This window comes from Centruroides sculpturatus, unplaced genomic scaffold, assembly GCF_000671375.1.
Source record: "Centruroides sculpturatus isolate CEXI.00-Female unplaced genomic scaffold, Cexi_2.0 scaffold998, whole genome shotgun sequence".
Taxonomy (NCBI): Eukaryota; Metazoa; Arthropoda; class Arachnida; order Scorpiones; family Buthidae; genus Centruroides; species Centruroides sculpturatus.
The window spans coordinates 259,368-331,456 of NW_019385351.1; the positions used below are offsets into that span (position 1 = coordinate 259,368).

At 28.3% G+C, this 72,089-nt stretch overlaps 2 protein-coding genes and 4 long non-coding RNA genes across 9 annotated transcripts in view; 5 read left to right on the forward strand and 1 right to left on the reverse strand.

The window, feature by feature from the left end:
- The window catches only part of LOC111637984 (mutS protein homolog 5-like), a 14,467-nt gene extending 8,867 nt beyond the window's left edge, over positions 1–5,600 (reverse strand). Inside the window, exon 1 of the mRNA XM_023383603.1 lies at positions 5,469–5,600. Within this exon, the coding sequence (XP_023239371.1) occupies positions 5,469–5,583 (115 nt within the window). The 5' untranslated portion in view covers positions 5,584–5,600. The remainder of the gene's footprint in view (positions 1–5,468) is intronic.
- A 1,865-nt stretch (positions 5,601–7,465) lies between these two features.
- LOC111637973 lies at positions 7,466–9,585 on the forward strand. The gene is made up of 3 exons (XR_002758769.1): positions 7,466–7,697; positions 7,778–7,903; positions 9,463–9,585. It is a non-coding gene; the product is annotated as an uncharacterized LOC111637973 (long non-coding RNA).
- A 30,089-nt stretch (positions 9,586–39,674) lies between these two features.
- LOC111637971 (transcription factor AP-1-like) lies at positions 39,675–40,843 on the forward strand. The gene has a single exon (XM_023383582.1). The coding sequence runs from the start codon at positions 39,907–39,909 to the stop codon at positions 40,702–40,704; it is 798 nt and encodes a 265-aa protein (XP_023239350.1). The 5' UTR covers positions 39,675–39,906; the 3' UTR covers positions 40,705–40,843.
- LOC111637972 lies at positions 39,694–60,217 on the forward strand. Of its 4 annotated transcripts, XR_002758766.1 has the most exons (8): positions 39,694–39,712; positions 43,466–43,549; positions 55,784–55,985; positions 56,231–56,308; positions 56,440–56,496; positions 56,619–56,679; positions 56,761–56,835; positions 59,459–60,213. It is a non-coding gene; the product is annotated as an uncharacterized LOC111637972 (long non-coding RNA). The 4 variants fall into 4 exon arrangements; XR_002758765.1 differs by lacking the exons at positions 39,694–39,712; positions 43,466–43,549 and having other exon boundaries at positions 55,649–55,985; positions 59,459–59,639; positions 60,195–60,217; XR_002758768.1 differs by lacking the exons at positions 39,694–39,712; positions 43,466–43,549 and adding an exon at positions 55,670–55,706.
- On the forward strand, positions 53,788–54,238 carry LOC111637975. Its single transcript, XR_002758771.1, has 3 exons — positions 53,788–53,924; positions 54,047–54,107; positions 54,189–54,238. It is a non-coding gene; the product is annotated as an uncharacterized LOC111637975 (long non-coding RNA).
- Positions 60,218–65,267: 5,050 nt separating the features above from the next.
- LOC111637974 lies at positions 65,268–71,275 on the forward strand. Its single transcript, XR_002758770.1, has 3 exons — positions 65,268–65,298; positions 67,836–67,882; positions 70,369–71,275. It is a non-coding gene; the product is annotated as an uncharacterized LOC111637974 (long non-coding RNA).
- The last annotated feature ends 814 nt before the right edge of the window (positions 71,276–72,089 follow it).

Below are 72,089 nucleotides of genomic sequence, written 5' to 3' on the forward strand. Positions count from 1 at the left end.
AACAAACATCAAGAGAGAAGTGTTTCGATGATAGGCATGGCATAGGCTTGGTTTCCCGAAGTGATTGAGAATTGTTGTCAGAGTTAACTCCAATAAAGCAGATTTTGTTATAAAACAAAGCAAAATTAACTAAATATACATTTGTAAGTGTAAACATTTCTACGAATGATGTATCCTACACTTTTCACTGATGTTTATGACTATACAAACATGAATAAATACAAAAAAACTGTTTAAAAACTATTAATACATAATAGATACAACTTTCACAAATAATATGTCACCTTCTTCAGGTTTATATTATAACATTAAAAATTTTAAGATTTATTTAAATATCGTTCCATTCCATTTTAAAATGATTTTAATTATTTTAAAATGGAATGGAACAATATTTTACAATTTAAAAAAAAAATTTTTTTTAGGACTGTACAACAAAAAGTTCTCAAATTTAAATTTGATTTTTAAAAATCTATTTATTATTACTTATTAATATACACTTGTGTTAACTTTATAATTTCTGATGTTCAAATACAAAACAGAGGAAGCCAACTTACTATGAAAAGGTATGCATTTTATTATCATTAATAATTAAATTATTAATATGTTTAAAACCTTTCTTTAAGAATTTTATATTGCTTTGTGTTTGTCTATTTATTTAAATATTTTTTATAATAACACAACTTTTATCAACATTCAAACTTGTTTACTATATCTATCTGATGATTGGGCTGCAATTTTAAAAAATTGTAAACCTATAAATTCCCACTGTTGTCTGTCTGTCTTTCCTCAATCTCAAGATCAGTGTTAGATATTTGAAAGATAGACCAGATATGAAAACCTTAGGGGCAGGAGGCCCCGATTAACTATATAAGAGCTTCCAACACAAACCAGAAGTCATGTTATTTCAATTCAAATTTTACCCCAGAAAGTGTTAGATAGATGACGAACACGACTCTATTGTTAAAAGAAAGTACGATGTAAAGGGGCAAGCCAATATTAATTTGAGGTGGAGAGCATATATTTTAAATTAAACAAATTAAAAATACGAGGGCTATTTTTAAAATAAGGCCTGTTTGTTAATGAGAGTGAGAATGACACGCGATTGCGGCAGTGTGTATGCGCATCTGCTCCAAGCATGCTTTGCGCATGTTTAGACACCATTTACAGCCATATCGTCTGTCTGTGTGCTGAGATGTAAAAATGTAAAAAATGTACAAATGTAAGAAAATCGAGTCACCTGCTGATTGTGAGATACAATCTGTTATTCAATTCTTGAGTGCAAGAAACTTGGCAGCAGCAGAAATTCACTATCAGATTTGTGAAGTTTATGGTGATAATGCTATGAGTAACTGTAAAATTTGAAAGTGGGTAAGAATGTTCAAGGACAGGCTGGTTAATGTGCATAATGAGCCATGCTGGCCAACCTTCTCTGATTTCTGAAGATTTGATTTGTGATGTGGATAACAAAGTTTGAGAGGACTGACGATTCATGATTTCAATGTTATCAATTGAATTTCCACAGGTTTCAAGATTTTCAGCACAAAAAATTATGGCAACTGTCTTTCGGGACAGGAAAGGGATTTTGTTAGTGGATTTTATGCCAAGAGACACACCAATCAATTCTGATGCTTATTGTGTGACCTTGAAAAAATTCCAGTGCGCCATAGATAACAAAGTGGTGTGGTCTACTGTCTCCCGGTGTGATGTTGCTCCATGACAATGCAAGCCCACATGTTTCTGCACAAACACAAGGTCTAATCAGTTCTTTTGGATGGAACAACTGGATCATCCACCTTACAGTCCAGACCTTGCACCCAGTGATTTTCACTTGTTTCGATACTTAAAGGAGTTTTTGATGGTCAACAGTTCAACGACAATGAAGAAGTGAAAACTGAAGTCATGGATTCTTTGAATTTCTTTCAGATTTCTTTGAAGTCTGAATTCAAAAAATTGTTGAGCAGTATGTCAAATGTTTGAACAAAAATAGAAATTATGTAGAAAAGTAGATAAAAGTATGTAGACTTGTCGAATTTGGGAAAAAATATATTTTAATGATATTTATAGTATTTGTCTTCTTATTAAAAAACGGACCTTATTTAAAAAATAGCCTTTGTATGATTAGAAATTACAGCCCAGCATTATGATGATGTCACAATAAATAATTGCTCTTACAGAATAATCATCTGATAGATATAGAATTAGATGAAAGATAGACATGAAATTATTCCAACATTTCTCCATTACTTAAGCTATATTGGTTAATCAATATCTTATTTCAATAATGTTACAGCCTATACCAGGTGTGGCAAACCTATGGCACGCAGGCCCAAAGTGGCATGTAAGGAGAAATCATCTGGAACAGAACTTATCATATGATTTCAATTTATCATCTGTCTTTTTCAATCACCCTTTCTGTTTATCACCTGATCAATCTTTTTTCAAATCAACTTTTTTGCATTTATTCTAATTAAAGCATATTCGTTTAATTTATTTAAATATCGTTATTTGAAGTCTAAAACTTTGGCACACATAAACATCTTTAATGTTATATATACTTACTATATGGCATGTGGACTCAAAAAACATTTGACACCCTGGCCCAGGGGTGGCCAACAGTTTTTGCCCCGGGCCGAAATGGTAAGAAAACTTTTTTCGCGGCCGAACCAGAGACTGCCCTAGGAAGATTTTGAGGTGGTGCGAGATCTCATTGTGGTGTCACCCCGTAGAGACTGAATTGTACATAGAGATTACAGATACATTTTTCACATTATCATGCATTATCAACATTCTACGCTGTGCTGAAGACATTTGTAATGGAGCGTTAACTCTGGACGCACAATTAGATGTTAATTTTTTTTTTTTTTTAAGGCATCAGAATTTTTCATCGAGTTATTCGTACTTGAGTAGCTAATATTGAAAGATTAAACGCGGGCCACATGAATTCATTAGACGGGCAGGATCTAGCCCGCGGGCCGTATATTGGCTATGCCTGCCCTGGTCTATACTATATGACAATATTGTAGCGATGCACACAGTAACAGATGATGTGTGTATGAACAGGAGTAAAGTTTATTAAATAAATTAAATAAAACAAACTGAAGCAACTTATTAACTATATAACAAACAGAACTTATAATGTTTATAAAAAACATCCAGCAACGAGTTGTATAACTTACCCATCAAAAACATTTTAAATTGCGTGTGGCGCCATCTGTTGTAATATTTTTATTTTTAAAACTTTTTGTATTATTAATTATTATAAAACAGCAAAAAACCTTAATTTTCAGAGTAGAGATAAGTTTTATTTAAAAAAAACAAATGCTAATAATGAATAAAATCATTAATTAAGTCTGACCTTGCTTGAGATGTGACATATGTCCTCCTCTATTCCCCACTTCTTCGACTTTTAATCACTAAAATTTAATAGCATCAATCCCCTAAATTCCTCCAAAATTTCAGAAATTTTCGACAAAAAGCGCATGAGTTATTAAACTTTAAAATGAATGAATAAAATCGTCCCCTTCCCATATATAGGGGAAATACGGACAAAATGACATACGGTTTTATTTTAGGTTTATAACTCTTTATTGGTAAATCAAATCACTGTCATATTCTACACCAATTATCTTTGGTTCTTTAGCTATGAAATATACTAAACATTTACAATATTAAAATAATAGAAAAAAAAATATCGTTAGTTTAATTGAGATTATCCAAAATCCATTTTGTCCATAGTATATGGACATATACTATGGACCATCCATTTTGGAATTCCATTTGGAATTCCATTTTGGATTTCCATTTTGGAATTCCAATGGATTTTCCATTCCTATGGAAAATCCATTTTGTCCATATACTATGGACAAAATGGATTTGTACTTACGTAATGTGTCATTTTGTCCATAGTATATGGACAAAATGACACATTACGTAAGTACAAAATGACATACACGTAAAAACTATAAAATTATTGACAAAGTTCACAAATGAAACGCTTGGTTCTTTTAGAAACGTCAGCGCAAGAAGCGTGAGCCCAACAGAAACAATTTAAGCACCGTAACGAGTCTCCTCCAGGCTTAGATCGGGAAAAAAGATCATTGCAATATATGCGTGGACAGTCTTCATCATCATGAGAGTTATCAGGAAAATTTTCTTCTTCAAGTAACTTTTTAGTAATATTTCGTTTCCTTTTCTCTGGCGGAGCTTTGGACACATTTTTTTGATTTAATTGCCTTCATATTAGGAATAGAAGTTAAAACTAAATAGGTTTGTCGAGTCACGTGATTCGTTGCACGTTTTTTGTTATGTGAAAGATAATAAGTTTGTAAATAATATGTAAGAAAGGAAATAAAGTTTTATACTAAAATTTCTTTTAAACAATAATGAAAGACTTTGTTTGGAAGACATTTTTGATAAATAATAAAACGTTAAGAGATTAAGGTAAGTTCCTTGACTAAGCTCTTATGGACTAAATGACAGGTATGTCATTATGTCCGTTGTCTATGTATGTCGTTTTGTCCATATAACGTTATAAAAAAACAAAATTATAAAATAAATACAAAGATGTTATTTTTAATGGAAAAAGCTATTTAAGTGCAACAACAAATTCTTGAGGGTTGAAATAAATGTTACACAAGTAGATAAAATAGTGAAAAAATTACCATCTATACAAAAAACTCGTTGCAAGGAAAAAAACTCATAACGTATCATTTCTTGTTGTCGGCCATGACACCCGGGCGAATGAGAAGAGTGCGTTCACATTTTGACAGGTTAGTAAGAGCCGCTCGGATAACGTAGTGTCATGGTCAGTTGCGAACTTGAGACCGCCAAATTCGAATTATGTTGCCTATGTCATTTTGTACGTATTTTCCCTACTAACATCCATACATACAGAAAAAACCGAATTTTTTGCATTTCTCGACGTTTCAAGGTCCCTGAGTCCAAAAATGTAAAAACTTGAGGGTCATTTTTTGACCGATCGCGCCATACTTTCCCTCTGTTAAGTTATAGGCTATATAAAAGCCGGGAAAGTAACAACGTTCAGAATTTGCTCTCTAAAAAGTTTTGGAACAGAATGGTTCAATAGGTATTGCTTTCATTCAGTTTTGAAAGATTGACCAAGCCTCCTCTCATCAGATGAAGATCCGTCCACCAAAAGTCCATTTTGTGCCGATATTATTACAGCATAAGTTCTGTTATAGATTATGTATGTGCTATACTGTATTATATGTTATTATTCCAACATTGTAATAAAATCGTAGGCATTAATTATTAACATTATCAACGTATATTTTTCTTGGTATTCAAAATAAAGAAAAATTTCAATATAAAGTTTCATAATAAATTAAATAAAATAGTAATTTAAATAATAAATTTGCGTATGTTTTTATAGATTAATACATAAAATATAAAAATATGTAACTTAATTAAAATTATTTTAAAAAATATATTAAATATTCATAAATTACTTAATTTCGCCAAAGGAAAATCGGGATTGACTTCTGGCTGATCGGAAAATAGATGTAATAAACAAGTACTTGTATCATAATAAGCAGCACCAAGCTTTCCTCTATTCCATATCATACTCAAATATATCTGAAAATTTTTAAGAAACTGTCAGAATATTTATTTGTTAATTTTTGAAGCATTACTATAAGTAAAACTAACAAAAAAATAATGACATTTAATAGTCTTAAATATTTTTCAGGGCTATTTTGACTTCAGCAAATTACAAATTAAATTTCATTACATTCTTACTTTACACGCACAAAAGATGTTAAGGTTTAATAAATAATAAAAATAAAATAAAATTTAATTTTCAAATGGTAGATTACAGCGATTTCAATGAACTGATACACAGAATGAGCAGATTCTAAAAACTTGATTCCCATGAACTGGTGCTAAGAAATTTAATAAGATTAAAAAGGTTTTGAATTGATAAAGTAATAAACATTATAATTTCTTAAATTTAGTTTTATTCATTCATAAATCGAAATGATAATGAAAATATACTTTATATACTATACTATACTATTTATATAATCATCCATGGAAAAAAATTGAATGTGTAATTAAATTAACAAAATGGAATTAAATTCACTATAAAGATAATAAAAATAAGAATCAGATAACACAGTTTATTTGGACGACAATGAGCACTCATCGTATGGTAAAAAATAGTTAATAGGTTAGGTTAGATTTGGAAAAATGGGGCCCAATTAAACTTCAAAGAGCCCTAGGCCCCGATAAACCTAGCTCCGCCCGCAGTGACGTAGAGTGGGTGTCAGCCGCCCGGAGCGGAGGAAAATTTCACCGCCCCCTTATTTAGGTACTGTATCTCAATTTAAAATACTAAAATTCAGTTTCGTCACAGAATAAGTAATGAAAAATTCCGTGCTCATTTCAATCGGTCCGAATCGTAGGTGCGACAAAAATATGAAATGAAATGGTTCAAATTTTTACAATATATTATTATTATTATTTATTGTGAAATTTTGCCGCCCCCACTACGCTACGCCACTGTCTGCCCGACTTAACAAGCTCTCTGTAGAATGATTCCTCACTGCCATCTGTGACGACCCGGTCGAGGCCATAAACCTGTCACCTTACAAGTCGTTGAAGATGTTACGATAGTTGTCGTTGAATAGTCAAATGAATAAAGATGCAGATTCCAAAAGTGCATGAGCAATTTCATGGCAGTTTGATGTGTCGTTTGACACAGTACGAAACAGTAAACTCATTATAAATATATATGTTACCGGCAAAGTATGAAAAGCCGGCATTCTATAGAATACCTAGGCATTGTATATAATGCCTGGCGTTTTTAGGCAATCTATGAAATATGAGAATTATTACATACTTTCCCTAGGCATTGTATATAATACCTAGGCATTCTATAGAATGCCTAGGAAATCTGTAAAATATAAATCGTTTCATAGATTGCCGGCTAGTTTTAGGCATTATATACAATGCCTAGGCATTCTATAGAATGCCGGATTTCAAACTTTGCCGGTAACATATACATATTAATTATTTCGTTACAATTAATCTTTTTAGGACTATGACGTCTTTTTTCAGGGCTTATCATACGTGGAGATCGATTTTCAGATTTAAGTTTTTATTTAACATTAAAATACAATGCTAAACTATTTTTACAATAAAAATCTTATTCAGTTTCACAGCCTCTTAATAAATACTGTATGCATTATTAACAGGCCTACATATCACAAAATAAACGAAAATATCCAAAATAGGTATCTTTTATGGATATCATGTTATTCACAAAACGTAATTCCAGAAACAAAATCTAATCAGCAGACGTATCTTTTACTTTCCATAATATCATGAATTCATATATCTATTTTTTTACAGAAAATATATTTCTGGAAAATACTTATTATACAATAATAATATTATTATTATTATACAATAATAATAATATAATTTATAATAAATCTATTGATATTATAAGTATAATAATTATTAAGTAAAAATCTACAATAATTAAATATCATATATTTTCGATTCTAAGAGGCACTTTCTTTTACCCATTTTTGTCCTGAATAGGGTTGCATCTTTTAATCGATGTTATCTTATATTCACAGTCCAAAACAACAATCAGCAGCTGTCGCGAGTAGATCAACTGGTGCACCCATTCGAGTTTTCGGATATACTGCTCAATGTTTACATCAGTTTAAGTGAGTTTTTCTGATAATGAGCGTTTAATTTAAACGCCTTTTAACGTATGGGAAGCATTCAAGATGACATTATGTTGCAGCATTTAAACGAATAGTTACGTATGTGCAGGAGATCATGCAGGAGTCACCATGGCTCTTTTATAGCAACCGCCAATCCATTTGCCAAACACATTATTTATTCGCCAAAATAGAAAGATATTCGCCAGGTTAGTTTTTCGCTTACTGTGACTTTTGTACCAACCAGAAATGAAAGGATGACTGACAATATTTAAAAAAATCCAGCAACGAGTTGCTTAACTTTTCCGGTAACATTTGGTGGCGCCATCTGTTACGATATTTTATTTAAAAGAACATTTTAATTTTATAAAATGGCAAAAAAAATCTTAATTTTGAGGGCAGGGATGGGTTTAAAAAAAACTATAAATGCTAATAACGAGTAAAATCGCTATAAAGTCAGACCCTACTCGAGATATGACATGACATGACCCTCTTTATCTCTCCACCCCGTCGACCTTTAACTACCAAAATTTAATAGCATCAATCCCCCTAATACAAAAACCTGCCCGCAAAATTTCAGAAATTTTTGACATAAAGTATAGAAGTTATTAAGCTTCGAACAGGGTGAACAAAATCGTGCCCATTAATATCCGTACGTACTTTTTTTAACTCTTTCCGCCCTGTGGGCAATAAGAGGGCCTCTTTTTAGCTCTTTTGGGTTCGGCCAGGCCCATAATGGGAGATCGGGTGGTGAGGGACGGGGCCCGACATATCCGGACGGACCACCCCCGAAAAATTCCTGGGGGATATTTCGACCCGTTCGGATTCGAACCCGTGTCCCTCAGAGCGGTAGGGCGCCACATTGATCGCTCAGCTATCCGACCGTCTATCTGTACTTACAGGAAAAAACCCGACGTTTCTCGACGTTTCAAGGTCCCGAGTCCAAAAATATAAAAATCTCGGGAGGTCATTTTTTTGACCGATTGCCATACTTTCCCTATTATATATATCAGCCGGAAAAACAAAATGCAGAGTTTTTACGACTGAGTTTCTCAAGCAACTTTATTTTTGTTTATTAATAGTAAAATTGTATCAAACCAAGACCAATTCATGTTCTGTATACTTTTTTCCATGAGTATTTTTTTTTTTTTTGCAGACTACTCTGACTATTTGTACTCTAATCGTCAGATGAATAAAATTTTCTCAAATTGCGAATTTTGCGACAGGCAGAGTAACTCCTGTCTTGAAAATAGAGCAGTCAAACAAGGCACTTGTATTGTTTTTCCTAACGTATGGTTACTTTGAAGATTGATTATTTTAAAATTTTCCTCTCATAAGAAAAAAATCTTAAAATTCAATTTCAAACTCATGGTGCGTCTTAAAATCGAGGAAATACGGTTTAGGCCTATGTATTTTCTATACTGTTTTCCTTAATTTTTACATAGAGTGTTCAAGTAAGCCTAGCAGAAAATATATCTGAATAAATATTGCTAAATTACATTAAAAATACACTATTTTTAATTTTTATTTATAAAAATAGATGACTTAATTTGAAAATTAGACTCAATCACTAGATTCATTAGAATTAATTTGAAGATACTGTACTTTATAAATATTACGAAAAATATTATCTTCAAATTTTTGTTGGCATTTCTTTTTACCTAGATTGTCTAATTGATATTTGAATTAATTTCTTTTTAAGATATTAAGAAAAGAAATAGATACGGTCAGGAATTAAATTTGATTTTTTTAACGATTATTCTGACAGAATCTTCCAAGTTTTTACACAAATGGAAAAAGTAAAATGATTTATCCAGGTTGTCTGGAATTCGACTGATGATTATGCGGATAGAATAATGAAAACGTGCATGAAAAAGTTAATAAAGTGAAGAAATTTTTTCATCTTCTATTTGTATTATTTTTAAATATATATTTAACGTAAACGTAAACGTCGCTTAATAAATATATTTTAAAAATATATATTTATTTTAATTTATTTATTAAGCGACGTTTACGTTTCGGAGTAACTCTTATAAGAACACACTACTTGTATGGGAAGTCTTATGTATGTATAAACATCGTTTACACATAGGATTTCTCATAAGTAGAGGTTTCTTGTACGAATTATTCCTAAATGTAAACGTCACTTAAACCTTATTCATCAGTCATCACTAATACACAGATTATTTTTAATACAGTTGTCCCTCTATAGTCCGACGTTTTTTAATCCGACATGCTCAGTAATCCGACGCACCTCCCGTCAAGGTACCCGTCCCCGTTACGTGTCTGCTTGCACAGAAGCATGTCGCGATGTGAATCTCCCCATCCAATTCTTTCTCGATGACACACATTTCGTGTGTTTTATGTGAGCAGTTCTGTTCGAACAGTTGGAGTAGAGAATATTGTAAGTTACTGCTAGCAAAACAATGCGAAATATGTAATTATTTTCGGTAATCCGGACACTTTNCTGTTCTATTTTGATATGAATTATTTTCTTCTATTATCGAAGTGGGCTTGCTACCACGTTTATTTGTAAAGAATGTTGAGCATAAATTCATTTCATCCATATTTAAATTTCAAATTCTAATAGTAAAAATAATAATAATGAAAATATAAATATATAAACTCTGAATAAATGAATATGAAGAATGTAATAAGAAAATAAAACATTAGATAACATCAGTAAAACTATAATTATAATAAAAGTAATAGAATAATTTAAAAGATTCTAAACTGATTTTAGACAGAGTGGATAATTTAAATTCTGTTTAGTTCTATAAATATTTATACAATTTCAAAAATGGTTTTGTTACTGATATGAAGTTATTGCAAAGCAAGTAGTAATTTTGATGAGTCATATAACTTCCTTCGTTTCATTCTAGGTGAAGTAAACAAGTTCAAACATACTAAATATAACGATCAAATTTTATCAAATGCAACTAAAATATTACAGGATATATTAGACATCAACATTAATAGATTACAATTTAATAACGAAAATAATACTGGTCATTTTAATTTAAACTTGCATAAATAATTACTGTTATCGTGATTTTTCATATTTAAACTAAACGTTTTATTAATCTTGAATAATTCTTATAGGATTTTGAATAAATAAATCCTATAAAGAAAATATTTCAAAAGCCGGAAATAATAAATTATGCACTGAATGCAGTGTATCAGGTCAGGAACTTCTATTAAACTGGGGGAAATTTTTCGCTTACTAGGAAAATTTCAGGGTAAAATATATTAGGGAGCTATTTTTAAAAAATTTCTTGGTGAAGAATAGCATGGGAAAGTTGATAATTATTTTGAAATGTGAAATATTTATGTAATACACAGCATTATTCTTAACATTATAACATTAGGTGTGCATGTAACAAGCATGATGTTCGAATAAAAATATAATTCCATCCTTCTCATTCAGGAATGCCTTATAAAACAATAAATTTTAAATAAATATCGAGATCAATTGAATTATTGTTACTGTTTAGATAATGTTTTTCATTCAATCTTCCTCAGAGGAATGAAAAATGAATTAATCTTTTTCCATTAGACAATATTCGAAATATTCTAAAGAAATTTTCTCCGAACACATGAAAGACAATTGATTAAAATTGCAAATAGTAAAAACTTTTGCAGATAAATTAAGCAATGTATAAATCGAGATTAATAATTTTCATATGACTGCTATTAATAAAGTTATGAAGTATAATTTACGAAATAAATAAATCAAAATAACGATTTCTTGATCTTATTCAAATACAATAAATCCTCGATTTATCAGACTTCGGATTTAACGGGCAAAATACTTTGTCTTAAAAGAAAAATTTATAACTTTTATTCGTGGATAAAACACTCTAAAAGATAGGTCAATGAGTTAATGAATGTAAATTATTCAATGTATTTTAAAATAATATTTTATTCATATTTATACATTGTAATAACATTTTAATTAATACGTCCTGTATGTTTTAAGTTCTACATTAATTAATATACTGTATTTTTTAGAACGTATTCGATTTAATTAACGGTCTTTCAGCAACAGCGGATACTCTTTCCCCTAACTGGGAAAAGGGTATCTGCTGTTAGTCCATTAAATTGAAGGCCTACTGTATATAAAAGTTAAACTTTATTGGTAATCTTAAGTTTTATCTCAATGTGTAAATTAACTGATTATTAATATCTTTAATTTTTGCTGTAGTTTTTTAATTTAACTGCATTTTAGAGGAATGTTAAATTCGGTTTAGAATAATTCGAAATGATAATCTAATTATGATTTAATTAATTATTATTTTATATAAGGCTTTTTTCCTATAGCTATTTCTCATAAAATTCGTAAATTTTTAAAATAATTATTTTACTCATATAGTAGCAAATGAGTCCGGCATTCCTCGGGCAAAAAATAACAATAGCCAAGATTATTAGATTATTTCGTATTTCTAACCCTTCTACTATATTATATTATAGTATTTGATTTATATTTACAAAGGTTGTCTGACGTATGAGTTTTTCAGAACGAGTGCCCAGTATAACATATTTTAAAATTTCTTTAAATTGTGTACAGTAGAGGAATAAAGAAGTTTTAAAATGTTTTGGATTGGTCATTCGGTGTGATAAACTCTTACAATAACTTTTATAGTTATAAAGCCGATCTTACCCGTTTTCATCGAGTGCAAGAATTAGGTGCCCTTCTTCTAAGGCTAATTAGAAAATTTTTAGATGGATCTAAAAATATTTCCCGCAAAAAACGCAAAATACCGCATCTAAAATAGTACAATAGAAGCAGAGTTCTTCAGGGTAATCCTTAACCCTCGCCCTCTCCCCCGCGAAAGGGAATTTCTAAAATTCCCTTCTTAGTGTGCATTCTCATGGCATACCCTAACTGTGTACCAAATTTCAACTATCAACTCCTAACCGTTTGGGCTCTGCGCTTATTATTATCAATCCACCTCGATTATATTATAAGATACATTCTTTCCGATACAGTTTGCAATCTGCAGAATGCATAATTATTTCAAATAAAAACAAAATAATTAAATTAATTAATTAAGCGTTACGTCATATAGTTTGGTGATAACAGATGCGATTTCTAAATTTCATTACGAACAGACAAACAAATATCCCATAACAGAAGCAGATTTAATTCTACGTAATCTGGGTAACAAGAGGCAACACGTGCTAGATTGGCAATGCAATTTTTTTCTCTCTTTTTTGCTAAAACTAAAATTTGTAATAATTAAAAATTTACAAGTAGGGATATGCAGATATGATTCAATATTTTAAATTTTATTATATTTATTTAAATTACAGTAGAACCCCTCTAGTCCGCCCTCGGCTAATCCGACACTCCGGTTAATCCGACCGTGGTCGGAGTCGAGAAACTTGTCCCGACTCGTCGGTGACTCACCGTCCATGGTGTTTTTCTGTGTTCGTTACAGTATGTTTTAAATTGTGTGTACATGTACAGTTTTGTGTGTGTTTTCAACATGTCAGGAGTGAAACGTTAACACGTTACTCTTTCATTAAATGAAAAATTAGCAGTGCTACAAAGACTAGACAAAGGGGAAGATTGTTTATTTTACTTTTTTCTGATAATCCGACCTTTTTTGCGTTCCGACCATAACCCCAGTCCCAAAGGTGACGGATTAGAGGGGTTCTACTGTATAGTTAATAGTAGATCTAAAATTTCTTTTAATAAATGTATGTTTTCGTTTATTTTTGATCTATACTTATTAAAATTGAAGTTAGAAAATTTTATTATCCAGAAATAATTCATCCATCCTAGCAAAGGCAAATATAATTATGTTAAAAAGTTATTGTTCAATTTAAAGTTAAAAAATAAACAAACCTGTTTGTTAATATGTGGTAATATTTGAAAAACAAAGAGAAATATAGTTTTCTACTTGTTTAAATTTTTTATAAATATGCAGACAATTATACCGCAATGTATACTACTGTTTATTTAATAAATGTATATTATTTCATATAAAATAAATTATAAAAATATCAGATAAAAAGCTTAGATATATTAACCACAGTAAAAATCTGCCAACCAGAATTTTCCTTTTTGGTAAGCCTCCGTTATGTAGAGGATTATGCTTTTATTAATTAACTCTTCTAGAGCAGCTATTCTCAACATGTGCCAAAGAGTTCTCTCCGGTCACATGATGATATAAATGAATAAAGGGAACAGCAGACAATTAAAAGTGGGACGCATGCACGACTCAATTTTTTCTTTCCAGGCTCTATTACACAGTATATACCGAGGGAAAGAATGGCAATCGGTCAAAAAATGATTCCTCAAGATTTTTACATTTCTGTACTCAATGAACCTTGAAATGTCAGAAATGTATGTTGGGGTTTTTTCTGTATGTATAGATATTAGTGCGTGAGAGGCACGATTTTATTTGAAGCTTAGTAACTCCTGTGTTTTTGTTGAAAATTTCTGAAATTTTGCAGTGAGATTTGTGTATTAGGGAAATTGGTGCTATTAAATTTTGGTAGTTAAAGGTCGACGGGGTGGAGAGATAAAGAGGGTCGTGTCATATCGAGTAGGGTCTGACTTAATGACGATTTTACTTAATGACAATTTTTTATAAAACCCATCCCTATTCTCCAAATTAAACTTTTTGTCATTTTATAATAATTAAAAATCTAAAAAGTTTTTAAATAAAATATCATAACAGATGGCGCCACACACGCAGTTTTAAATGTTGCCGGGAAAGTTAAGCATCTCATCGCTTTATTTTTTCGATAGGCGATAATGACAACAAAATCTAGTTATGGGCATACTACAGCCTAAGAATTTGAATTATTTAAAAGTTTCTAGATATATTTAAATAATGACTTCTTAAGACAAATTTGGAAGTACCTAAAAATGAAGAATTAATCTGTGGAAAAAACTCAATAAAGGATGCACATATAAATTAAAAATTACAAACAATTAAAGATAAGAGCAAGAAAAGTTTCTTTAAATTACTTTACTACCCTTCTGTTCGGTATTAGTCGATGGAGTATAGAGTGGTTGTGTGCATCAGTAGTAATCAAGTATGTTTGGAAAAAAATACAGAAAAATCTGTGTAAACTGGAATCGCACGATATCAAATTATTTTTCCTGTTTTGGCAGGATTCCGTTCTAGGATTCTACTGTATTGATTAGGTTAAATAGTAGCCGACAATAACAAATAGTTGAAAACGTTTATTTGCTAACAACACAGACCTTGATGGATAAGGCAAATATCCCACTTGGATCAATCAATACTTTTGGAATAGAAGTTGGTGGGTTGCTTCCTACTGAATAAAGTTCACAATCGCCCGCTAAATCTGAGCGTTCTAGATAAAGGTACAGCCTATTAAATATTGTTTTATTGGCCTATAAATGTAGTAGTCGCATAGCTACAAGTTCGGGATGGAGGACAGGTATAACAACGAAAGTTGACAGTAGTGGCCATGCAGTCGGCTATTATGAAGGAATGTGACATCAACCATTAGAGAGGTTGAGGCGCACGTTTTAAACGTGTAAACGTGTACGTGTGACGTTCGGCGCCGCTTTCCCGTAAGCCTAAAAGTTTGACGATGGTGTTTGGAATGTCGAGCGTGATTCCACCGACTATCCAAACACCATTGTCAAACTTTTAGGCTTACGGGAAAGCGGCGCCGAACGTCACACGTACACGTTTACACGTTTAAAACGTGCGCCTCAACCTCTCTATTATCAGTCACAAGCCAAACCTCTACTTTTGTCTGCCCCACTGTAAGGAATAGACAAAAGTGGAGGTTTGGGTGTGGTATACGCATTGTATGTCCCGTTGTATTGGGACATACAATGCGTATACCACACTCATTCTTCGATAGTTCACCATTTAGCAACGAGAAACCATATAACTGCTCGCTGTTCAACGTTAGACGCTTGCATCCTGCAGCTACAGTATTTCACTTTGCTTTAGTCCGACCACTACATAGGTAAAAGCACTGCCTGTCGTATAATGCTCGCTATATGTGTGAATCTTATATAATACAGTAGCTGATTCACAACGACGATGCTGGTGTGGTATTCTCAGTTTCAATATTACTGTACCTGGTCGGTTACTTTTTGACCCAATCTTACATTTGTGGCAAGTTTATAGACTGTTTAGTCTTCAATCTTTGTATTATTTTTAAATATATGTATTTCAACCATGGATTATTAATTTTTCACGAGAAAATTTGTTACAAAGTTCGGTTCCAGAAGAATTTTTATCAATTTACCTATCATAGGCAGGGAGAGCCGCAAGGAAAAAAAAAAAAGATCGACTTCACCTGTGTTGTGTTTCTTGATTGGAATGGATATAAGAAGACAGCAAATTCTATTTGTATATTGTCTTCAATTTGTATTATTTTTAAATATATATTTAACGTAAACGTAAACGTCGCTTAATAAATATATTTTAAAAATATATATTTATTTTAATTTATTTATTAAGCGACGTTTACGTTTCGGAGTAACTCTTATAAGAACACACTACTTGTATGGGAAGTCTTATGTATGTATAAACATCGTTTACACATAGGATTTCTCATAAGTAGAGGTTTCTTGTACGAATTATTCCTAAATGTAAACGTCACTTAAACCTTATTCATCAGTCATCACTAATACACAGATTATTTTTAATACAGTTGTCCCTCTATAGTCCGACGTTTTTTAATCCGACATGCTTAGTAGTCCGACGCACCTCCCGTCAAGGTACCCGTCCCCGTTACGTGTCTGCTTGCACAGAAGCATGTCGCGATGTGAATCTCCCCATCCAATTCTTTCTCGATGACACACATTTCGTGTGTTTTATGTGAGCAGTTCTGTTCGAACAGTTGGAGTAGAGAATATTGTAAGTTACTGCTAGCAAAACAATGCGAAATATGTAATTATTTTCGGTAATCCGGACACTTTCGGTAATCTGACACACCTTTGGTCCCATACCTGTCGGATTATCAAGGGACAACTGTATTTTAATTTTTTTGTTCGTTTTTATTTACCCAATGTTTAATATTATCTTTACTTTTTATAAATAAAAACGACCTCGAATAGTTTTTAAATTTTTTTAATTAATAGATTTTATTATATATAAATTTAATTAATTAGGGGGGTCGGAAATCGCAATAAAATTTTTAATTTTTTAAAAATATTTAAAAATATAGGCCTAATTCGTATTCACCCTAGTTTAAACCCTTATCCTCCAGAGACGTCTATGAGAATGCCCCGGGAAATCCGACTCCAGCTGTTCTCAATGTCATCCAGCTGTGTAAACAATGACTCATCAGTGTCAAATTTCACAGAAGGGCGAGACAAAAGAAAATAAAATTTAAAGCTTTTTCTTCAAAATTAACGCATTTCTTTCGTTTTTTTCAGTTTTAAGTATTTTTTTAAGCTTACAGTAGAACCCCTCTAATCCGTCACCTTTGGGACTGGGGGTATGGTTGGAACGCAAAAAAGGTCGGATTATCAGAAAAAAGTAAAATAAACAATCTTCCCCTTTGTCTAGCCTTTGTAGCACTGCTAATTTTTCATTTAACAAGAGTAACGTGTTTACGTTTCACTCCTGACATATTGAAAACACACACAAAACCGTACATGTACACACAATGTAAAACATATACTGTAACGAACACAAAAACGCTACGGACGGTGAGTCACCGACGAGTCGAGACAAGTTTCTCGACTCCGACCACGGTCGGATTAACCGGAGTGACGGATTAGCCGAGGGCGGACTAGAGGGGTTCTACTGTAATTACATTATAATTAAAAACAGGTGGGCGTTAAGAGGTTAATCTCGTATAAATAAAACTTCATAAGCTTTGGTTGTTATTTATTTATTTATTTATTTTTCAACTTCATCCATTAACCACTAAGAAATCGAAAAATACGTCTATACTTGTTAGGTATTGATGAGAGAGATGTATCATAGGGGATATGATTACCGTAAACATTTGTTCAAAATGTTTACGGTAATCATAACAATGTGGCAATGAAAGAAGAGACAAGCCGTAAAAGTTGAGAAAAATTCAAAAGAGACCATGAGTGAAAAAAAATGTCAATAACGGTTGTTTCTAGAGAGTGATTACGAACTCGTGATTCGGGCGATGATTTTTCGGGTGATGATATTCACATTGAATGCTTAGAAAGTATTACGTTTTTATAAATTATGCGAAGTTTTAAAATCTATCAAATATTTTTTTATATGTAGTTTGAAAGTAAGGCCCTGAAGTCTTAAAGGCTTCTAATTATGAACCTGAAATAGAAAAATTATGCCGAATAAACAGCAGCAGATTTTTCCATTGAACGAAATATTTGGTTCCGTTATAATAATATCACTTTCTTTTCACTTATATAGAATTTATTGTTATTTTTCTGATATAGATTAAAAAGTTAAATAAAGTAAATTTTATACAAATTTTAAATTATTTTTTAATTACTCAAATCAAATTTGGCCCACGATTTGGAGTTAATAAATTTCGGGATTCAGTTTTGACCTACAGTAGAACCCCTCTAGTCCGCCCTCGGCTAATCCGTCACTCCGGTTAATCCGACCGTGGTCGGAGTCGAAAACTTGTCCCGACTCGTCGGTGACTCACCGTCCATGGTGTTTTTCTGTGTTCGTTACAGTATATGTTTTACATTGTGTGTACATGTATGTACAGTTTTGTGTGTGTTTTCAATATGTCAGGAGTGAAACGTAAACACATTACTCTTTCATTAAATGAAAAATTAGCAGTGCTACAAAGACTAGACAAAGGGGAAGATTGTTTATTTTACTTTTTTCTGATAATCCGACCTTTTTTGCGTTCCGACCATACCCCCAGTCCCAAAGGTGATGGAATAGAGGGGTTCTACTGTATATTCAGAAAAAGGTTCGCCTTTGCTGTTCTGAAGAGTTAGGAGCTGTGACAAATAACAATAAATAAAGAAGCATTATTTTGTCACAGCGCCTTTCCAAACAATAAAAATACAATTTTAACAAAAGAAAAAAATAATAGACTGTAACTGTGGTCATTAAGAAATCGATCACAATTCGAGCCTTTCAAACTATAGCATTAATTATGACTTAGAATTTAGTTTCATGTGATGCCGAAAATTTCGGCGTTACTGAAGTTACGTTATGCAACGATCCCAAAATTTTCTATTTTTTCGCTAGACAGGTTTTTTGCTTATCAGTGCCGGCCCGAAGCAAGTTTTAGGATGGAGCGAGATCCTATTATGGCGCCCCCTTGGTCAGTAGCGTAGCGAACATAACTGGCGCTCGGGGCACGACACTTTATTGGCGCCCTCTCCAGAAACACATATAGTTTGTCTTGGAGACCATTTGGGCGCCCCTCTGCGAGTGGCGCCCGGTGCTTGATACACCCCCTTGCACCCCCTCGCTACGCCACTGCCCTTGGTTGCCCGAAATTTATACCCTTTAATTTTCTTTACCACTGAGGCGCCCCCTAGGACTTAGCGCCTGGAGCGGCTGCTCCTTTCGCCCTATGGTAGGGNCCCCTCTAGTCCGCCCTCGGCTAATCCGTCACTCCGGTTAATCCGACCGTGGTCGGAGTCGAAAACTTGTCCCGACTCGTCGGTGACTCACCGTCCATGGTGTTTTTCTGTGTTCGTTACAGTATATGTTTTACATTGTGTGTACATGTATGTACAGTTTTGTGTGTGTTTTCAATATGTCAGGAGTGAAACGTAAACACATTACTCTTTCATTAAATGAAAAATTAGCAGTGCTACAAAGACTAGACAAAGGGGAAGATTGTTTATTTTACTTTTTTCTGATAATCCGACCTTTTTTGCGTTCCGACCATACCCCCAGTCCCAAAGGTGATGGAATAGAGGGGTTCTACTGTATATTCAGAAAAAGGTTCGCCTTTGCTGTTCTGAAGAGTTAGGAGCTGTGACAAATAACAATAAATAAAGAAGCATTATTTTGTCACAGCGCCTTTCCAAACAATAAAAATACAATTTTAACAAAAGAAAAAAATAATAGACTGTAACTGTGGTCATTAAGAAATCGATCACAATTCGAGCCTTTCAAACTATAGCATTAATTATGACTTAGAATTTAGTTTCATGTGATGCCGAAAATTTCGGCGTTACTGAAGTTACGTTATGCAACGATCCCAAAATTTTCTATTTTTTCGCTAGACAGGTTTTTTGCTTATCAGTGCCGGCCCGAAGCAAGTTTTAGGATGGAGCGAGATCCTATTATGGCGCCCCCTTGGTCAGTAGCGTAGCGAACATAACTGGCGCTCGGGGCACGACACTTTATTGGCGCCCTCTCCAGAAACACATATAGTTTGTCTTGGAGACCATTTGGGCGCCCCTCTGCGAGTGGCGCCCGGTGCTTGATACACCCCCTTGCACCCCCTCGCTACGCCACTGCCCTTGATTGCCCGAAATTTATACCCTTTAATTTTCTTTACCACTGAGGTAAAGGATAAGGTAAGGCCCTAGGACTTAGCGTTTGGAGCGGCTGCTCCTTTCGCCCTATGACTGCTCCTTTCGCCCTCTGTTGCTTATACTAGGACAGGTATCCCTCTTATAACAGAGTAGTTACGTTTTGAAAAAATGATGCGTTACGCGAATCCGTCCTGTACGAAACAAAGGACTAATAACAAAACATAGGGTTAGGTTCCAGGGTTTAGGATTAGTTAACAAAAGTATACTATTGGTTTTCATTACTAAGAGAAATATGTTTATTAAAGCAATAAATAATTTATTTCCCATCAATAATTAACTAACAATCACAAAAGTTCTGTATTATGCGTTAATCTTAATTTTACTTAACGATGCTTTGTAAAAAGAAAACGCACTCATTTATCTTTGAGCTTTTTTGTTGATCTTAATCAGAAATATCAGCAACATCTTCATTTTTTAAATTTTTATCATAAAAAATTTTTATGGATGGCAAAATAAAAATATGTCATTAATCAAAAATTTTTTGTAGCGAGTCACGTTTGTTCAGTCGAATACCAAGCGATTTTTCCCCCCATAATTTGTGTTCGAATACCGAATTGTTCGAGTTGGAAACAGTTCGAGTACCGAGATACCGATGTATTTCGTTCGTCATTTTTACGAATGATTACTTAGGGGCCGTCCATAAATTACGTAAGGTATTTTGGGGTGGGTGGGGGTCAAGGATTTCTTATAATTTCTTACTCAGGGGTAGGGGGATAATAGATCTCGTCTTACGTAATATTCTTATTTTTATTTTTTGATCTCGTTGAGTGGTAGCGTTTTGAATTCGGCTTCAATTTGGCGGTTTCTATTAAGAACGTTCGTTGTCTCGTCTGACGTGATAGAGTAATAACGCTAGCAGATTCACGCTCTACACATTTTTTGTTATGGGAGAAAGTCCGTGTAGTGGTTTCTTTCTCTTGTTTTTTATTAGAATAAGTGCACCACTCCTATTGAAGTTTAACACTAAGAAAACATAAACCAAAATACACGATACAAAGTAAACATAAAATTAGTATTCGGATTTTAGTGAAAACTAAAATGTAAAACTAGAAATTAGAAATTATAAATACTGTAGTCTTTTCTTCCATATTTTTTGAACATAATTGTAAAAAGCATCAAACAGTGGCTTCTGAGCAAGCTTATTAAATGGACGTGGCCACTTGAAACCAAGCGTAAAGATTTCTAATTTCAGAATAAGTGTATGTTGATTGTAAATTGGACAATGATAAATCACGTGGTCAACGAAGTCTAGGTTTTCTGTAGAGCAAAAGCAAGAAGCAGTTTCTGCCCGGTTATACATCGCCAGGTAGCTTCTAAAATTACCACGCTCAGTAAATAGTTGAGCAGTACCAAATGTTAAATCACTAAGTAGTGATGAGAACCTACATTCAACACTAGGAAAATAAAGTCGTGTTATTCTACAAGTTTTACTGCTCAACTACTTTTACTGATTCCACTTTCGCATAGCGTTGTCATGAATATAATTTTTAAGGCTGCTACATGAGAGAGGGATGTGAGTGTAGTCCGAGTCAGTTTCCTTTGCAGATGACTTAGCTTCAGTGTTCGCGTTTTCATTTCCTAGTACGCCAGTATGGCCAGGAACAAATATAAAAATTATCTTATATACAAGATTTTTAATATGGTGCCGGATATATGCGATTTTATTCTATTGCAATTGGGATTTAATAGAGCTTTCAGGACAGACAGAATCACTATAAATGTTGATAGACAGAGTTTTGTTTGGTAGTGAAGTGGCCCACTGAACAGCTTGGTAGTCAGCATCTTGTTCAGCTTNAATATTTAAAATTTGTTCGAATAATGGATTAAAAACATTCATTTGAGCAAATTGTCTATATTAAGTTAAACTAAAATTTTTCTAAAGCCTAAATAATGCACTTTTTTAGATGCTGACCACGTCACTCTGAGAAGAAATAATCGATACAATTACAAACGTAGCGTAAAGCCAATTCTCCTAGTATTCAAATATGAATCAACAGAATCATTAAGTTTACCAAATTAAGACATTATTGTAAATGTTCTTAACTTTTTAAAACAATGTAAACATGATTATTAATTTAAATTAAGCGTAGTAGACATAATAGACTAATTTTTTAAAAAACTTTGTCAATAATATTTATAATTTATTAAGAATTATTTATACTTTATTAATTAACAGCCCCATTACATTATATTAATAACTTAATACAAGTTCTTAAATATAATGGCTTATTTAGAGAAAAATTATATATTTTGACTGATTAAAGGTCAAAATATTAGCTTTAATATAATTCATCATTTAAAAGAAGGAATAAGGAATTAAACTATTCCAAAGTCAAGCATTATTTGCAGAAAAAAATTATAATGAAGAAAATATGAGTTATATTTTGAGTTCAATTGGCTGACTTCTGCATAACTTTCTTAGTTTTTTTAAGTAGCAAAATTTATACAAAGTTTAATTATATGTAAATAATAAAATTTTTTAATTCGGATTTAGCAAAGAAAANGCGGGGGTCTAGAATGGCCAAAATCGCCCTTACGTAATTTATGGACGGCCCCTTACCTACGGTTAAAAAAAGGACTAATAACACTCACTTAAACATATTTAAATAAATTTTACTAAATGCGAAGATTAATCTATAAAAAACAAAACTGACAGTCTTAAGAAATGGCCGGATGGCGGAGCGGTCAAGGTGACAGCCTACAGTTCTGTAGGACCAGAGGTTGAAAAATCCCCAGGAATTTTTCGGGGAGTGATCCGATCCGATATGTCGGTCCCAGACCTTCATCACCCGGCCGCCCTATTGTGGACCTGGCCGAACCCATAATGGACTTACTAAAAGAGACCCTCTTAGTGCCCACGGGGCGGAAAGAACAATGAGTGAAAAGTTTTCTTGTAAAAGGAAAAAAAGCCTATTGAAAATTTCTCTGCAAAATTACATCATTCGATTATTTGTTCTAATTTCAATTAATGTGTACTGTATTTAGAACATTTGACAGTTTCTTTCGAAATATATATAAATGGCGGGAAAAGAAAGAAAGTGGCATGATCGTTAACATGGTGATGTTAATAATCATTTGGAACTTTTCCCCGCAAATTTCACATAGTAGCATCATAATGAACTGATCTTTAATGATGTTGAATTGACATGGTATAACATTAAAATTAACAAAATTGTTTTAAGACGATGTTGTTTAAGCTTGTAGATTAAAGATCAAATGGGATATTCAACATAATATCTATGAATGTATTTGAGAAGAATTCGAACAAAAGATGAAATTTTGTTTTTATAGTGAATTTTTATAACATTGAACTATTGGAACGATGGGAAAATCAAAAAATGATTAATGAGATAATTTCTTTGCATTCAAGTGCATTCTAATCTTCGATGATATAGAATCAAACGATGACAATAAATTATGATTGATCGTTTCAGATTTTGTTTGATTGAAGCTAACTGTTGAGATAAGGAACACCTGGACAATTAATTCTGTACACTTTCGGAGATAGAGATAAAACAAAAGACATTGATGAACATGACAAAGATTCTGTCTGATCTCCAAGACAGGATAAACTTTTCTTGTAAAAAAAAAACTCACACTAAACGAAAACTTATATGTTAAAAAAAGAGGAAATACAAATATTCCAAAACATCATTAACTTATTAAATTCGCTGAGAAATGGAATGACAAATGGATAAAATGATAACTGGCGATTCAATCTATATTCTATAATTATTCTCTTCGCTTACAAATATGAAACGTCTAATTATTTTATATCAGAATCACATTCCTATAATTCTATGTAATTCCTATGATTCAATGTAGGTTGTTTACTCTACTTGTATAAGCCATAATTTTATATATAAAATATATTACTTAAGTTGTATTACATTAAAAATATAAAACTATTATCTTAATTCCGATTTAAACACATTTCCTTCTTTATATTAAGTTGTTGTTGTGTATATATATATATATAGGCTATATATATATATATATACAACTTGATATAAAATTGAGGATAGAAATCTGTTTAGAAAAAAGTATCATTTCTAAACAGATTGTTATCCTCAATTTTTCTTTAAATATTAACAAGAAATAAAAAGTATGGAACAATAGAAAATCTCCATTCTCGTAAATTGCTTTATCTGTAATAATTTAATTTCATATAATTTTACAACATTAAATAAATGAATTTCAAAATTATTTACATAAATTAAAGTAATTATATTAATTGCCTTAATGTAAACTGCTTTTTAAAGGCTCACATTTGTCACTTTTGAAAAATTGACAACAGGAATTTTCAAAGATAAATTTCTCAATAAATTGAGTAAATTATTTAAAAGTATCGCTCGAAATTTTGTTCTTACTTTAAGTTTTAGATTCATTTTGATTTATATTATGATCTGAATATCTGATATAGACTTACAGTATATTTTGATAATAATGATTTATACCAGGGGTGTCCAACCTTTTTGTTTCTCTGGGCCGCATTGGAAGAAGTCAAGGAGTTTTAGGCCACAAGTATATATTATATATACTTGTGGCCCAATATACAAGTATATTTAAAAACTAACATATCTAGATTATAATAATAAGTATTAAAACTTTATAATAATAAGTATACTAATAAGTATTAAAACTTTATAAAACTTTAAAATATCCTTTTTTCTTGAAAAAAAGGATATTTTAAAAAATTACTTCTACAGACACTTTCAATTTTTACTTAGAAATAGATAAATTTATTATAAAAGAGACTAAAGAAAATTTACTTGAAAAACACAAATATTTGTTTTATTTGGGTCTCTAATTNTTTTTTTTTCGCAGATACGATCGTCGTGTCAATTTGATCTGCACCTAATCTTCGTGGAAATTTTTACTGTTAATATCATACATTATTAATCACAAGATTTGTCTACATTTTGCAAATTTCGTTTAATTTAAATTTGCCTCTTTTATCGTCAATCAAGATCTCTACTTGTATTTATCAAGATTCATATAAAAGGAAGGAGTAGTGATATAATTGCGTTTTTAAGCATATAAATCTAGATAGGATTTGTTGGCTTAGAAACTATCACGAAATAGCTAATCCAAAGATGTATGAGATCAAATAAGGCTAATAGCATTGTTTTTCAACTGATGCAGACATTACATTAAATAAATAAATTACTTTTTTATAAATTAATGTGTAGTTAATGTGTATTATAATAATATTTCGCCTATTATTATTATTCTATATGGCTGACTTTCGAAGAGAGAATGCGTTTTTATCGTATTTGCGTCTATCGCTGCTGGTGACCAGCCATATAGGCGTCAATTATTTATTGTTCGGCTACTTCGGTTCAGGAAAAACCATTCATTTTTCTAAAAAAACGTTTATGATTACTTTAGTTATACTTCACTCATTTTCGTTTTGTTATACGTATCGCAAGCAAATAAATATAATTTTTTTCATGTAACTTGTATAATTTTATTATCACTTCTAAGATAAGTATTAAAGCATTCATTGCTAATAGGTATTCTCGTTATTAATATATTGAAACTAAAGTATTTATTATATTTTTTGTTCGTAAGAAATCTCCCTATTTTGTTTCTTTTTGTAATATTGCGCAACAAAATAATTATTGTAGTTGTATAAATCTACAACTAGCGAATTTAAAACTGATAGTTTTTAAATTTATCGTAGTAAGTTCATTTTTTAAATTTAAACGTTAATACACAATGATAAAAAATTGTAAGTCACGTGTGAAATAAACGTTCGAATTAAAAAATAGAGAAATGCATTCGATACAAGAAAAATAAATCTTATAAATAAGTTTGAAATAAAACTTTTAGTGATTTAAGATTTAATTTATATATTAAATATTCTTTGAATATTACAAAAGCCTATAAAATAAAACAAAATGAATAATTTAATTTTTTATTTCCGAAATAAACTACACGCCAGTTAACATTATAATTGTAGGCAGTGTCTATAAAATATACTGCTGTAAATATATATACAGTATATATACGCGTTATCAACAAAAACTTTTAAAATAAAAAATCAGATAAACAAAGTTTAACATTCATTTTATGGAAATTAAAACAATTAATGTTGATAGACTGATTATATCAAAATAGCTTTTTTAAATAGAAATTATGTAACAGTGATAATAACGATATTCAATATAAGTCTATAGGGTTTTAGAATAAACTTTTTGTATTGTAAATTTTAATTTTTAAAATCAATGTCCATTTTTAATTTTCTCAATAATTATAAAATTAAAGCTTTACTAATATTATAACATTTTAAATAAATAGCGTTAATTGTTGTTAATTTTAATTTATAAATTTATCTCGGAGAAAAAACATTTTTATTATTTTATTACTTATCATCACCCAATTTTCATTTCGATTCCACCATTACTTACTTAATATAAAATAATCGTGAATATTCCATTAATATATAAGTATTCATTTCTCATAAATCAATTCAGGCTTAATAATTGTCAGATGAGAAATATTATCATCAATAAATATCTTATTATAAAATAATTTCTGAATAGTTTTATATAATTTTCTTATAGAAAAATTACATAGCCTACTTATGTAACTATTCATAGAATCGAAATACAAATTGGATAATGTTAAATAATAAAAATTACTATATACTGTTTATCATCATAGTATGTTTATTAATTTTCTATAAATTTATAAATTAAAATTAACATTGTCTCTTTAAACGTATTTTATTAGTAAAGCTTTAGTTTCTAACAATTTTTGTAAAATTTAAAAATCGATTTCAATTTCTAGTAAGGTTCAGATTTTTAAAAAAGAGTTACTATTTACATCGCAAAAGTTTATTCTAAAATCCTGTAGACGTATATTGTTTGACACTATCATAATTGCTTAATTTCTGTAAAAATTTGATTTTCTTTTATTATTATCAATTTAATCAATACTGAATCCATTCCGTTCGATACGTTTAAATAATCAGATAAACTCATAATTTATTTTAAAAGTTCAGAACTTAAGATAAAACTAGAATGAAGAAGCTTTAATTGAATTCAGTAATAATTATGTAATTTTATTTGAAGACCACGTAATTATTATCTTTTTTTAATGATATTAAAAAGTTTTATTTGGTAAATCGTATTCAGCAAATTACATTCACTAAATAAATGCAAAATACAGTAATCATCTTTACAAAATCTATATTTTTAATCGCGATTTTCAAAATATTCTCCATACAAGTTTTTAGTATACAATGAATTTTATATAATACAATGAGTTTTTTTAGTATACAATGAATGTTATATCTGTTGTAAGATTCCTGTATATTATCTACAAATGTTGATTATATAAAAATCATTAATGAAATTAGTATAATTCCTAAATTAAATATAATAAAAATGACAGATAGTTCAAAACTCTCTGTCTGCCCATACTGTCTGTGCTTGATGATGCCAGACAGTCTGACACTTTTAACAGACCGCTTGACTGCCGACACTACGGCACCTTGTGTCTACCTGGCGCCGACAGGTATCTGCATCATATCTCCTCCCAATTCTTAAACTTGTTAAATTGAAGCACATGTTTCTTTTCTTTTAATTTACTGATATATATATAAAAATACAATGCATAAAATTTGCGTTTTTTTAATAAAAATATTCTTAAAATTTATTAACAACATTCCAAATTTTATTCGAATTTCGTGAAGAATAGATTTCCATTACAGTTAATGTAAATTTTTCTATGAGCATTTTTAATACAAACGATTACCTTTTCAATAATTTTTAATTTTTGCCGATTTTCTTCTAAGATCTTTATTATTTTCATCTTACAAGTTTAGTTATAATTTCTTCAAATTTTTACTTGTTTTTTTTTGTTTTACTCTTTTACATTACAGGCCTTTGTATTAATATAAATTAACATTTATATTTTTCAGTTGTTGAAATATTATACAAATATTTAAAACTTTTTCCCGTATATAAATAAAGTTTTAAAAATTAAATAATATCCTATATTATATATTATATACATATTATATACATATAACGTATAACTTTTTAAGTAACTCAAAAACTTTAGTTTCTTTAATAAATTATTTAAGAATACAATGCATAATTTTTAAAGTATTAAAAAGATCTTTAAAAGTTGCGCAGGATATCGAATTTGATTCAATTATTAGTCAAACAATTTTACAGACAGATTATATTTTAATTTACTGCATAAAATAAATTTTGATACTTTTATTTGAAGTTTTAACATCTTATCAGTTTTTTCCTAAAATTTATTGATATATAGACTACATATTTTAATTAATTTAAATATAAATAACATACTACTACTACCATTTTATTGCTATTTTTTCAGTTGGCAATGATCAGTTTTTTTCAGTTCTTTAAGGCATCGAATTTTATGCCTTAAAGAATGATCGAAGAAAAAAAACTTCAAAAATAGTAGGCTATTTATAGAGTTTAAGTCATTAATTATATTCTTAATTGGTTTTATTACATATACTATGAAAAAAGTTTAAAGTCTAATTTACTCGTGTATATATTATCAATTTTGTTACGGTAATAAATGTCATTATTATAAACATATTAAAATACTTGAGAATCTTTTTTTTATATAAATATTTAAAATTTGTTCGAATAATGGATTAAAAACATTCATTTGAGCAAATTGTCTATATTAAGTTAAACTAAAATTTTTCTAAAGCCTAAATAATGCACTTTTTTAGATGCTGACCACGTCACTCTGAGAAGAAATAATCGATACAATTACAAACGTAGCGTAAAGCCAATTCTCCTAGTATTCAAATATGAATCAACAGAATCATTAAGTTTACCAAATTAAGACATTATTGTAAATGTTCTTAACTTTTTAAAACAATGTAAACATGATTATTAATTTAAATTAAGCGTAGTAGACATAATAGACTAATTTTTTAAAAAACTTTGTCAATAATATTTATAATTTATTAAGAATTATTTATACTTTATTAATTAACAGCCCCATTACATTATATTAATAACTTAATACAAGTTCTTAAATATAATGGCTTATTTAGAGAAAAATTATATATTTTGACTGATTAAAGGTCAAAATATTAGCTTTAATATAATTCATCATTTAAAAGAAGGAATAAGGAATTAAACTATTCCAAAGTCAAGCATTATTTGCAGAAAAAAATTATAATGAAGAAAATATGAGTTATATTTTGAGTTCAATTGGCTGACTTCTGCATAACTTTCTTAGTTTTTTTAAGTAGCAAAATTTATACAAAGTTTAATTATATGTAAATAATAAAATTTTTTAATTCGGATTTAGCAAAGAAAATATTTCAAAAATGCTTTTTCTAATTTCATTAAATGAAACAGAATACAAAAAAATAATAAAATAATAATTTTTTTAAATTAATTAAAATTATATTACTCTCAGAAATAGTAATTATACAAAATAATTTTAATTTCAAAATATATTGAAAATTATAATATATTAGGTTAAATTAAAATAATAGGTATTAATGGGCCATCTAAGCGAATATATTTTATGGCATTATTCTTGCTTCTCCAAAGAGAAGCGAGAAATATTTTGATATTAATTAATTATATTATATCTTTTGTATTTAGTTTGCCTTCAAAGTGTGATTTTAAGCCATTGACACTGACCCATATCCAAAATGAATATTATAATATAGAAAGATTCGAACAATACGATCCAATTCTGCATGTAATCATCCAATTGATTGCAGCTAAATCCATCGCAGTGGTCTTCCATTACTTATTTTTCTACTTCAATCAATCAACCGAACAAATGTTTCTTGTATCTACTTTTCTCCAAAGCATGACTAAAAAATTTCATTATAAAAATTGTTATACTTCATTAACTCTTTCTACTCATTTACAAGAGAATCGAACTGTCGATACTGTAATAAATCTTTTAAAAAATAATATTTTGAATGTTGAACTAATTTATATAAATAAAAATAATTGGAATTTAGAAAACAAGATATCACACAATAACTGATGGACAATAATAAGATCAATCAAAAATTTACATTACATAAAAGTATTTAGATTGAGATATATTAAATTTAATTTTTCTATGAGCATTTTTAATACAAACGATTACCTTTTCAATAATTTTTAATTTTTGCCGATTTTCTTCTAAGATCTTTATTATTTTCATCTTACAAGTTTAGTTATAATTTCTTCAAATTTTTACTTGTTTTTTTTTGTTTTACTCTTTTACATTACAGGCCTTTGTATTAATATAAATTAACATTTATATTTTTCAGTTGTTGAAATATTATACAAATATTTAAAACTTTTTCCCGTATATAAATAAAGTTTTAAAAATTAAATAATATCCTATATTATATATTATATACATATTATATACATATAACGTATANATTTTTGCTTATAAATTTAAAATAATTCATTTTAGATTACTCATTTTCAATACAGTATTTTAAAAACAAACCATTCGTGAATAAGTTTTTCTTTACTATTAATATAGAGTATATGCATTTACCTCTCAACGTCTTCAATCTTGAAGATGTTGAGAGTTTTAGAGATCTCTCTAAATATTATTGAAAAAGTGACAATATCTTATATCTTTCTTATGAAGCAGAAGTTATTAAATTTAGTGGATTTTATTATATTCTTGATATAAATATTACAGACAAATGTTTAAAAGCATATTAATTATTATTACAATTTAAATCGATATATAAAAATAATAATTTAAGATACATTAGGAAAAAGGTTTAAAAATTTATAACTATAAAAAATAGTTTTTAACTATCAGAAGAGCTTTAACTAATTATTAATCTATCTATTTTATACATTTCCAAAAGTCTATTACATTCAAATAAATTTTTCGATTATGCTGACTCTCTTTCATTAATCAGTATTATAATGAAAATATTTCTAAAATATTAATTCAGGATTTTTATGAGTGATTTCAATACATAAAATAAAATTCATTCTAATTGACTGTTAATTTATTTAATGCATAGTAAGGTCTCGCTTTACGGACGAGCCCACTGTTCATAAAGTGAATCGTTCGTTTGTTTTGTTTATATGTGGTAATACAGCATATAGGCGATCTGCCGAGAAGAGATCCCTCCAGGAAGACTTTTTATGAGAATATGGACCCTATTTAGGTGTTACAAACATAAGAAAAAAGAAAAAAAAAAAAAAACGAAAAACTCCAGGTGACTAGAGGCACGATCCCATGACCAAAGACGGGTATTTAATGATTTTATCCATCAAGCCATTGGTGGGCTGAATCGTTCCTAACTTGAGTAAACATCGTAATATGTTTAAATGAAATTAGTTCTTTTAGTATGAAAATTGACCACTGAAAGTTAATAATATTTCAACTTTAACCATTTTAGTTTATTTAAGCATTGTCCATTACAATGTTTCTCAACTTAAATTGTATTGACAGCTTCATAATATTATAAACGTTAAATCATTTAAATATTTTTCAATTGTATAATTACTATGGTAAAAGAACGTACTATACAGTCAGTTCATTTCATTATGTAATGAAGGCAAACTTTTTCCATTGATGCACACTGGCAGCGAAATTAAAACAACTAACATATCAATAACTGATTTCATCAATTGGTTATCAAAATCTGACGATTGTTAAACTTTTTGACCTTAACAATCGTCAGAGAGGATTGGATGAATCTGTCGTTGACGTTCATTACTATCTTAATTTTGTCGCCAGTGTGCATTGGCCTTTACAATAAAGGATACAGTGGAGAAGGTTCGGATTCATTATAATACATTAACCTTGGATTTATAGGAAAGGAAATATTTATTCCATGATTCGGGATCCCATTTTCATAAACTCTATAGAACTGATGATAATTTACGCGTTTATTCATATATTGGGAAATGTGTTGTCCTAAATATTTTAAGTACTTTCTCTACACATTGTTAAAATTCATGTTTTATTAATATTTTGGTTAGCTTTACAGAACATTGAGCAAACGAGAACTGCTAGCTTTACAAACATTAAATTAGTAAATTGATAGGATAATATTACTTACATACTTGAATTATCAAACAATAAATAAGTATTTTATTTTACTGATAATAAAAATAGAGTACAATAACTGACATTTGTTATAAAAGCATAAGATTAGTTGACAGAATCAAATGACATTTGATTTTGACAGCTACGAATATAAAGAAAATAACATTTGATTAAATAAACATTACTTACGAGGAAAATATTAAAACTATAAAATAAGTGTACCAAAAATAAAATTATATTTATTGCTATAAATTCATTCTGGATTAAGCTAATAAACAGTTTATTTTGCATTTCTTAACAGCTTTAAAAATATAATTTCTATTTCTTTTCAATTATTTAAATTACTACGGTTATCATATTCCACAGGCAACAAATATTTTAGAACACGTAATATTTTAGAAATACGGACCTTAACTAAAGTCACATCAATGCAAATTTCTCAATAGATTTCTGTCAATAAATCTTCGCTTCGTTATATATGAAATTGTATCATTTATAATTTTTAAATATGGTAAAAAATAATTAATCCGTACTTTTAAATTGTATGTACTAATCGTAACTTAGATTTATTATATATTGCCAAGATTTATATTAGCACATTTTTGTAATAAATTACAAATTTAAAATAAATTAAAATTAAGAATTGTTTAATAATAATTACTATTATAGTAATTATAATATTACTATTATAGTAATTATTATTATGATAGTGATTATGAATTAACATTCAATTAAAACGTAGATTAACGTAATATATTGTTAAATTCTTATAATCCAGTAGCACAGTTTTCTCTTTGACACGAATATTTAAATTCACTTCTAATTCCCGCGTATCAAAAAGAGTTCATTTCATTGGGCGTAGCTTTATTGGATATTTCCAGGCCCTAAGAACGATCTTCGACCATTGATTTACATCCTTCGAGGGATGTAAAAACTTTTTGGGTCTTCTTATTTCTAATTTTTTTTCCTCGTTTACTGTATTACCGCAATTTAAAATAGAATTAATTAATGCGCTTATAAATTGTTTCCTTTTTTTTAGCTTTGAAAATTACTATTCACTTGTTTAGTATAATAATTTTATTCTTTATTTTTTTAATCTGAATATTTTTATTTCCTGTTTTTTTTTAAAAAAATGAATATTATTTTAATAGGAATGAAGTTTTTATATTACAACTCTATGAAATGAAATAAATCCAGAACATTGAGCAAACGAGAACTGATTAAAGTTCAAAGTCGTTTCATAAATAAACAAGCAACAAGTACAGTACCCTTTCTTCGATGATTTCATCACGGAGCTAGCCGGAAGCGCAAAAACAAAATATGAATCAAACTGTTCTATTAAATGGTTACTATTATTTTATTAAATGTCCGTTTTGAAAAACCTGATTTTAAAAAATTGTCTTTGGAAGTGTAAGCACGTGGGAAGTTGCGTTTGCCAGTATGAGTCATCAGTAGCTTTAGATTTTCGTAGCTGACATATTAAGTTGGCACAAAATCTCTGTTGAGCAAAAAATTAAATAACTAATCTGCAAAGTACTTATTAAAATCTTTTTTTTTTGTTATGTAATATTTTTTATAAGTTTGTTTTAAATGCCAAAATATTCATTAATCTATATTAAAATACTGTAAAATGTTTTAAAATATTAAAAAAAATCTAACTAGAAATATTGGAAGAAACTTAATAAATATTATTTATATGAATTAAATAAATTATACGTAAGCATTCTAATAACTAAATATTAATAAAACTTTTAGTTTTCGATTTACTTTTCAAATGACTATTCAAAATCATTACAATCTTATCTCTATTGTAGCAAAATATCTTAATTTCAAAATATACAAATCTTTCATTGAGTGTTTTCAATTATCGATCGTAGTTAGTAGTTGAAATCGTTATAAAGTATTGCATCATTTTCTTCGTATTGTACTAGTTCCACATTCCGGCTAATACTAAGTTTCTAGAATAATCCAATAAATAAAAAAAAAACCTTATATAATTGTCAATATACACAGCATTTTAAGATGAAACAGATAAAACATTTAAAATGTGTCTGTTTGAAACAACTAGACGTCAAATTGGCATTTAGCCAGAGATTATCATATGCACATCTAGGCTCATTCCTAGCTATCTCAACAACAAGAAACTATAATTCTACAAGGTCACTGTAAAAACAGAAGTTAGCCCGGAGCCGGAAGTGTTTTTTGATTCATGAAGTTCTAAACTTGTTTTATGAAATTGAGTAATGTCTGAAGTTTTTTCTTGTATTATAGGAAAGTATTAAAAAATATTGAAAATTTTTTAAATCGAAAACTTTATTTTATACGCACGGTATATCTAATAATAGGCAATAGTTAATAAAATGTTATTTAATATTCCTTCATTTAATTCAATTAAAATTTATAAGATGAATAAAAACTTATTTTAATATTTGGGTCAAAATTTTCCTGTATTAAAATTTTATCAGAGATGATGTAACAATTAGGGGAGACCGGGACAAGTCGGCATGTTAAGCTTTACTTAAATTTTGTGTAATAAATACTGCTGTAAACTGAAAAAAAAAGCTTTGCATATTGTCTATTGGAATGTTACCTTACTATAGAACTGGTTAAAATCGNAAACATTTGCCGGTTTTGTTTACACGTTTATTGGGCCGCATTGGAACTTGCCTTGGGCCGCGGGTTGGACACCCCTGATTTATACTTTTATAAGCAATAAACCAAAGAGCTTACAGAGTTTAAACATTTTTTTTAATGTCTACTAACATCGGTGATTTTTTAAAACATTTAAAATTAAAATCATAAATTTTAATTGAAGATTGATAGCGAAATAAAAATAGGTAACGATATAAAGTGGTATAGCTATCAATCTCCACTTTTTTTTTTCGCAGATACGATCGTCGTGTCAATTTGATCTGCACCTAATCTTCGTGGAAATTTTTACTGTTAATATCATACATTATTAATCACAAGATTTGTCTACATTTTGCAAATTTCGTTTAATTTAAATTTGCCTCTTTTATCGTCAATCAAGATCTCTACTTGTATTTATCAAGATTCATATAAAAGGAAGGAGTAGTGATATAATTGCGTTTTTAAGCATATAAATCTAGATAGGATTTGTTGGCTTAGAAACTATCACGAAATAACTAATCCAAAGATGTATGAGATCAAATAAGGCTAATAGCATTGTTTTTCAACTGATGCAGACATTACATTAAATAAATAAATTACTTTTTTATAAATTAATGTGTAGTTAATGTGTATTATAATAATATTTCGCCTATTATTATTATTCTATATGGCTGACTTTCGAAGAGAGAATGCGTTTTTATCGTATTTGCGTCTATCGCTGCTGGTGACCAGCCATATAGGCGTCAATTATTTATTGTTCGGCTACTTCGGTTCAGGAAAAACCATTCATTTTTCTAAAAAAACGTTTATGATTACTTTAGTTATACTTCACTCATTTTCGTTTTGTTATACGTATCGCAAGCAAATAAATATAATTTTTTTCATGTAACTTGTATAATTTTATTATCACTTCTAAGATAAGTATTAAAGCATTCATTGCTAATAGGTATTCTCGTTATTAATATATTGAAACTAAAGTATTTATTATATTTTTTGTTCGTAAGAAATCTCCCTATTTTGTTTCTTTTTGTAATATTGCGCAACAAAATAATTATTGTAGTTGTATAAATCTACAACTAGCGAATTTAAAACTGATAGTTTTTAAATTTATCGTAGTAAGTTCATTTTTTAAATTTAAACGTTAATACACAATGATAAAAAATTGTAAGTCACGTGTGAAATAAACGTTCGAATTAAAAAATAGAGAAATGCATTCGGTACAAGAAAAATAAATCTTATAAATAAGTTTGAAATAAAACTTTTAGTGATTTAAGATTTAATTTATATATTAAATATTCTTTGAATATTACAAAAGCCTATAAAATAAAACAAAATGAATAATTTAATTTTTTATTTCCGAAATAAACTACACGCCAGTTAACATTATAATTGTAGGCAGTGTCTATAAAATATACTGCTGTAAATATATATACAGTATATATACGCGTTATCAACAAAAACTTTTAAAATAAAAAATCAGATAAACAAAGTTTAACATTCATTTTATGGAAATTAAAACAATTAATGTTGATAGACTGATTATATCAAAATAGCTTTTTTAAATAGAAATTATGTAACAGTGATAATAACGATATTCAATATAAGTCTATAGGGTTTTAGAATAAACTTTTTGTATTGTAAATTTTAATTTTTAAAATCAATGTCCATTTTTAATTTTCTCAATAATTATAAAATTAAAGCTTTACTAATATTATAACATTTTAAATAAATAGCGTTAATTGTTGTTAATTTTAATTTATAAATTTATCTCGGAGAAAAAACATTTTTATTATTTTATTACTTATCATCACCCAATTTTCATTTCGATTCCACCATTACTTACTTAATATAAAATAATCGTGAATATTCCATTAATATATAAGTATTCATTTCTCATAAATCAATTCAGGCTTAATAATTGTCAGATGAGAAATATTATCATCAATAAATATCTTATTATAAAATAATTTCTGAATAGTTTTATATAATTTTCTTATAGAAAAATTACATAGCCTACTTATGTAACTATTCATAGAATCGAAATACAAATTGGATAATGTTAAATAATAAAAATTACTATATACTGTTTATCATCATAGTATGTTTATTAATTTTCTATAAATTTATAAATTAAAATTAACATTGTCTCTTTAAACGTATTTTATTAGTAAAGCTTTAGTTTCTAACAATTTTTGTAAAATTTAAAAATCGATTTCAATTTCTAGTAAGGTTCAGATTTTTAAAAAAGAGTTACTATTTACATCGCAAAAGTTTATTCTAAAATCCTGTAGACGTATATTGTTTGACACTATCATAATTGCTTAATTTCTGTAAAAATTTGATTTTCTTTTATTATTATCAATTTAATCAATACTGAATCCATTCCGTTCGATACGTTTAAATAATCAGATAAACTCATAATTTATTTTAAAAGTTCAGAACTTAAGATAAAACTAGAATGAAGAAGCTTTAATTGAATTCAGTAATAATTATGTAATTTTATTTGAAGACCACGTAATTATTATCTTTTTTTAATGATATTAAAAAGTTTTATTTGGTAAATCGTATTCAGCAAATTACATTCACTAAATAAATGCAAAATACAGTAATCATCTTTACAAAATCTATATTTTTAATCGCGATTTTCAAAATATTCTCCANAATTATAATGCAAAATTTGCAAAATATGATTTTTAACTACTTAAAATGAACTAATTTTGTTTGTTTGTTTGTTTGTTTTGATTAACTGTTAAGATGCTTGTAAAAGGCCAACCTGGCCACAGTGTCTTTTGAAAAATAAAATAAAAAAAATATAAAAACATACAATAAAAATTTTTATGAAAATTAACGAAATATTTTCTACACTACCACTAAAAAATAAAATATTTAGCATAGCTTATATGATTCTTTAGTAGATTTTTGATATACTTATTAAAATACATAAGAATATAAACATTTGATTTATTCAATATATGGGCGTTTTTTGTCTTCATTTTAAAAACTAACATTAGCTAACTTAACTGGAGATAATAAATAAATTAATTAATTTAATTACTGTGCATCGATGCTAAAGTTATAAACTTTCTTCGTGTAAAAAATACGAAAAACTATGAAATAAGTATCACATCTTAAAACGCATAACGTATATAACATGTGATATAAACAAAACAATTTTAACGGAGAATGAAAATGTACAGTACAGTACAGTACAGTACACGTGACTGTAGTCATGCACGAACAGGTTGAATAATGTTTCTATAGGTAGTGTAATTTTGTTGATTTTTAAACACCGTTCTAAGATCTGGATCATAAAATTATTTCTATATATATCTATATCTTACATTTAATTTTATTGTAGACTGAAAATCATGCTTTAAACCGCTATATTTTTGTCACATAAATTTTTAGAATTAACTTTTATTTGAATTAAAGGGTTTAGAGTTTTTGGAAGTTAATAGTAAACAGTGTGGTTAAATAATATAAATGTTTAATATTCATATTCTTCATTATTAAAATATTAAATTCATTTTCAATAGAAAAAATATCACTACTAAAACTAGACATCATATAAAACTCTTAATAACAATATTGTCAACTTTATCTTGTTATTAAAATGTAAAATCATAAGCAGATTTAGAGGCAAATTAATTATAATTTTTGATGAATAAGTATGACAAAGCTATCATAGGCTTAGAATCGAAAATTTCAACAGGTTTCTCTATTTACTGTGACCTAATTTAATTTTAAAATCGAAAAAGATCCTACTGTACAGTACATAAATATATATAGGCCTATAATAAAACCAAATTTATTCAAAAATTTTTTAAAAATTATAAAAATGTTACTTAATTTTTTTAAAATGTGGATTGTATCTTCTAAATATTTTATTTATAAGATTATTTATAAGAAAATCCACATTTTAAAAAATAAAAATTGAAGATAAAAATTATATTTTCTAATAATTTTTATCTTCAATCAATATAAATACAATAAATGGACATGTAAATGCTAAGCAGGAACAAACAAAACACAGGAAATATATTTTAGATTGTATAAATTGTAAACACGTGTGAAATTCAAAGGTGTGAATTTCGTATTTGTACTTGAAATCATCTTCGTCAATGAACATAACGTAAATTTGTTCAAGCTAACAAGAGAATGTATTGATTTTACAATCACTATACTTACCTATTAAATATTTTATGACGTAGATTTTAAACTCCGTCATAATATAGGTAATAAGTGTAGTAGTGTTTTGGTTGAGCTTTGCGGTAACACGTGTTAAATAATACGTAATGAATTGTTAAACATTATTATCGCTGTTCATTATTGTTTTGAATTTATGTTAATTAATTATTATAAAGTACATTAATATAGACTATTTAAAAAAATTATAATTCATATTAAATAATGTTTAATAATTAATTGTCGTGTGATAAATGAAAAAATAGGGTTTCCACGAAAATATCTTTTTGTAAATAAAAACTAACTAGGAAGTTAATTGTAATTATTGTTTATAAACATATCATTACGGAGCATATCTTTTCTAAATGATATATTTATCCGATTAAAACGGATAGTAAAAAGCAAAGTAAAAAAAAAAAAATCACCTTAGTGAATGCTCTTCACTCCAATTTCCCGCTACAACGGAAGCAGACGAGAATCGTTTGTCGTAACGCGATTGGTAGGCGCGGTAGTACGTCACTCGGCGTCATCCGTACGACGTAGTTTTCGCGAAAAGAATAATTGGGTAAATTCCCTAGAGGTGACGTCATCGGCAGCCAATAGGAAGAGGAGAAAGTGACATCACGCCATCCTGGGTATCGTGAGTCAGCGTTATAAAGTAGGATAGGACGAAGTCTAGGTGAGTCACGATATAGTACAGGTTTAAGGTGAAAAATCGACCGTTTTTCGTCGTATAACGTACATTTATAGTATAGTCGGCATCAGCTCATCAAAGGCCATCGACGTGTAAGCAGGCAACGTGGATACCGCGCTATCTCCATCCATCCAGTACGAACGTATTGTGGTGTCGACATCGAAGCTTTCCTAACCAAAATGGAGACGACTTTCTACGAGGACTCTCAATTTCGCTCGAAAGAAGACATCAAAACGTTAAAAAGGACAATGACGCTGGATTTGGACAGCCCTAAAATCGGCAAGAAAAGTAAATTCACAACACTTTTGTCATCACCTGACTTAAATATGCTAAAACTAGCTTCTCCAGAATTAGAAAGGCTGATAATAGCACAGAATGGTTTAGTTACGACAACGCCGACTCCGACACAGTTTCTATTTTCCAAGACGGTCACCGAGGAACAGGAGCAGTACGCCAGGGGATTCGTCGACGCATTGGCTCAACTTCATCAGTCAACTGCACCCAGCGCGGGTAGCATCATACCACAACCGGTCATTTCGTCCGATAATTCGGCCGTCATAACCTCGTCATGTACCGTCCTCGCCTATTCACCCAGCACAACGGCTAATGAAACCTCCAACAGCAACGACGCAACCCTGGTTACGGTACCCACCGCTCTGGTTACCATCAAAGACGAACCACAGACTGTACCCAGCATCGGAGTGACACCGCCTCTCTCCCCCATCGACATGGAAAACCAGGAGAAGATCAAGCTGGAAAGGAAGCGTGAAAGGAATAGGATCGCCGCCAGTAAGTGCAGGAAAAGGAAACTCGAACGAATAACCCGTTTAGAAAGTAAAGTAGCCGCTCTAAAAAACGAAAATAGTGAACTGGGTAACGTGGTTAACAAACTGAGGGATCAAATCTGCCAACTCAAAGAACAAGTGATGGATCACGTTAAGAGTGGTTGCCAAATTATGATTAGTCACAATTTTTAAGTCGGTTGATCAAAAAATAATTGCCTGTTGTACCAAAAAATATTATAAGAAATGTTTTCGGATGGAACGTTACGTGCCTTTTCCGCTCAGATGAAGTGATAATGCTAGTTCCTGGAAGTATCATACCTTGATCTATGCAAGTATTGATAGTTTCGCAATTCTTCCTATCTGCCGGTTAAAATTAGGGCATTACGTAGGATGAACTATTAACTGAATCTAATGCCATAATAATTATCCTAGCAATATCGCGTTTTGCTATTTAAGTATACTATTTTCGATAAAGTGAAAAATAATCTTCGAAAAAAAAGTAACGCTGCTTTGTGCTTCTAGTAACGAAATATCTTTTTTTATTCGATATTTAGTTTTTCCTGTCATTTTAATGCGGCAGCTGACATTTGAGAATTCTTAATTTTATCGTTAGATAAAATAGTGCTTGTTATTTTTATACTAAAATAAAAAAAAGACTTGGAGTTAGCTCAATAATTTTATATATTGTGAAAAGCAGAAATTATATATATATATATAAATGATATATATATTGTACAGAAATGTGTATTGGAGGGGTTTGTGTACTTAAATTATATTTCTATTTTCTCTTTGTGTTTTTTATTGACTTTATCGAAGAGAATGTGTAAATAAAATGAAAGTTTTTTCCATCTTTTCATATAATTTTGATAACAAAATGAGGCGAACTTTAGTTAATTCTAAAGAAAACAAAATATGTGATGTCCTGCACAAAAACAAGGAATGTGATTCCAGTCATATTATTAAAAAAAATATGAACAAAGCTATTATTATGTGCCCCAGCGGCATTTGAAGTATTATAAAAGATTTACAAAAATATATATATATTGTACATTAGAATAAATAAAAACTTGTGTATGGATATTTTGCAGTAGTGAAATTTATTCTTTTTGCGCTATCGATTTTTTTTAAGGATTTAAAGTCGTTGCTCTCAAAAATAAAGGTCGAAAACATATAACATTTCCAAGTAAATAAACAAGGCAATGTTCCTAGAATCGTTATTGACTAATACAAGTTTGTAAATAATTTCACAATTTACCATTGCCATATTGCGAAATACTTTTTTGTTTTGTTTCAGCCTTTACGTATGTATACTGTATATATAAAATATCAATACTAAGTAATACTCTAATCTTCTAACTTCGTAAAATGCTTCCCTTTTGTATATATAATTTTATAAATAAATGATTATATGAATGTTAGCTTAGTGAACTTATTACATCAATTTAAAAATTGAGCTTATCAAAAATATTTCAAATATTTTATGTAATCTTTAAACACGGTACAAAAAAGATAATGTTTTATCGAGAATTTAATTACTGGATGCTGTTTTTTTATTTATCAAATTATAGTTTTTATCGGTTTTAGCACATTTTATATTTCAACATAATTATGTAATTTTATAATAAATACGCCATATCTTCTATGTTAAATGCACGTACTAGCAATTCTTGGAAAAATCTGTTTTCACGTTTTGCTCGTAAACAGAGTAAGTAAATGCATTTTGACATTAAAAAAAGTAATAAAAATCAATTTAATGATATAAAGTTTAATTAAATGCAATTTATTAAGGCTGAAAATTAGGTTTTGAAGTAATTATGAAAATCAGCCATTTTTTTTTCACATGTAAATTTTAATCAAATTGTTAACAAAAACCTTAATAACAATTTTGTAATTTTTTAAAAAAAATATCTTCTATAAATTTTGTTTTTTGCATTAACAAATTCTTTATTAATTCTATTTTAAAATTCTAATTAGGTTATTCCAGCTTCATATTAAAATCTATTGTTTCGCGCTGTTAATGGGTTTCACGAACGGCGTGTATTTTCACAATAAAGCCATTGACCTATAATAACAGCTTGCATTCAAAATATGATAAAATTTATGATTTATTGAATATTTCTTACAAGACAAGACAGAATATAGTTTGGAATATTCTAATTGGAAAACTAGTTAATATTATGTTTCATTTCTAACCAAAGCAAATATTCATTTCAACGTTGCCGTACAAGTTGTTAAAATATTTAATATGAAAGCAAATTCCTACAACTTTGCACGAAGATAAATCAAGTTTTGCCAGAATATTTAGCCTTTCCGGTTTCTCTCGATCTTTATGACCCTAAGTATTGCGTCTTTGAATATTTTATTTAAATTTTCCTCTCGTAGGTTTGCCTATTTTATATTTTAAAAATCTATTAGAAATACTAAAAATCTAAAGAATTAATTAATTAACTTTTTCTATATTTTTGCATGCGTTAAATATCCACAAGAAAGATACGTTCGCTTGTGGCATATCCTAAGCCATGAAGTCATAAAATTCTCAAAAATTAATTTCTTTAATTAGATTCTATGAGATTATTTTAGATTTTTCTTCTGTTCAATTAATTCGAATTCTGAAATTAAAATGTTTGCTTCGAATCTGATCTCTCCTATTACTGTACTTATTACACAATCGTCTATTTCAATGCTGCCATAAAGCCTCCTTACAAAAAATAAAATGATCCTAGGTTCGGATAAAAGAAACTATTTCTCAAAGATAAAAATATTATCTCTCAGAGTTAAGAAATTATTCGCAAAAATTTTCCATTGAAGTTCATGAACCAAGTTCTTGATAAATTTACCACAAACATATGGAGTAGAATAAAGATTTTCAATCCTTCATTCTATTCCAATAGATGTATTTTACAGAAAAATACCAGTCATCCATCTGGAAGTGAAACTTTTTTTTATTTTTCAGTGAACATGAGCATGCCGGAACAACGAGACAGCTGCCTACTGAATTTCAGGATCTAAAAGTTTTCTACATGTTTTGTAAACACAGGTAGGAACACTATGATTCTTCATTTTTATTAACTTAATGCTATATTTTGAATCAACTTAATAATAAAACTTCATCAGTATTTTTATAATGAAGGTGCTTCCTATAATATGGTGAGTCTTTTCGTCCTAAATTCAAAGATACGTTCATACAATTTTTTAGTGTATTATTTATTTTTTGATGCCCTAAAATATTTAATGGAATTTGATACGACAGCAAACAGGACGTAAAATTTTAAGTTTTTGTAAAGTTAAATTACATATATTTTGTACTCTAAACTAGTGGTTTTCAACGTGGCCTTCAGAATACCTCAAGATGTCCCGACACGTTTTTTATTTTTTCTTTTTGAAGCATTACAAACAAAATTTCCTGATAACCAATAATTTATCTGAAATTTGAGTAAATTATCAAGGTTTTTCTTTTTAATTTTTAATATTTATGGAAATACAAAAAATATTAAAATTTTAAACTAGGTTTTAAAAATAATTTTTATAAATACTCATTGATTTATTTAAGGATTAATGTTTCATTACTTAGAAACACTAATCCTTAAATTGACACAATTTTTGTATTGTCACCATATTATGTTCTTTAAAATGCGACAATTATTCATGATTCATCAAGAATATTTATGTCCTATCATCATGTTGAACCATGTACTGTACAAGGCTATAATCTCGATGTAGCATATAATCTTAAATACTAATTTGTATTTTAACGTGTAGTTTATATTAAAAATTGATTCAATACATAAAAATTGGAATACATTTTAAGCTTGACATAGTCTCTATCTCTATAATCTATGAGATTTTTCTCATATTGTTAAATAAATTATGCAATTTGACAAAAATGTTTTCTCTGTGACAAGTATTGATATAACTGGCAGACAAATAAGAATAAAAATAATCATTCTTATTTCTCTGCCGGTTAAATTATATAGCAGTGAAGTGCATGCTGAAACAAACTAATAAAAAACGAAAGACAAGCAACATTTTTAAAATAATTAAAATAATGATTTTTTTCATTATTTTTTAATTATTTAAAAAAATAACTTGTCTTCAATTTACAGTACAACCCCTCTAATCCGTCACCTTTGGGACTAGGGGTATGGTCGGAACGCAAAAAAGGTCGGATTATCAGAAAAAAGTAAAATAAACAATCTTCCCCTTTGTCCAGTCTTTGTAGCACTGCTAATTTTTCATTTAATGAAAGAGTAACGTGTTTACGTTTCACTCCTGACATATTGAAAACACACACAAAACTGTACATGTACACACAATGTAAAACAAATACTGTAACGAACACAGAAAAACACCATGGACGGTGAGACCGACGAGTCGGGACAAGTTTCTGGACTTCGACCACGGTCGGATTAACCGGAGTGACGGACTAGCCGAGGGCGGACTAGAGGGGTTCTACTGTAAATGACTTTACAAAATAAGTATCTGTCTATGTTTTCGTTTCAGTTACTGTATTTTAGTTAATATTTTCCAAAAGTTCACTTTGTACCCTGTATTCTTTGTATTCCAATCTATCGCAATTATTATTAAATGAAACGACGTTTAGGGATTAAAATATTACTTTAAGATAACAATTAACATTATAAATTATTCGATAATCTCTGCATTCAAAAACCTAGAACTGATAAAAAATTTTTATGATATAATAAGCTTAAACATAAGGTCTAAAAAATTGGTTTGATGATTTATGATAAAATGTTTGATGAAATTAACAATTTGGTATGAATTTCTCATTCAGAAGATGCATATTAAATGAGAAACTATGCATAAGAATATGCATAGTTTCTCATTTAATATGCATCTTCTGCAAATATTCGAATGAGAAACTATGCATAAGAATATGCATAGTTTCTCATTCGAATATTTTTTCGTTATTATTAATTAACGAAGCTTTAAAGTTATATTCTTAGATTATGACTTTCTTGTGTTAAAAAAATAAAGTTATTGTTTTATAAAAAGATTTTATTGAAGCGCAGAGACCGAAGCGAACAAGCTTCTTTGCCAGTGAATCAAATAGACAAATCGCTAAAACACGTTTTGCAAAGTAATGACTTGACCGATTTGAACGAAATTTTGCAAATTAATAGAACTAATAAAATGGCATGTCGTGACGGAGATCGAATTTTAAACTTTGACATAGAACGGGAGTCAAAGTTCATTTCCATGTTAAGTTAATAGAAATATTTTGCATTGTAAAAACGTAAAGAAACGAGAGCACGCTACCCGAAATTTGAAATGTGGCGAGGCTTTTGCCAAATTTTCTTTTTTTCAAATACCGATCTTTCTTCCCATTTTTCTCGAAAAATTGACATAGTTTATATATTTATATACTTTGCATAAAAAATGTTTTCCAAAACAATAACGACAGTATAGGCTATTGAGTTTCGGATTACCATTGTAAGTCTATGGAAAAATTCCAATTAAGTACTATTATTTTTGCGTTTTCGTTAAATACAAAAATATTTTGAACTACATTAACAATGACAAATGTAAAAATTCTCCCACCGCGGGAACATTGTTACATGTACAGTACCATTGAACAAAAATAAGTATTGACTGCTTATGCAGAATGACAAGTCGCTTTAATTTATTACTCCTTAATGAACTAACGTGAGTTCGCAAGCCGTCTCTGCGCTTCAATCGGAAACGAAGTTCTCCTAGTTATTAATTTTGATTTTATTAAAAGATTAGATTGAATAGCACATGGACAATCTGCCAACGGAGGAGGACTTTCTGTGGGAGACTGGTGTCTGTTTATGACGCGAAGATAACCCGGAAAACCTCACATGGCCACCCGTTGGTGAAGCACGAACCGATGACCAACTATAGGTATCACTCGGCGACCAGCGGACTATTTTATTACAGGATTCACCTTTCTCATTCTTAAAGAAAAGAAAAGTGAAAATCATCGATGGCGCGTCATTTAGAAACAACAATTTTAGACCATATTTATTTTGCAAACATAACTACTTTTTATGCTTACTTATTAGCTTTTTTTCTCTACTTTAAATAATATTAATATTTGAAAATGATATTTTGTATCTGATATACTCGAATGCGTATCGAATATCAAATGTTATATATGTCAAATGTCGTGTCAAAATATCAAAAACAAATATTTCAAAACTGGAATTGATATCTGAGAATTACATTAATAAAAAAAGAACTAATAAATTAATTTTAATATATATCTAATGGAATTTCGCAATATAAACTCTAAAGATTTTTCAAAATAAATACAGGTATTTGCCACGGACATACGAGAACAGAAATCCGAGTTTACATCTTCAGTATTATATATTATATAAATTGTATTTTAATTAATTAACAATATAATTTACTGTATAATTAATATACAGTAAAACCTGTCTATGGCGACCACCCACGGTTCCTTCAAAAAGTGGTCTTTTAGACAGGTGGTCGTCCAATACAGGTGGTCCTGTAATAACGTATTTCCGTACGTATTTTGCGCACTTTTTAGCCATTTCTACTAGGCAAAACTCGAGGTGAGCAAAAATAAGCGATTTTTTCAACGATAGGGCTATATTGGTATTGTATTTTATTTTAAAGATTAATACAATACTCGCATTTATAATGCACATTTTCTTTTTTCCGACTTAATTAATTTGACTCGGTTCTTTTCGTTCTCTCCTCAGTTACGTGTATTACGTCATCAATATACAAGCTCTTCCTATCTCTCCATCACTTTGCTTTTGGTTTTCGTTAGTTTAATCTTATTTTAACTTTAAAAATACTGTATTTTTTAAAAATATTTAATATTTTCTTAATTAAGTACAATAAGAAAAATTATTAATTAATAATAAAATGATTTTATTATTTTTTCTCGTTGTACAATTTCATTACAATCGCGGAATCGAAAAAGGAAGTAAAACTGATTTTTGCATTAATGCGTTTATTGTTTTTTGAATATTTTGCCTGCGAAAATTACTTGGATATTATTTTTCTAAAAATATCGTGGAAATAAAGTAGGTTGATACAGAAGCTATATATCGCACGTGTACTGTATATGAGCTTCAAAATAAATAAATAAAAATAGATTTTATCAAACGATGAGATCAGCAGATTAATTGTATCGTGTACAATATTTTACACCCCCAAGGAAAATACTGTAGGTCTAGGGTAAAATAAATTTCATTTTCCCACGGTTAAACTTCGCTGCTAATTGCTGTTGTGATAACTTTAATTAATACGATCTTCTAACGACAGTACATTTCTTTTGTTTTTCGGACATTTTCCAACAAACAAATTAATTTCTTTGTTGGAAAATGTCCGAAAAAAAGTCTAAATTAGTGTTAATAAATTAGTCTAGCAACAAAACAAATGAATTTCTTTTGTTACTATACTAATTTATTAACACCTGCACCTAATTTCAAGGGTGGGAGAAGTGACCGGGATGGGTTCGAACAAGAGTTTAGACTAATTTATTATATTAGGAGGGGGAAACGTTGTTGAGATGGGTTCTTACAATAGTTTAGACCAGATACATTCGCGAAAGTGGTCGCTTATTACAGGTGTTATATGTTGTTTCGGACCAAAAATCGATGCCCGCGATCGCGTTACACAGGTGGTCGTTTAATACGGGTAACTTATACAAAGACTCTATGGGTAAATTATTCCGTGCCAGAAATTTTTGCCCGTTTTGACAGGTGCCCGTCGAATGCAGGTGGTCGCCTAAGCAGTTTTCACTGTATATTTTATAACTTATATGCAGTTACGAAAATATGGAAGAATTAAAACATTGAAAGCAAAAACCGTTCAGAGAAAGAATAACAGTATTTGAAACAGTAAATTTAAGAACTATTCGAACAATAATTATATACAAAAATTGAAGAAGCAATTAGAACCACACTTTATGAATGTAATGAAAAAGCTAGCAAACAAATAACACTTAAAACATATCTGTAAAAACACGGATAAAAATATTGTTATATACGCTAGACTAAATAAAATTATATATATTTTGCGAGAATATTTTAAGATTATCTGATATCTCTGTTATTCAAATCTAATAGTTAACATAGCGAATTATATTTTCAACGTCCAAAATCTCTTTATGGAATAGAAGTAAAAGAATCATCATCAATATATGTACTGTACTGTACACGTATACATATACATATATTTATTATTTACTAACATTAATACATAAATATAATTTAATAACTACTCATAATTTAATACTCATTAATAAAACTTTTGTCTTAGTGGTTCTTCTCAAAGAAAAAAGAGCTGACAAGGACTCTCTGCATTTCTCTGCACTCGAACAGGTTAAGGGACCATTAAGAAGTGTGATAATTTTCAATTGTACTAAGATACTTAAATAACAACAAAACCTTAAGAGGAGTAATTTTGTTGAATTACCAGAAATTTCTCTATTATTTAAAATAATATTTAAGTTTAAAAAAACAAAGTTAAAATTGTGTGTGTAATCATCTGTTATGAAAAGTACTTTAAATAAAATCTCATATTATTAACTTATAATAAAAAGATACGCTTAATTCTGAGGATAGAGATGGGTTTCCAGAAAAATTATAAATACCAATAACGAGTAAAATTTTAAGTCTGACCCCAGTCGAGATCTGACACATTCCCAAACCTATCTCTCCACCCGTTGACCTTTAAGCATAAAAATTTAATAACATTAATGCCCTATATATAGAAATAATCCTGCCAATTTTCAAAGTTTTTGGTTCATCCAGTCCTGAGATTTAATGCAAAATAGATGCCGACATAAATACAAATACAGACACAGAATTTTGTCTTACATTTTGAGTTCCTTAAGTGTTAAAACGTCGAGAAGTGAAAAAAACTGGGGTCAAAACTTGACCGATTACCATACTTTTCTATTATATTCTCTAAAATTCTATATATTACTAATGCTGGGGAAGTAATATCCAATATCCTGTTAAAGTTTAAGAACAGAAATAAGGATAATTCAGTAGTTTTACCTGTATGTTGTTATTTTAATAAACGTTCTTAAATATTCGTGATAAGATAATGGATATTTATGAGATATAATTATTAACAAATAAAGTTTAACGAAGAAATGTGGTTTTATTTACAAACATTTAAATTATAGTAGTTGTAAAAGCGATATGACTAAATATATTTAATATTTCTGATAGATTTATTAATATAACAGCGTGAAGTTGGTACACACAAGACGAAAATGACGGATGTTTAAAACAAAGTTAATTTAATAAAGCATGAAAAACTAATTTTATACCTTCGTGTCTGTTCATCTTTTAGGTACTGTTCAGTATGAGACCTCACTGATTCTTGCTCATCTGCGCTGAAGTTCTTGAGAATTACACCCTTAATTCTTTCTTAGAACAGACTTCATATTAACACTAACTTGTTAATTCTACTAGTATTTTATTACAGTATTGTTTGGGAATTTTTTCCCATTCTGTTCTAATTTATTCTCGTTACTCGTTTACACAAAATGTGTAAAAATTTGTCTATCCAAGAATAGCCGCAAAAAGAATGCCACAAAATTTACATATACCTATCTAGTATAACGTTATACATTTATATATAGCTTTGCTAATATTTTAATACTATATACAAAATCAAGTTTATTATTTTATATAAATTGCAGCAGATTACATAAACAGTTACTATATATAACATATATATTAAATCAGATTTTAATCATTTTTTTTAAAATTACTTTTTAATATTATTCAACAGTATAAAAAATTTTATAAATTTTTCTCTAGAACTGAGAGATTAACACTGAAATTATGTTAAAAATTACCAAAAACTTCATTATATACAGAAAAAAAAATTTGTATAGAGAGTGAGGATATTTTGGAATGACTAAAAATATTTTTTTAATTATATATGAAAAATTAATATATTAATATATTAGTTTCTAAATAATAATTCCGGTTAGATATTGCAATTCTAATTTTCTATATTTATCAAACAATCAATAATAATGTAAAAGTGATGTTAGAACTTATGCTTTAAACTGAATTAGAATAACATAGAAACACAGACTTTAAAGTTTGAAATATTTTCACATTTTACAAAAATTTTATAAAAATAAATTAGATTTTTCATTCATAAAAAAATTCATATTTCTTAATTATTTTTAATGAAATATTTAGAATATCAAATTAATTGAAAGAAGAATAATGCAACTACATTAGTTCTAAAGAATATTAAAATGTTTATAGATAGTTTATACAGTAGATTTAAAAAATATATTTTTATAAATACTTAAAAGTATCAGTAAATATTACATAAATGATTAACTAAATAGATTTGCATTAACGTTTGGCATTAACGTTTTTCTTAGAAAAGTTGATAGACAAATTGAGTTACGCATGAAATTAAAGGGGGGGAAAAAAGAAAAGAATGCAACTAGAAATAGTTGTTTCAGGAACTATTAAAATAATAATGAGAAACGTTCTTCGTGAAACTTATAATAATTATTATTTATAATTTAAAATTTTATTACAAGAAAAATTTTGAGTACGTTAGAAAGAAGCAATTTATTCGTTTGCAATAAAATGAAAATTAAATGAAATTAAAAATTAAACCAGGTTCAATCGGGCATTAATACAGTGGGTCTGTATGCATTTTTAATTAAAATAGCAAATCATTTCTTGTTCGTAAGTCGTTTGAATTATCAGAAACATGTATATACAGTATATAAAAGGTCCGTCGAGAGAGGAGCTGGGGATTTTTCTCTGAGCCCGGAGATAACAGCGGTACGTAGTAGTTCCTATCCGTTTAAAATAATGTTTCTATATTGTTTCCTATATTATTATTTTTAGTAGTAAAAATAATAAAATAAAGTAAAATGGAAAAAGGGACTCGCTCCAACAACATTTCCCATGTTCATGAGTATGTACCGGTATGTATATGTATATATAGCCTATATATAATTTTATATATATAGCCTATATATAATTTTATATATATTATACAAGAAAATATAGTCTATAATTTTATTAAGTAAGATTTAAATAAGAATTTGATACAAATGAAAACACTGCTTATATAACTTACACAGGCAATGTTTTCATTTGTATCTAATTCTTATGTAAATATTACTTAATAAAATTATATATTTACTTGTATCTACTATTTANAAAAAATTCGAAAATAAAAACATTTTATTATAATTAAAAAGGGATAATAACGCGAAAAATATTGAAAATTTAATGATATTCTAAGAAAAATGTCCTATTTATTTTATGTTAAGCAATTATAATTAACCTAGCAGGATAGGAACTGGTTCTAAAAAACAGGTTAAAAAAAATTCGAGATTTAAATTGTTCTAAGAGCGAAATTTATTTTGTGCAATTAAAATGTCGCTAAAACTCATTGGAAAAATCTTTTTGCGTAGGCACATGGAAGAAGAGAAGAAAATTGTCTCCATTTAGTTAACGTCGTCTCGTTAAAATGTATATTTTAAAATAAAAGAAAAAAAAATTAAATAGGTTGAGGTTGTAAAGAAAGTTTCGCAACGGCTATCCAATTGTCTAGAGGTCAAGGACATCTCGTACAAATCTCGTATCCGGTCTTAAAACACGTGATCGGGAATAGTCTGTCGTCGCTCCTCCTGGTGTTCGATAACAGCTGAACAAACTATAAATAACCGGAACTTTAATATATATTTAACGCGGAATGACCTATTTTTCAATATTTGAAAAAAAGTTAACAAAGGCGTCGAGTGTCAACAAAAAAAAATAAAATAAAATTATTCGAATTCGATTCTTCTATTGTTTAATTTTATTTTTAAAAATATATTACANAATATTGTTGAATTGCTCGCAAACTACTATAGCCCCACCCAGTATAATGGCATATTTATTATGTATATTTTTTATCTTAATGTATTTATTTTTTAAAATTAATTATTTTAAGTAATAAATTCAATATTTTATTATTTTTTTATTGAAAAACTAACTGATTTTCAATACGTTACTTATCTCTTGTTAATTAACTCACTTAGAAGGTAAATTATTTTCTACAGATATTTATATTAGTTTAATTGTGTATTTTATGATCTTTTTCCTTTACAAACTGACAGTCCGATATTAAAAATAAAAACAAAAATGATACTTTTAACGCTTATTCGATTAACCTTGTTATTTCAACCATGTCATGGAGAGAATTTAACAATCATTAAGCTTACAGTTAACACATTAATGTTTCTTTTTTTTCTTTTTTTTTAGTCTGAATGTATAACTACAATTATTACAAGATGCCTTTCGGAGAAAATATTTAAATTTTTTTTACAAGAAAAAATTCGAAAATTTTTTTTAAGTGCATGTTATCAGCTGGCTGGGTGTATCTAAAAAATAAACACGTGACCTTTGTCCTAGAAAAGATCTTATAATAATGGTCACCGTGACTTCGAAGACAGCTAAAACTACCTAACGAATGTATGACGTATTTCTTGTATGACCCTTCAGTGTCAATTCATTGTATTCATGCCAAGCTAAATTACATGCTGGCAGATAATATTAAAACAAATCTTTAAGATATAAAACGTTTCATTCGATAAATTTATCAAAATAGACAAATAACACATTATATTCGTGCTTCGATTTAATAGAAAAGAATAAAATTTTAGATAATGAAAAAAATCATTCGACCGTATCAAATTAAAGTAAATAACAGCATTTCTGATAATACAAATCGATTATCATTACGAAAAATTCTTATAATAGATTCTATATTCAGCGATTCAATTAAAATGTCGGCAAAATATAACAAAAAATTGATCTATCCCGTCTTGAATACCTAAAAAATTATTTAAAAACTTTAAAGAATTACATATATTATTAAGAAAAATTGAAACGGGAAACAAGAAAATATTATAATTTTAAATATATATATATTTTTTATTATCACCGAAAATAATCAACGGTTTTAACATTAATAGCCTAATTTAATTTCTTAAGTCCTTGTTTTTTGTGACTTAAAACAATTTGTAAATAAAATATAAACAACGTTTACTATTCATTGCCAATTTCAAAATGTCAGTTCTTTCCAGGAATACTTTAAATATTCTCACTGATACCGNTTTTCCCTCCCATTTTCTTGCAGTTAAGTTTTTACAACGGAAAGAATTTTCTATATTATAGTTTTTATATCATTGTAAAGAACTTTTATTTTTATTCAAAGGTAACGATGTCGATTAAAATATATTATTCACAATTTAATTCAAACAAAATATATATAATAAGTATAGAAATTTATAGTTTATTCGTCCAACCTCAGATAAAAGATACAGTTAATATCTTTTTTGTAAATAGAACTATCAATAGGAATCATGAAAATCAAATATTTGAGAAAGTGAAACAAAGTCAAACGTAATAAAAATTTGCTTGTACATTTAATTAATAGATATTTCTTATTTATATATTGAAAAAATTTTATTTTTCGGCCACGATATCTTTTCTTCTCTAAACAATTAACTTTCATTATAATACAGTACTAACAAGTAAGAACCAAGATGTATTTAAATTTAATTCCAAAGTCTTCTCTCGCTAAATGTAAATTAAAGTTTATAATATTATTTCTAAAATCATTTAAACTTCAATGAAAGTCATTTATAATATTTATTTTTCCCGAAGCATTCTTTTAATTTATTCTTCCGTGATAAAAAGCCAATTTTAAGCAAATGCAAGATTAATTTGTGTTGGTCGAAGGTATTTACAATAATACTCTTATGTTAATATAAGTTACTTATAAAATAATATTAAAAGTTAGATTTTTTTTAATAAAAAAAAAACTAATTGCATTTAAAATACATTATTTATTTATTTATTTAAAGCTTTGAACTCGATAATCTATGAAATTTAATATATTTTTTCATTTTGTTTTTCAAACTAAGAATAACAACATAAACGAGGATCTCGCTTATCTATGTTTTTAGTTTAAACATTTTATATTTAAAGCTAGAGGAAGAAAGAATACTGAGAAGTCAAAGATTTAACTTTTTGATTTATTTTATTTTGATTTATTATATTTTACAAAAAAGAAAAGTTTCTTTACCAGCCATATGCATATTTATTAGCACAGATAGGTCATGTAAGGTCATATGGTTTTTAAGTAAGTTGCGTCAGCTATCTTTTTTAAAATTTATTAAAAGTTTCAAAAATAATAATAATAATTTCTGTTTAATTTTTATAAAAACTGTCTTTCCTTTTCTTAATATAAGCTATTAAAAAAAATCTGAGCTACTAGTTGAGGAAACTGGTAATAATTTTATATAGTATAATGTTTAAAGTAAAAAATTATATTAAATGTAATCACTAAATAATAATTTTTACTATTATTATAGCTTATTGTCTTGCTGATAAGCTTCGTTATTTTTGTTACTTATCTTAGTACGAGCCAAAATTAAGAGTAAGAAATGCAATTAATGACATTTACATTTGGTATAATGGGTAAACGCTTCATGGCACGAGGTGGAGACATAAAGACTTAATTGAATGTTATTTATAAATTTGGAATGTTGCGCCGTTATTGACGTCATCATCAAAATTTTGACCACCCTTGGTAATTACTGAGAAATTAAAAGATGACTAGAAGTAAAATGTTAAATATTATAAATTCACAATAATGCTTTATTGTATAAGAAAATATCAATTATTTAGGTAAATTAGAACCAATTTTACACGAATTAAAAATATATATAAACTTATATTTTTTTAATATTAATTAACAATCCTTTCATATATTTTTTAATATATAACTGATAAAAATATTAATAATTGGACTGCAATTTTCAAATTGAAGGCCTATAAATTGAATGTCTATTCGTCCGTCCGTCTTTAATCTCGAGAATGCAGTAAAATAGATGAAAATCGAGACCATATATGAAAAGTTTAGGGGCCAGAGGCCTCGATTAACTATTTATAAGAACTTCCGGTCGGGACCGGAAGTCACGTGATTTTTTTAATTAAAATATGATTAAAAATTGCAGCCTGGCCTTGTAACAATGTCACAATAAGTAATTGTTATATTTTTGAATAGTAATAATTGGTGACAAAATATTTAAAATGTGATTTAAAATATTATTTTTGCCATCATATTTATTTATATTTTTATAATCACTTTATAAAAATCTAAAGAATGATATTATACATGTGTGTTGTAAATTAATCTTATTCAGTAATGTGAGAAACTTGTAGTTTAAAGAGTTGAGTCTCACTTTTTTTTATAGGGTATCTTCTTCATGATAAATTGTTTTTCTTCCGGAAAAAAACTGTGCTGTATCGAAATTGTACGAGATTGACATCGTTAATTCATGCTAAATATCAAAATTTCGCAACGATTTGTACTCAATGTTAAGAAAGAATTTTACAGTCTGCTTAAAATTCATAATGACCCATTCATGTTAAAAGGTAACGGATTTAATATAGCAAGTAAGTGGTTTTATTAAAAATATGCTAATATAACTAAATTAAAGAAATTTAAAATTTGCTAACTCGCTTCGAGAAAATGAATTTTTTTAAATTTATTTTCTCGAAACGGTTCTATAAATAATTGAAGTTATATAAAATTTAATCAAAAAATCTCCAAAAAAAAGAAAAAAATTTTTATCAAAACAATTATTATTATTTGTTCCATTGTTTAATTTTATATTTTTTTCCCTCCCATTTTCTTGCAGTTAAGTTTTTACAACGGAAAGAATTTTCTATATTATAGTTTTTATATCATTGTAAAGAACTTTTATTTTTATTCAAAGGTAACGATGTCGATTAAAATATATTATTCACAATTTAATTCAAACAAAATATATATAATAAGTATAGAAATTTATAGTTTATTCGTCCAACCTCAGATAAAAGATACAGTTAATATCTTTTTTGTAAATAGAACTATCAATAGGAATCATGAAAATCAAATATTTGAGAAAGTGAAACAAAGTCAAACGTAATAAAAATTTGCTTGTACATTTAATTAATAGATATTTCTTATTTATATATTGAAAAAATTTTATTTTTCGGCCACGATATCTTTTCTTCTCTAAACAATTAACTTTCATTATAATACAGTACTAACAAGTAAGAACCAAGATGTATTTAAATTTAATTCCAAAGTCTTCTCTCGCTAAATGTAAATTAAAGTTTATAATATTATTTCTAAAATCATTTAAACTTCAATGAAAGTCATTTATAATATTTATTTTTCCCGAAGCATTCTTTTAATTTATTCTTCCGTGATAAAAAGCCAATTTTAAGCAAATGCAAGATTAATTTGTGTTGGTCGAAGGTATTTACAATAATACTCTTATGTTAATATAAGTTACTTATAAAATAATATTAAAAGTTAGATTTTTTTTAATAAAAAATTTTATATCAATCCATAATTTACATTAAAAAGTTCTTCAAATAAAATGCACATTTGGAGCTCTTTTCTGCATCTAATTTTTTTTAAAATATCAGTTCTTGTTTTTTAAGTACTGATATTAAATTTAAAATTTTTATAAAAATAAATAAACAAACATAATTAAATATTTATAAAATAAATAAATAAATTATTTTTGTTGTTATTGTACTAAAAATTATCAAAAGCAAACTTTAAAGTCCCATTTTCAAATATATTTTTGTTTAATTTTGTTAATTATCAATATAATAATGAAATTTATAACATTAAGAATTAAAAATTAATTAGTAAACTGTATAAAAAATTTAATATTTTTGCTTAATATATAATTTTTTCCCATATTTTCTCGTTTAACGTTTTAAATACGAGTTTACTGTACTGTACTTATGTTGAAGAATATTTCATCATGAAAATTTTTTCTTTTATCTATTAATTGTCAAGCATCATTGGTTATAAGAAATGTAATTTTAACAATTGAAAATAAATCGCTTTTATATCTTATAAACTAAAATTAAGTTTAATACATTTTGTTTTCTCTGAAATTTTAAAAATAAAAAATCTGTATAACATCTATATATTTTTTTTCCTCAATGGATAACCTCAAATTTCTTTCAACCATAACAACTATAAAATTTAGATCAGTCTATATATATAATTTTTTTATGTTTTATTTTTATATAACTTTACTATGCTTCCATTTTTCTTAAAATTTTTAATAATTTTTTTATTTAAATTAGAATTTTTCTATATTTATATTTCATTATAAGTTAAGTTTATCTTATAAACTTAAACTATGTAAAATATTTCAAAATAATCCAATATGATTCTAAATATTCTAAATAATTTTTTTTTAATTTTACAAATCTATAAAATTGTAAATATAAAGCTATAAATATTTATATATGTTATAAAATATTTATAAATTATAGTTTTTCTGATATATTGCTTTATCCTGAAGCAATTGTTATTATTTTTTAAATTTATTAATATACATTTGAAGCGTCAAATTATTAAAAAGTTGCGAATGAATTCAAAATTTATTGTATAAATTATATATGCATATCCTCAAAAAATATGAAATATATGAATGCGCCAAGTACAGTACGTATTTTATTCTAATGTAAATAATTAATTGTATGAGGTCAACCCGATATATTAATCAAATTACTTCGTCAATCAAAGTTGAAATAATACTTGTTGAATAAAGTAAACGAGTTAGCACAGCATAGAGATATATATTAAGAAATATCTAAATAAATCTACGTACTTTTATATGCTGGTGCCAAGTAATTTACGGTGTTTCTATTACTACAAAGTTTAACACTTGACTTCTCTTGTTGCTAATTAATTAATTACACAAGATAATGATGTGTATTTAGCGTTTTCAATTACATCTCGAAAATATTGTGGATAGAACCGAATTTTTTGTTTTAGGAAAGTAATGATATTAAAAGTAAATAATTATAGATATTATCTTTATAATATGTTCATTTATCTAAAAGTTCCTAAGTTTTATTATGTTTGAATGTAGGGTGAGGTATAGCTTGGTTTATAACAATCCTAGACATATTTCGTCATTTTCAGGGTTCATTTGAGTGTCAATTAATTACATACGTAATAATCTTAATTTATGGATCATAGCACTTTAGAGAAATATTAATCAGTAAACAGTCTTATAGGTATATTTAATTCTTTCGTTGTTACAATCGTAAATTTAGCAGAGAATATACGATTTTTTAATAACATTTTGAAGGATTAAAATTAGTATTAGAAAGAAGAAAACGAGAAATTACTTGTAAAATGAACATGTTAATTTGGTTATTTGAAATAAAAGAAATCATTCTTTAAACTAATTATCGCATAGGCCTACTCTCTGGAAATACGTAAAATTGTGTAACCAGAAAAAATACGATAGTTATACGAAAAAAGTCCCTGTTGTATATCCTACACTCTTCATTACAACTTTAATCCCCAACAGTTATTAATATTTATTGCTTTTAATTAGATATTGATAATGACTCTGAGAGTAGGTAGAGTAAATAAACAATATTTCATAATTTTTTCACTCGATTGTATCCGTTTCACACTTCCGATTGAATACTGATTGGTTATCAAAACATAACATAATAATCAGAGTACTTCTTCGTATTTTGATTGTCGAAGCTACTAGTCAGAATTTCTTTAAAAGTCGCAAGAATATTTTTTAGATAATTATGTCTATTTAGAAAGACAAAAGTAAAATTTTCATTTGTTCTATTCTTTTCAATGTTGTACAGGAGAGACATGTATGTCTGGTCACTTTAGCTCATTCTATAATTATGTAGCTATCCATCGTAAATGCCAGCGTGAATTAAGACCTTCCGGGGTATCTAGGCACAGAAGATTGGGTCCCCTCAACGTAATTTTACGACATGATAAACTAATAACGTCTAATTGTAGCTATAGAATTATTTACAAATTATGATAAACAATTACAATGATAAAATTGCTTTATTTTTTTCAATTTCAGAACCCGAAGCTCCTAGGCACGTGCTTCAAGTGTCTAATGGTTAATTTAGTATGGGTAAAGGCATATAAATATGAAACAAAAACATAAAACATAATAAATTCATTTGTAGAAAATAATTCAAATTATAAGAAGCATTCTGATCTTAAAAGAATTAAGTATAAGGAAACCTTTAAATATTTCTGTAATTAAAACTATTCTACTGTTTTTAGACTTAAAAAATTTCTAAAAATTATATTATTTTAGAAATATAAATCACAATTAGTTTTCAATCTGATATAAAAACCTTTAAACATAAAGAAAAATATCGATTGTAAGATACCGATTATCATATTCAGGTTAAAGATTATTTCTGAATATGATAATCGGTATCTGAACATTAGATTCCGGTATATGAACAAAATAAATCAAAGAAACTAAAATGCAAATCAGTGAAATTCATAAAAGAATCCGTTAAAGTATGAATTATTATCCATAAAAAACACAGAAATCCCATAAAAATTATAAATTAAAATCCTTACGGATCATATTAAAAATTATTTCAAGAATTTGAGAATACTGTACGAGAGAAAAGTCATATTTAAATGAATCAGAGGATTAATTCGGAGAATAAAAGGCCATTTATCAGACTGAATTTTGATACTTTTTAATTACAATATTTAAATATTATTTCATATATAATGTTGATTTTTTTATATTATTTATTAATTTTACATTAAAATGATTTTAATTGTTGTAGGCCTACTTTGAAAGTGAAGAGAACAAAATTTAGATTTTAACTCTGGNTCGGAGAAAATATTTAAATTTTTTTTACAAGAAAAAATTCGAAAATTTTTTTTAAGTGCATGTTATCAGCTGGCTGGGTGTATCTAAAAAATAAACACTTGACCTTTGTCCTAGAAAAGATCTTATAATAATGGTCACCGTGACTTCGAAGACAGCTAAAACTACCTAACGAATGTATGACGTATTTCTTGTATGACCCTTCAGTGTCAATTCATTGTATTCATGCCAAGCTAAATTACATGCTGGCAGATAATATTAAAACAAATCTTTAAGATATAAAACGTTTCATTCGATAAATTTATCAAAATAGACAAATAACACATTATATTCGTGCTTCGATTTAATAGAAAAGAATAAAATTTTAGATAATGAAAAAAATCATTCGACCGTATCAAATTAAAGTAAATAACAGCATTTCTGATAATACAAATCGATTATCATTACGAAAAATTCTTATAATAGATTCTATATTCAGCGATTCAATTAAAATGTCGGCAAAATATAACAAAAAATTGATCTATCCCGTCTTGAATACCTAAAAAATTATTTAAAAACTTTAAAGAATTACATATATTATTAAGAAAAATTGAAACGGGAAACAAGAAAATATTATAATTTTAAATATATATATATTTTTTATTATCACCGAAAATAATCAACGGTTTTAACATTAATAGCCTAATTTAATTTCTTAAGTCCTTGTTTTTTGTGACTTAAAACAATTTGTAAATAAAATATAAACAACGTTTACTATTCATTGCCAATTTCAAAATGTCAGTTCTTTCCAGGAATACTTTAAATATTCTCACTGATACCGGGTAACACTGCAGAGGAAACATTCACAATAGATTTCTATTTAGTTATTTTTTTTTTAAATAATAAAACCCAAAAATATTTTTAAAAAATTATTTTAGTATTTCAGCATTAAAAACTGATTTTAAAAGCAGTTTTTTAAAATATTTTTTTACATACAATTGTTAGTTATCATTCTATTTTTTTGGGGGGGAAATTTAACATAACAAGGTTAAAGTTTAAATCCTTCTTTTTTGGTGCTAGATTTAGAAAATTCGGGTCAAAAAATTCCAGGATGGCATCCATCATTTAGGTCAGACTCTTTCACAATATGATGTTTAGATCGAGTGTGATGTAGCTTAATAGTATCTGTACTTTGCTTCATTATACATGCACTAGTCGTTCTGTTTTTGTTTAATAACTTTATACATTTAAAAATAACACTTATATTGATATTCTAAAAATACAAAGTAGCTGATAACTATATATTAATTAATGATTTAATACTAATAATTTTAGTAATTTAATTAAAAGAAAAGAAATTGTATGTTACTTTTTAAAATTATTTTTCCTAGAGTATTAGTTTTAACAATTCTCTGATGAATATATTTAAAATTTTTCAATTTTTTAATGTAAAATTGATTCATGTTTTTTACTTTCAGAAGTAATTACAAAAGAAATTTAAACGTTAAAAAATCTTCACGATTATCAGCAATTATGCAGGCATGCTAATGATAATACTATCTTTAAAACTACTTGAATTACATTTAGAAACTGGTTTAATAGATCATAAACTGCAAATGGAAACATTAGAATAGGATTATATGATATTCAAAATGTGTCGGCAAATAGTTAAGTAAAACGATCTTAGATACAGTAAAGAAATGCATATTAGCTTGCAGATGTGGATATAAAAACATCTGTAATTCATCAAACTACTATTAAAATCTTCTCCATGTTGTAGCTTAGAATGAATCATTACAAATATTTTCACTTTAACATTTATCATAATATTTTCTTCAAGGAATGAATTCAAAATCAGGGACATTTCTTTCAACACATCCCTGACCTTCGTCGACTGACATCACGAACACAAAAAGTTCAAGTTGGCGTTAGTTCCGGCATCCTAACGAGTGATGTCTCCACCCTCTCAAGTTCACAGCAACTAGTAAAATTGCTAAGCATAGTAAATGTACTTACAGACATTTGTAACTATTGAATAGTTTATTTGGAATGCAATTACAAAAATCTTACCAGGTAGGAAAATCTTCGGCCTATTGCTACATGAAGTGGGCGGAATATCCTTGACATATATTTTATTTTTATTAAATGCTTTTATAAATAATGAATTAATTTAAATAAATAAACAAACTACTATAATTTAATAATTAAATGTATAATACAAGAGATTTAATTCGTGTTTTTGTAATTAACTGTTGGGTCAAAAAAGTGACGCTAAAACATTTAAAAATACTATAACCCAGTTTAGTTTATTTTTTATTTTTATTTTTTTTTTGGAATGCGTATCATCTTTCCATAGTCTACTCCGAGAACCAGATGCTACAAAAATTTCCCTCTGTCTATTAGTTATTTTTGGAATTTTCTTAGAAACAAAATTTCTATCATCATCAAAGGTAATGGTATATAATATATCAAAACTATTTAAAATTCAAATCACAGATTATGTATGTATTTTTTATTTTGTTTAGTATAATAAATAATCCACGATGTGTGTGTTTTTTTCCTTTGATATTTCGTCATCAAAAACAAATAACTTTAAAGTACATTTATATGTAAATATAATCAGTGACGTAAGAAGCGAGGGCTGATGGGGCAATTACCCCTCAAAATTTTCAAATTACAATTAATGTGTGGGTTGTATTCACCGCCATCAAGTCGTATATTTTCAGTGTAATAAAAATAAGAAAAGAAATCACTAGTTTGCAGGTCCCGTTTTATTTTTATTACTTGAAGTTTTTTTTTTATTCATATTTTTCAAAACTATAATGTAATGCATACATTGATTGATGTCTTATGTATCGATAGTGAAACGGTATATCATTAAATCCCATTATATAACTACAGTAACTAGTTTGTTTTTTAAATAGACTAAAAATAAAGCGTCTAATTATTTTGTTTCGGTATATCCATTAAATTAATGATTTTAATTAAAGAGAATAGATGAAAATATACACTAAAATTTCACAATGTTTTCCTCTCCAGTAAGACTAAAAGTAAAAATAAATCCGGTTTAGACAAAGCAAACTTTTTCAAAAGCTTATTTATAATGATTTAGAAGGTATATACTTTTAAATAAGCTTTAATTATAAATTATATATTACTCAGATTGTTAATAAGTAAATGAAGCAACAGAGCGTTTATATACGATAAGATTAATACTGATATGTAAAGTTATTAAGATATATTTTTGTAAAACCAAATGAATCTTGTAAATATTTTAGGATCATTTATAATAGTTGAATCAAAATTCGAAACTTCGAAAAGGTCTTAAATTCAAGCCTCAAAAGTCAATTTGTCTAGTATAAATTCAAACATGTAAAAACTGAAAAAAATCTATTGAATGCCTTTAATTATCGAAAACTTATTGAAAACTGGTGTATAAAGGATGTCATTTTATAAGGAATTTTATAACACTGTGAGGAAGACTTCGACTAAATCGTGATAAATGATAGTACTTTTCAGGTGCCTATAGATACTGTACTAAAATATTAGAATATTTGACTCGGTGGAAATTGAGTAAAAAAATAACAAGCGATTTTCTTTAACATTATGTCTACGGAGAATTTTTTATTTTCAGACGTTTATTTCACCTTCAAACCTACATAATAAAATGAAAATTGGTTTTAAAAAAAGACAATTAGTATCGGTAGCGTGCGCCTACAATAGATAAAGTGAATTCAATCTTGGAAATAATGAAAGTTTTTTGAGTTATAGGAAAAAAATTTAATCAACATAAATTGATTTTCACTAGAAATAGGCTATATTTTGTTGATATGTTGTAATGAAATTAAAACATTCATTCAAAGATCTTTATTATCAGACATTTCTTGAGCCTCGATATTAAAAATATCAATAAGAAAATTATTAAAAGTATTAGACTACAACTTTCCAAAAATTCTCAAAACAAAAAATAATTTCAAAACCATCTAGAATATTCTAGAACTTTTCAAAATTCCAAATATTCTACTTCCTTCTTGCAGGCATAAAATTCTCACCCAGCTCAAAAACATCTACTAATTGTCTTTATTTTATTAGCCAATTTTCATTTTATTATCTAGGTTGGAAGGGGTTCAAATAAATGTTCGAAAATAAAAAAAATTCGCTATAGACATAATGTTAGAGAAAATTACTTAAAAAAAATGCGATATCCACCGGATCAAAAATTTTAATATTTGAATACTACGAAATCCTCGTTAATTCGAACTCAGTTCGAAATCCCATTAGTTCACAAGTGTATTTTCGTCCCAGCCGGGGATATAAAGATTTAAGGAATTCGGTTGTTTCGAAATACATTCTACTTTCTAATTTGAAGTGAAAATTCTGTCCGAACTGCGATATGAGAACATTAACTCGTTTGTTTAGATCAGTGTTTCTCAACGAATCGTCGCCCCCTTCAATGTAGTATCGCCCTCTTCAATGTAGTATCGCCCCCTTCAATAAAACCGTTATGTAGTATCGCCCCCCTTCACTACAAAATTCCGATGCCGAGGGACAAGGCTAACGCCAAATTCGTACTGCATCGAATAAACTAGTGACTATATAATGTTATCTGTTTAATTATTGTACGATATAACGAATAAAATATCTAATTATTCTTAATATAATGTTTTACTATATCGCCCAGAAAATTGTTTTTTCACCCCCCAAAATATAAATTGTTACAAATCGCCCCCTGAACATGGAAAAACGCCCACATGGGGGCGATATCGCCCCGTTGAGAAACATTGGTTTAGATCGTATGCTGTAAGAGAACAACTATAATCTGGTCAATATGACTTTGCTTTTACAGTAATGCATTTTCGGGTATCACCTTACATAAGGACCGTTTTTTCCTCTTATCTCATAAAATACTACTGGGTTTCGGGATTGCAAGATTGAGCTACAAGCAGATTGAGATATTTGTAGGGCTCTAGGCTATTACATTGGGCGACTTACTACTTTTTGGGCCAGCTTAAGAATAATTTGGGCTACATTTCGAAGAATTCTGCTTTACTTTTTATAAAATCTATCTGAAGACCTATGAGGTTCGTGCTATTTACTTGCAGTTTATTTAAATTTATATTATTATTATTAATTAACGAAAATAACGTTCTATAACGTAGCCGTATTACGTTTGCTTAATAAATTACATCAATTACGTGCCATTTGGCATATTGTACAGAAATATATAAATCTCGGATAATTCGAAGTCACGAATATTTAGTCCCCTGAATTTTAAACTAACGAAGATTTCTTGTATATACATCTCAAAGTGTTCTATCATCTATAAAGATTTAGTCGAAGTCGCCCTCACAATGTTATAAAATTCCTTATGAAATAACGTCATTTCATCAATAAATAATTAATAAAAAGGTATAAAAGATTTTCTTAATTACGTAATCTGCTAGATACTATCAGCCTACTGTTAAATATTACTAAAATTTACTATTTAATGCGTGAATAATACATTATTTTAAAGTTATTTTCTAGATATTCGATCAAGATAATGATAATGTAATTTTGATATTTTCTATTAATTTCCTGCTAAATCTTTCCGGCTTATTTTTTTTCTTTTTTAAAAAATAAACATTAAATCTAACGAATGACACAATAAAAACCATTATATTAATAAACGATCATCATTAGTCGTTATACAATTTATTAATCACATTACTGTAATTGTTTAAGTCATTAATTTTTAATTTTTATTTATATTTTCCTTCCTTCGTAATAAAGCATGAAATTTTAGTAATTTTTTCCTTTTATTTGACAATCCAAACTTCTTTAACAATTTTGATTTTATTGAAATGATTATTTCTCTATCTTATTATTTGTTTATTGACTATTTAATTTATTATTATTTATGTATTTTTACTTTAATCTAATTTTATTCTCTACGTTTTTCTTTTACATATTTTGTATTATTGTATAATATTTCTCTATCGATTTCTATTAAAATTTTAACAAATTATTCACATTTTTACGAGATAAAATTTAAAAACTTCTTTAAGAAATTCTTGCAAAAATCGTTTTTGCTTTCACGTGAGAAAAAAATTATTTCATGAAATTAATCTTTAATTGTTTTTCTACATAATTCTGAAGATGGTTACATTTATGTTGAATAATAAATAAATTGAAGTTAAGATAATTTAATTTGCAATTAGTACAGGCTCACGTACCGAAAATTTTGACATGTTCTATCTAAATTATCTCATAATATCTAATAATTAAAGTACTTTCACACGTAATGCTCTCACACGTCACATATAAATCTCTACCTTTTCCTCCTGATTTTCTTTTTTTTCCCTTATATTTATCGCAATAAACAAAAATCTTGCTCTAATTATTTTTATATGATGTTTGCCTTAATTTTACGAGAAGTTAAACTTAATTTTTACACAATAAAATGTAAAAAAAATGTAATGTACACAATAAACTTTTTAAGTACATACTTTATATTATTTTATATATAATATTTAAAAATTTTTTAACGAAAATGTTTAAAAGTAAATAATTATTATATAAGAGCTATTAAATAAATTATTATTTTTATTTTTTTAAAATAGCGCGTGACTTATTCATTTCCGGTATTAGGCAAAAGGCACGTGATCCACCCACGTGATGTTGGCCTTGCTAGTGTCACATTACCTGTAACTCTATTGCCAAATTGTTAATCACTACTTGTCTCACGAATTGTGCAAAATTATCCAAACATTATTATCATTATCGTTATTTTTTAAAATTTTTATCAATTGTATATTTGAAAAGAATAATTTGAATTATAAAGTAGAAAGTTTTCAATAGTTTCTATTGTCTATTGCGTTAGAATTTATTTATTTTTTTTATAACTTAAATTAATAAAAAGTAATATTTTATTACTTTGCATCCTAGCATATTTTCCACAGGAATTTTGAAAAGTACGAAAAGTTTGTAAATATTGAACAACACCACCTGGGAGATGTTGATATTCAACAACTAAAAAAAAATCATAATTTTAAACATTAAAAAATGCATAAAACATTTAATTTTGACTATTTATTATTTTATATTATCGATTTAATAATAATTTAAAGTTTTTATTATTATTTTTTAGTTTTTAAAAGTTCTCTTTAATAAAATGTGTAATTCGCTACGACTTTCTTAGTGGTGCCATCCAGCGGTGATAATATAAATTTAATGCTCTTTGTCTGTCATTTTAATTAATAAAACAAATTGAAATTAATAAAGAAATGAACTGATTTTTAAAATTTTATACTCATAAAGTGCTGTTTTCATTTACATTCAATATACAGTATATATCATTTTCACAAGACACATAATTATTAAAAATTATTTAAATTTAAAATGACTGTTCGTGACTAGCAAATAAATTCAATGCAAATTATATTAATAATTTAAAAAAAGCATATATAAAATCTAATAAGTTAGAATAATATTTTGTATTTATAAAAGTTAAATATTATTATAAGAAAGTTTAACAAAAAAATAATAAATTCTAAGAATGAATAGAGCATTATATTTATTCTTATTTAATATTAAATATTATAAAGTCGGATATATATAAAGAATTTTTTATTTACAGAGTTTTCAGGAAAAACGATCGACAGAAGTTGAGAAAGAATTGAAAAAGTATGTTTAATTTTCGCAATAATAAAATTACTATTTTCAAAAGTTTAAAATGGCTCCTGGGTAAAGATTCAATTCTTTTATGCTTTGGTCATATATGTAGGCTATATACAGTCGACCCCCTATAACACTGTTGATTATTCCGTTTTATATGAATTTCATGTTGTACGAGTCACTTAGATTTTACAAATACGTGAGCCGTTTACAACTCGGCACAGGTATTTGTAAAATCTAAGTGACTCGTACAACATGAATTCATATAAAACGGAATAATCAACAGTGTTATAAGGGGGGTCGACTGTAGTGGTTTCTCTGTATTACACACTTCAATTTATCTTTGAAATGCTTCACAAAATATTTTAATTACAGTTTAATAATAATCAAAAATATAATAAGCCAAATTTTAATTTTTAAGAAAGAGCGCAGAAAAATATTTTCATAATTGTAAAATGCATTTACATATAACTTGCAATCCTACAATATATGGTATCTAAAAACCGAATCTTAACTACTGTACTTGTACGAAAGTTCTGTATCCAAATTGCATCGGGAGGGGTATATTGAATATTCGAAGTCATATCATGCGTAAATTTATTGGATGTTAGTTTCTTAGGCGATTTGGTGTTCGAATATGCAGCATAAACCTGTTGCTATGGGATGCCAAACCTTAGATATTATCGAAAGCAATTAATACTCGGGTTCTTGTTTCGCTTAGGATATTGGAATATCAGTTTCTCTACTTTGCTTACATATAATCAATTGTCAGGTTAAATTGCTTAAAACTCGAGGAATATCGAAAAAAATTTGAATGACATGAGTTATGTTTATGCGCGAAACAGAACTTATAAGTTAAACCTAATTACTGCGTGCGCTTTCTAAGCACTCAAAATTCCAGCTTAAGTCTATGGCAAAGTTTTTCCGGGAACTTTCTCAAGGGCACTATCTTACCAAGATTCCAAATAGCTTACGACATTCATTGACCCGGATTCGATGTCCATATCAAATTTGGTCGAGATCGGTCAAGCGGTTTCTGAAGATTGGTTTAAATCTAAGGACATTTGCTGTTAGTAATCGCAGAAAAAATATAAAGCATGACTATTTATAATTTATTGTATGCACTTGTAAACATCTGATATAGGCCTAATATAAACCACAGTAGTTTCATTCACTTGTAAACATCTGATATAGGCCTAATATAAACCACGGTAGTTTCATTCATGCGTATAAAATGCCTTTTTAAGCATACCTATTGTTATACTCATATTACATTGTCTAAAATTTCAAAACATGAAATCATATCAACTGGCAATACCACTATTATTAGAGAAAAGTTGAACTTTTAATATATCGAATATGTCGATAACAAAACAATAAAAGTCCACATAACATGATATTCCTCGCAATCAAAATCACGACAAACAAAAATCTAGACAAATCGATTTCCTGACACGAGATACAAAAGGAAATCCTGACAAGAAAATACAAACAAGCAATTATGAATCATTTCCTTATTAAGAAATCTTTTAAAAAACTACTTGGAATATTGATAAATTAGCAGCAATACTATTAAAATGATTCAAAAATAAGATAAACGTTGTTATAAACTGAAAATTTAAAACTATTTGATACAAATTTTCTCTTTTTATACTTAAAATATTTTAGTGGCATTCTAATTCATTTATACGTTATTAAATTACTCATCACACGTACATCTTGTTTAATTTTCGAAATCCTATCACTCTCATAAGTCAAAAACTCTAAATTTCCATACATTTTTTCCATTACATTTTTGAAATTTTATCCTGAAATAAATATATTAAGTGCAGGAGTATACAGGGTGTAGACAAAAACGTTACACGGAGCTATATCTTGCTTTTGCTACCTATTAGCTAAATACAAGTGTACGAGAGTATAGTAATCGGTAGAGGTTTTTTGTTTGACTCTGTCTGACCTGTGGCACTAACGAGTAAGCGGTCCTTTCTAGCAAACCTATTATGGGTTTGGCCAAGCCCACAAAGGAGCGGCCGAGTGGTGAGGGACAGGACTCTACCGAATTCGTTCTCGGGTTCTCAGAGCGGTAGGCTGACACCTTAGTCGCTTGCCATTGAGTCATAGGTAGTAGAGTATAGATAATCGTAGTTTTGACGGCCGGATGCAATGGAAGACCCGAGTCAAATTCGGTCAGGTGTAAAAATACAAGAAATTTTTCGGAGCTGGTCCTTCGGATACGTCGAAACCCGTCCCTCATCACTCGGCCGTCCCATTATGGACCTGACCGAACATTTAAAGGGCTTATTATAAAAGCCCTCTTAATGCCCACAGCACAGAGTTTAAATAAAATAATCATAGACTTCTTCTCTCCATGATTTCGCGCCATCCATGTGTCCAGCCGCTTCCACTTTTAGTATTTTAACTGGACAAAAAACTTCTTGTATTAATTTTAAGGCACTCTACGACTTTAAATTAAACTGTGCCTCTATCTTTCATAGTTGCCCATTGTCAGTGCGATGGGACTTCGCAACAAGACGCACAGCATCTCATATTCGACTGCAACCAATACACCCAACATAGGACGAATCTACTCAGGACAGTGTTACAGGAGGGATACAACTGGCCTTGAGACAACAACGTCTTAGTTAGAAATAAGAAGATCTTCAACGCACTTATAAACTTTGTCGAGTCAACAAAGGCTCTGGACCTGCAACACGACAATGAGTAAGAACATCTTCATCTAGTTCAACATGCGCTTAACACGTGTATAACGTATAGCTACTTGTGTGTAGGTGAGTTACAACTCTATCCGCCAAGCAGTATTTCCTGTAAACCTAATCATGGTAATCACCATTTTGACATCAATGTTGTAAATTTTATGGCACTATGCCAGGCAATGTCTACTTTTGTGTTAAGGAACTTATAGTCGCGTTTTTATGTACGGACATAAAAATCTGTACCTCTTTTGTTTTCTTTTGTAAATGTTATTTCCATATGTAACCTGTTTATGTTTTAAATAAAGTTCCCGGTGCGGCTCTTGACATCCCCTTCCACTTCTCACTTCTTTCCCATTTTCCACCCACCTTCGGCCTCTGCCACAACAGACTTTCCCTCCAACTAACCCTTCTCACTTCTTTATATCTCTTTGAGGATATACCACTGAGTAATGCCCCCTATCCCTCTAAAAATATTGAAATATCTTTCATAGTGGTCGAGATAGGACTTTGCCCTATAAAAAGGGGAGTCGGGGATAAAAGGTATGCCATAGCCCACTATCGATTGAATATACTCTTGTCACATGTATTGATATTTAGGAAAAATATAGCAGAAGCAAGATATAGCCTGATGCAAGTTATTGCACCAAGCTATATATTGCTTTTGTATACACTCTTTTGTCTATCTCTTTTGTCTACACCAGGGGTGTCCAACCTTTTTGTTTCTCTGGGCCACATTGGAAGATGTCATGGAGTTTGGGCCACAAGTATATTATATATATTTGTGGCCCAATCCTTAAATATACAAGTATATTTAAGGATTAACATGTCTAGATTATAGTGCGCACCGAAATTTTTGCAAAACGCTGAATAATGTAAATTTTTGTAGGACATTGTGGAGAATTTCATAATTCGGACTGTCAGTTTCCAAGCAGAATTGGAAGAAACACATTTGATGGTTTAGTAATCACGAGAGAGAATATTAATAAGTATTAAATCTTTATCACGAAAAAGGATATTTTAAAAAAAATTACTTCTACAGACACTTTCAATTTTTACTTAAAAGTAGATAAATTCATTTATTATAAAGGAGATAAACAAAAATTTATTTGAAAAACACAAATATTTGTTTTATTTGTGTTTTTTGTTATTTGGATCTCTAATTAATAAAAAAATGACAAAACACCATTCTAAAGTGAATTTTTATTCGACTAATATAGTTATAAATAATATATAGCCCAAAAAGTAGCCAATGCGCCAAATAATATTTTATACGCCAAACTGAAAAAAAGGGTAGCCAACTTTGGCTCAAAGCAGCCAAATCATGCAACGCTGAAAGGAATGCTAAATAAAGCTGGAGTTGCAAATTACGATTTGCAATGGTTAAAAATTCTTATTTTCTTAATCTTTCTCTTAAGTGTCATTCCCAAATTTTAAGTAAAATAACTTGTAAAAATACTTTTCTATATGTTAAATATTTAAATCGGTGGTTCAACTGGGATGCA

What these genes read in the sequence shown, in the direction of transcription:
- LOC111637971 (XM_023383582.1), top strand. Translation starts at nt 39,907, where the DNA reads ATGGAGACGACTTTCTACGAGGACTCTCAATTTCGCTCGAAAGAAGAC.